Source organism: Mustela lutreola, chromosome 1 (genome assembly GCF_030435805.1).
Source record: "Mustela lutreola isolate mMusLut2 chromosome 1, mMusLut2.pri, whole genome shotgun sequence".
Classification (NCBI taxonomy): Eukaryota; Metazoa; Chordata; class Mammalia; order Carnivora; family Mustelidae; genus Mustela; species Mustela lutreola.
The window spans coordinates 11720890-11792978 of NC_081290.1; the positions used below are offsets into that span (position 1 = coordinate 11720890).

Consider the following 72089-nt stretch of genomic DNA (forward strand, 5'->3'; position numbering starts at 1 on the left):
GTGTTGCCTTTTCACTCTTAACTCCACTTGTTTCTTCTGGCTGTTCCCTCCCATGACTTCCATGACCTTTTATTTTCTTTTCCTTGATACTTTGTATTTTTCCCATTTCCTTTTGCTCTACCAGCCCCTGAATAACAGGAAACACTTGAATTAATTTATTCCGTTGTCTGGAACAATAAAAATTGTACTTATGACTACTCTGAGCATCACGTTTAACTGACGTTACCTTCTGGACACCTTCAAACTCACAATGTTCAAGGTTTAACCTTTTCTAATTTCAGGCTGGTTTGTTATCTTGGTTTACAATATAACTAACTTTTCAATCACATAGGCATATGTTATGTATTCATTTCCCTGATTTCTCACATTTCTCATTTTTAATGACAGATTTGTCTTCTCATTGCCTAAGATGTCCAGGACCATCTTTCTAGTAGCTGTCATGATATCTATATTTGACTATTGTAATAACATGTTAATAACATGTTACTATAATAACTTCCTTTACTAGGTTACCCTGAGGTATTCTCATAAAGTCATAAAATTCAAGAAATTTCACAATCTTTCCTTCTTTCAAATCTCTAATGTCTTCCCTAATTTTCAGTGAATTATGTCACCCTGCATAATTGAAATTCAAAGGCCTTATGATCTAACTCCATCAAACCCCAGCAATAGTAACTTATATTCTATACCATCTGTTTAACTTGAAGTACAGAACCCGTCAAACCTGGTATTTGTCTCTTCAAACTCCTGTCTGTCCTTTAGTCAAAATATTTTATTCACATTTAACCATCTCTTAAAATTTACTTATTCTTGGGGCATCTAAGTGGCTCAGTGAGTTAAGCCTCTGCTTTTGGCTTAGATCATGATCTCAAGGTCCTGGGACCGAGCCCTGCATAGGGCCCTCTGCCCTGCAGGGAGCCTGCTTCCTCCTCTCTCTCTGCCCGCCTCTCTGCCTGCTTGTGATATCTCTCTGTGAGAAATAAATAAATAAAATCTTTTTAAAAAATTCTACTTATTCTTTTGAGGTCTAACCAAAATAGCAGCTCTTTAATGACCAGTTCCATGCTCACACTCAGCACCAATGCTCTATTCCTCCAATTCAGGCATAATTAAATTCTATACATTTAAGCACAAATGCTACATTGAAAGGTAAATTTTATAACAAAATTTATAAAGGGAATTAAACCATGAATACTGCATATGATCAAACAGAAATACATGTAACCAGATAGATCTAGTTTTAAACGGTATCTTTGCCATCCACAAACTATGATTTTGAACAAGTTATTCAATCTCTTGTCCTAATTTCTTCAACAAAAATTTGGAAAGGACAGTGAGCCCATGATGATTTTGTAAAGATTATACAAGATCATGTCTGTAAAATGCACAGTGCCTGGAATAGGGGTGATCGTAAGTATAAAAAATAAAGATTATTATTATGCTTGAAATAGAAAAAGATAATCAATATTTATCAAGTAAATAAGTCTCCATGACATTTTGAAAATTTTTATAACAGATTTACCAAGAATTTTAACTATATCAGCTATCCAGATAGATTCTTTTTCTGAGATGTTTCATTACAGAGGAAGGTTTATTCTTCTTGTGTACAGAGTATTGGTTAGAAGTGAATAATTTATTTTTGCAAAATCGGGTCGTCCTGGGAGCTAAGCAGTTTGCCTTACATGACTAGACTACCATCATGGACCTGTTCTCTTGTCATTTTCTCCACTTCAGCATAAAACTCTAGCAACTGCTCAGGTTAGCATGAAATTGTGGCCTTTGTGGAGCCTTTGTGTATCTGATGTTCATATGGAATTTCCCCACAAGTAAGATCTTGAGGACCCACCAAGTGCTAAAGAGATTTAATAAGTTGGGGATTTGGCCAGTCTCAATGTCTTCCAGTCATTGTTTTAATTATTAGACAATTACATTTCCTGGACAGATTTCCTTTATTAGCTTGTGAATTGCTCCCTTGTTGAATAATCCCTAGAATTTCTGGGGACAGATAATAGGCAGAAATCATATTCTAATCATGTGAACTTCTTGGAATTGAAGCTCACTATTGATTTTATCTCAAACTGAAAAATTAGCATACCACCAAATACAGTATATAAACCACCACAAAAGCAGACAGACCATCATCTACTTAGCTTCTCCTTCACTTCCTGTCCTCCACCTTGGAAAACAGGTAAGAATTTCAGACTGAAATTTGATGTATTCTTTCTTCACCTTTATTTCAAATGAGGCTGAGTTATGTGAAGAAAATAACCACTTAAAATATAGTCTTTGAAATTATTTAAAGTAGTACTGACACTATTTTCAGCACTTAGATTAAAAAAATAGAAATGTCTATAGAGATTTGGTAAAAGTTATGACTCTATGAGGTTTATGAGTCTAAAAAATGTATTAACAATGATTACTATTCTTTTAGTACAAGGCCAGTTAGGCTATATTAAAAAATCTATTTTTTGAATTAATAAGCCTTCCAATTTTGTTAAATATAGAGCAACAATAAAAAAGGATATATTTAAATTATCATTTGAGGGTATGAATAATTAATGGAAAATCTTTATCCCACAGTAGTTTTAGAGGGAGCATATTGAGTCAAGAAACTGCAAGATGTGTTGGGGATGTGTGTTAATTGATATGTTCATAAATTTTTTTCAGAAATATGTATTCATCAAACTTATTTATTGTCCCCAACATCCCGCTTTATTATTTGGTTTATAATACTTCAAAATATCAAAATAGACATATGAAATACAGAATTAAGTTAAGAAAAAAATGTTTTACTTTGTAAGAAAATTTTAGATGAGACAGAGATGACTTGGAAACAAAAGCAAAGGAAAAAGATTATTTGAAAGAAAAGTACTTTAGAATCTGTTGGTTAAAAATAAAGTTCTGGCTAAAAGATTGGCATATAAAATGCTAATTATAAAATATAGAAAATGCAATGAGATCCTTCCTACACATAATGACCTCTAATAAGATATATTATTTTTTTTTGAGTACTGACAATAAGAAATTATTTGAAAACTTATGGAGTTCTTAGGCAAAGCAAAATTAAGATTTACATAGTACCCATGAGAAAGATCTAGGAAAAAAAATATTTTCCTAAAGAAAGAACATAGTCTTCAGGCTTCAAATATTGGAAAGGATATTTTGCAGATGGATTAGGGACATTTTTCATGAAACATTTTTAGTTCAGAAATTTAGTATAAATATCTGAGATTGAAGATTGCATGCCAAGTGATACTAGTAGCACAAACATTATATCGTATGAGAAATTATGGAAATGCAACAAAATCAAGTATTTAGGACATTTCAGTTTAAAAGGTAATGTGTATATTATGTTACACTACAAGAAGAGGTGGCCTGGAGTGAGGGTTTGTCAAGAGGATCTGATATTTTGTAAATCATCAAGAAATCAGAGAAAAAATACAGTCTATGATCTCTAAAGTTATGTGGCACAAGGGAGAGGGGGCATTACTAGATGTGCGGGGATGTGGACTGAGTCATGCGTACAAATGGAGAGGAGACAGACCAATCGGGGAGCATCTAAATAAGCAGAGGAAATAAAGTAAATGCTCCAGTGAAAACCTCTAATTGGAAATAAGGAGAAATAATTTTAAAAAAATTTATGGAAACCATTTGGTTTAGAAAAAAAAAGATAAAAAGAAAATATGATCTTCTTTGTATAGATTTTCTTTGATGAATTGCCTCCAGATAGAACTGATGCTTTATCAGGGCTAAAATCTTAATATTTTATTTGCTGCTATCATCCGAGCACCTAGACAATGTCTGGCAATAAAAAGTGTTAAATAAATATTTTTGAACAAATTAATCAACTAATAAATGTTTCTGTAAATATTTATGACTTTTTTCTGTCTTTCAAAACAAAACAAAATGAAGAAACACCCATAGTGCTATGAATAAGATGAAAAAGAGTGAGGTAGGGTAGAGGTGATAGCTGAAAAATCTGAGTGGTTGGCCATGAAGTATGAAAATGGTATGTAAGAGTATGTAACCGTAGTAGGCTTTGACCCTGCCTATTTAATAAAGTTTCTATCAGTATTTTTTCTAAAATGCAGTTACTTTTATTATGTATTATCCTTAGTTTCTTTACAAGGAAAGTAATCCTAGCTAACTAAGAAAATAGATTGACCAATATGTTACCGTTCCTTCATTTTCCCATTGACAGGACTTGATAGCCATGAGGGTCTTCATCCTTGCCTGCCTGGTGGCTCTTGCTCTTGCAAGAGAGGTAAGCAAATATCTAAATAATTAAGATATAATGGAATATCTATGTTAGAGAAGAACACCAGCAACATTGTTAAAGTACAAATAAAGCAGAATTTCAGCAGATTCATTGCATTTCTTTAAAAAAAATCACTTACATTCATCCACTATTTCAATAGTGTGCAGTAGGGGCATAAATCTGGGTCAAATGCTTTCTAACCTACTGTGCCACCAGCTCCTAAAGGAAATGGACAGACAAGTAAACAGACCAAAAAATAAAAAAAAAAGAGAGAGAGAGAAACAGATATAAAAATGGCAATAATAATATTCCACAGATATGATTGAAGGCATGTGTAACCTAAATAAATGTACCTTATTCCAGTAATAAATTTATGTATCTCTTACTTTATGGCACTGGGACCAATTCTACCTGTGTCAACCCAAAGACATTGAGAGGATGGAGTATCAGGCAATAATTATAATCACAAATATATTTGAAATCATAATAAACTGTTTAAAACAAAGTAAAATAACCTTGTTACCCATCAAAAACTGTTTATTCACATAAGATAAAAATATATCAATAAATTTACTAAATATAAAAGATATAAAAACAACTACCTTTCAAGACTCTCAATAAGAATTTTTTATTTCTCAAACTTGTGAAATAGATAGCTCTGCATAAAGAAGATACAAATTAAATAGGAAAAATATTTAATAATGAATTACCTGTGGAAACCAAAATGGTGTTTTTTGGTTTTTTCTGTTACAGAAGGAAGAACTCACTGTATCCACTGAGGTAAGATGTTTTTATTCACAAAAAATTTTCCAATCATAAAATATTAACCTTCTGTAATGATCTTGGAAAAGCCAGTTGTTGATGTTTTATTTTTTTGTTTTTTCCTTTATAGACTGTGGAAAGCCTTTCCAGCAGTGAGGTAAGACAATGTTTTCAGAGGCAATTTCCCAGTTTTGGAACAGTAAAATCTTGTGCTATCTTTCTATGATGTTACATTAGGACAGTTAGATCAAAGCAGCTCAAAAAACATAAGTTTATTTTTTTAAGATTTTATTTTTTTATTTGACAGAGAGGGAGGGATCACAAGTAGGCAGAGAGGTGGGCAGAGAGAGAGGAAGAAGCAGGTTCCCTGCTGAGCAGAAAGCCCAGTGTAGGGCTGGATCCCAGGACCCTGAGATCATGACCTGAGCTGAAGGCTAAGGTTTAACCCACTGAGCCACCCAAGCACCCACTGACATACGTTTTGATGTAAACTTCTATTATTTTTTTTTTCCATTGCATATATGTAAGGACAGAATAAATATCTGGAGAATTCAGTATTCTAGCACTTTCTAAGTTGGTGTACTACTTGAAATTACATCATCGTAACCCCCCCCTTCCCTTTTTAAAGAACTGTACAGTCTTCTTTTCTGTCTTGAGCTCTCTTTACCCTGTTCTCATTCCCTATTCTGGTTTTTATTGAGTGCTGTCTGTGGATCAGACATTTACTAAGAGCTGTGGTACCAAGGAAAAGAGGGATGTCCACAGTGAAGAGCTTGCAACAGACTATGAGAGCAGACATGCAAATGGACACATTTTATAACTTTAGAAAATGAGAGATGGCAAGAGATAGTGTAGTCCTAAATCTGCTGGGGAGAATCAGGTAGGCATTTCTCCTGGTACCACTCTTTTCGGATACGTCATTATCTGCTGGTTAAATTGTACACCAGTATACTTTGCCTCCGTACAAAGCTATCAGACCATTAAGGGAGGCATCTACTTCTTGTAATTAATTTGCAGTATAAATATAATAAGCAACCTAAGAATGATCAGAAGAATTAAAAGGTAAAATTCATATTCTCAATGAATATTTTTCTCCTAGAATCAGATAGAATATTAGCAATCATTTTTTTGTCCTGGGAGAGGAGCATAGTGATAGAGAAAAATTAGCATCTATTAAATACCTCTTTTTGTACTATGTTCACTGATTTTCTTTTCTTATGTAACTGAATTCATTTTTCTTTTATACATCAAGCTTATGCAGAACACTGCAACATCTAAATTTCAGCAGTTATCCTGAGTTTTTAATATTATCAAACAAGGTGTCCATTTTAACCTATCATGTGCCTTCATTTTCTGATTTGTACTGACAAATAAAGAACATTCATAAAACTAAAACTAATTTTATTTTTATTTTCTGAAGGAATCTATCACGCACATCAACAAGGTAACGCCTTCATATTTGAATGTACTTATTTTCACAATTTCCTACATTTAATTTTTATAGGCAATAACATTTCTTTATATGTGATTTGGTTTTTAGCAGAAACTTGAGAATATTAAGCGTGAGGAACAGCAGCAAAGAGAGGTAATTCATTTATGATAAGAATATTTCTAAAATTATTATGAAATATAATATATATAAAATATGTACATATTCATACTATAGAATTGATAATAAGATAAATGCCAGTGAAGAGATTAAGACCTGTACCCCTGGGGATAAAAATATATTATATGTTTATAAAAAAAATTAAATAAAAAAAGGAAGAAAACAGAATCAGAAAAAAAAAGAGATTAAGATTTGACAAAGGCAAGATATTTTTAAAACATAAATGCATTTTTCAAATTCACAATCAATTTGCAGAGTATAAAAAAAATTAAGAATAATTCTTGATTTACTTACATTTCTAGCTGGAGAACTAGGTTCCCTTTGGTCTCAAGACGGATACTCCAATGAAAGAGAATGAGAAGGCAATCTGGCACATTCGTTAGCTGTATAATTTTGGCCCCAAGTTACTCTATACTTAATTTTCTTTTCTGTAAACTGAGAATATTCCTAATCCCAAGTTTGATAAGCTGACAGTGAATATTTAATGATTTATATAACATTTTATAGGTTTTATATTAACATTTACAAGTACATGAAGTTCTTAAAACAATTTCTATTATACCAATGAAAGAAATGAGGTACAGAACAATTGAGTACATAATTGTCTGACAGTATCTTCATTATATGAACACGATTTGCTCTATTATCAAACCATTATGTTGAAAGTCCGTGCCCATGAAGACCGAAGTGGACAGCTAGAGCTATCTAGGCGATTTAGAACAAGGTGAAATGCCTTGGAATCTGCAGACACTGATTTCAGCTTGTTCTGTAGGTTCACCTATGAAGGGAGTGAGGCAAGGGGGCATCCCTCAGTGAACATTTTACTCATTAGTCTTCTTCATCTGACTGAAAATAATTTCTTAATCAAATCAGTAAAAGATTTTTCTTCCCTCTTTTCACTCAATTACGATTGTTCAAAAGGCAGTAGCTTAGATCATCACACATGACTGTGACGACTGAATCATGGACCCAAACACTCTTTTCTTTCCCTCCAGGATGAACGCCAGAATAAAATCCACCCCCTTGCCCAGCAACAGCCTCTGGTCTTTCCTAATGCCAATCCCACCCCCTTTGCTATCCTTCCACAGAATGTCCTGCCTCTTGCTCAGCCCGCTGTGGTGCTGCCTCTCCCTCAGCCCGAAATAGTGCAGGTCCCCCAAATTAAGGAGAACATCCTTGCGACGCGCAAAATGATGCCCTTTCTGAAATCTCCAGTAGCGCCCCTTTTGAACAGCCAAATCCAGAATCTTGCCGAGCCTGAAAATCTGCACTTTGCTCAGCTCCAGCCTCAGCCTCTGCCTCTGCCTCTGCCCCTGCCCATGCCTCAGCCTCTGCCTCTGCCTCTGCCTCTGCTCCAGCCCCTGATGCAGCAGATCCCCCAGCCTCTTCCTCAGACTCCCATGCTTGCTCCTCAGCCCCTGCTGGCCATCCCACAGTCCAAAGTCCAGGCTCTTCCCCAGCAAGTGCTGCCCGTCCCCCAGAGAAACATGCCCCTACAAGCCTTTCTGCTGTACCAGCAGCCTTCTCCTGAGGCCCATCCAGTGACTCAACCACTTGCCCCAGTTTACAACTCTGCTCTTGTAAGTCCAAACTTCCTAATTCTGCTTTCTCACTTACCACGTGAATACGGTGATAGAGGAAATGTGAGAATGAAAGAATAAATGAATAATGAATGGGTCTACAAGCGCTTTGTTTGGATTGGTGATTCTCAATACTAGCAACATAATAGATAATACATAATCCATAATACGTAGTAGTAAAACTTTTTCTCTCCCAAATCCCAATGTCTGGGACTACCTGCAGAGATTCTGATATAATTATTCTGATCTTCTATGTAGAAGATACTATTGGGAACAAATTATTTCAGAAGGTTCTGATTTAATTGGTCTGTTGAGAATTTGGATAAAGAGGATTAAGGCTTGTTAAAGCTGGAATTAAACTTGATAGTCTGGCCTTGGAATAAGGAAGGCTTATTATTTTCTACAATTTTGAAGTTTTCCTTGTATGTGTCTATTCTGCAAATGCCTTATTTCACATCATGTTTCGATGACTATTTCATTCTCAGAGAATTCTTAAGGAATGTGTCTTTGTCGAATGCAACTTGTATATTTATTTATTTTGCTTTTTTAATTTTTTTTTTTTTCACTTTTAAGGTTTAAGAGAATTTCAACATTAATGTCCCCTTCTCACTTTTGGTAAGTTTTGGGAATTTGGAGATTAGACTGAACCTTTTTATAGATGATATCTTTTTACATTTCATCCTATTGGATAAGTCTAAGACAGGAACAAACTTTATCAATATACCAACTTATTTATTAATGATCCAAGTATCATGGATGTCTTTACAGTTGACTAACATCTACCGACCTGAGAGTATGTATCAGATTTTAATTATGTGTTATTGACAGATTTGACTGGCTTGCATTCAAATGCCTATGTTCTGATACTTGATTGTCATCTTTTTTTAGGAAAAACTGAAAATAGTATTTCCTACTTTTATGTGAATGTATTTGAGATTTTTTAAAAGATTACTTTCATTCTCATTCTAACTTAGGCTTCATAACTTCAATTGTTTTTAATCTCATTTAAAATGTACACATTATCTTTTAATTCATTAGCCAAACTAAAATTAATTATTTCAGGTACGAGGTTTAAAAAGAGAGAATATAGCTTTGGGATTTATAAAATACAACTCTGTATGTGATCATGATAGACTAGACACTTCACTAAACCAATATCAGCTGATATTTAGTCATACAGGAATTTTTATATGCCTCCAAGGTAGGGCTCAACATTTTGCATTTATAACAAAATTTTGCCTTGCAAATTAATCACACCAAAATTACAAATGAGGAGGGATAGTTACAGTATATAACATAACAAACTCTATATGTTCTTTATATTCTACAGAACTGACTGTGACTGGAAATGTGGCATCTTTTCACTTGGCATCCTGAAAGCAAAATTGATCATTTTTGTATGAATCTCCATGGAAAAAAATGAAAAATTTGTCTTTTATTTATTTTATGTACTATATGGCATTCATCTTAATCTGAATTTGACTTATAAACTCTACATTTTCCAAATTGTAATTCAATAATACATCAGAATTTAATTTTGAGTTGGAAATACCCTAAACTTGGGAAAAATATGTATATTTCTGGAATTGTGTTTGTTATTATTTAAGTATCTATTTCCTAGCCAGTCATTTCAATAAATTAATCCTTGAGGCATATTTAAGTTTCTCTGTCTTTATTATAATTTTTTAAACCTGAGTTGGCCTTAAGATTATTGTCAATTTCAGATTATTGGTGTTAAACATAGCCATGGAGGAACTGAAATTGAATAGGATGTTTTGAATTGAATGGTAAAGAATATCAAAAAGTGGAGGAAAAGAGGGTGGTCACATATCATGTTTGCTCTAGAAAGTCTGTTTACACCCATTACCTAGTTAAACCATGTAACTTGCGCCTTTCACTCTCAATCATACCCAGGATTGGATGTTACATTTTATGGTCACTGTGGAGAAAAAAAAAAAAAAAAAGCTTCAAATGTAAAAGCTGATTCACAGCTCAGCCACATATAGGGAAGTAGTGCTATGACACTTACTCAGTCCTTCAGAACTTCAATTTCCACATCTATAAAACAGGCGATTCAAAGGTTTTTATTGAAGTTTTAATATGATTAGTGTCCTGCTCAGATATAAGACAATTGCTTCCTATAGCTCCGTATTACTGACTCCACTTACACCAGAGCAGGAAGAGCCAGTATCACAATCAGAATGAATGAGGTTATGTTATTTTCGCCAATAGTGCCCAAGAAATAAGAGTTAACATGAGTCTCTAGTATCTATTTTTCTTTGATTGCAGAGTGATTGTCTCGTTGTAATGAATAATCCCCCCACCAACTACCACGCCTGTACACTCAACCTCATCCCTTGAATTGACACAGTGACTTGTTCTTACCAATTATTCCATCTTCCCTGCCATCCTCAGTGATCTCCTCACCTAAGGATCAAGTGTGCGACAACTTGTGCTATAACATCTTCCCTTCTTAAAGAAAATTCCATCTCAGGACCGGACACGTCCAAACTCCTCCCAGTCTTGCAGGCTACTCTGTGGCAACTGTTAGAGAAGAACTATCCGTACGGAATATATTATGCTTTCATTAATCTGCTTCTCTCAAAGTTTTGTCCCTATAGAAATCACTTTTTTCCAAGGTTACCTACAACTTTTATCTTGCTAATCTGTGTTCATTTTACCCAACCTTTCAGAGCTATTTGTTAGAGTTGATCATCCTTTCTTTTGGAAATATCATACTTTTCTTCATTTGAAATTTTAAACCTTGGCTTCTCTCTTAATGCATTAGCCATTTCTTTGCGGTCTCTTTTCTGGCGTTTCTTTTTCCAACCTTTAAATGTTGGAGTCCCCTAAAGGTTTAGCCTTACTCTGGATAGTTCCATGGCTTGAAGTCCATTCATGAGTTCAAAGCTTCTAAATGTGTATCTCTGAACTCATTCTTTCCTGAAGTCCAAACTCACACACTCACCTTGCCTTCCTGGCTTCCACACGCAGGTATCTAATTAACATCGTAAATCTGTCACAGCCAAGCATAGCTCTTCGTCTGGATCCAGGCTCTGAATTGCTCAAATTGAATTGGGAATTCCAGAAAGAGAAAAAAGTGATATACTAATACAGAGACAATAGACTTACTTGAATAAGAACTTTCCCCAAAGAGTTTCTTAATGGCCAATAAACATAAGAAAAGCTACTCAACATCACCAGTCCTCAGGAAAATGCTACTTAAAGCTCCCACAGGATATTATGACATAATCACCAGAATGATCAAAATGAAAAAAAAAATGTCCTTACTGATTGTTTTTTTTTTTTTTAAAGATTTTATTTATTTATTGACAGAGAGAAATCACAAGTAGATGGAGAGGCAGGCAGAGAGAGAGAGGGAAGCAGGCTCCCTGCTGAGCAGAGAGCCCGATGCGGGACTTGATCCCAGGACCCCGAGATTATGACTTGAGCCGAAGGCAGCGGCTTAACCCACTGAGCCACCCAGGCGCCCCTGTCCTCACTAATTGTTAGCAAAAACAAACAATGACAATGCCAAGCAATGATGATGTAAATGTAAACAAGCAGGAGCCCCTTGGAAACCTGTGTCAGTCTTTGTCAAAGATCAACATCTGCATATCTTGTGACTAGAGGTTTTACTCTTAAGAATATAACCAACAGGTGTACTTGGGTGGCTCAGTTGGTTAAATGTCTGGCTTCAGCTCAGGGCATGAACTGGGATCAGGCTCTGGGCTGGGCTCCCTACTCAGCAGGAGACTGAATGATAGGTAACCAAACACAAAATACACAAGATTTTACACCATTAATATTACATATTAGAATTTATGAAAATTAATTTCTAGTGCACTAAGTTAGACATTGGTTATCAGAGGGGAGGTAGAACTTGAGAGCGAACATGAAGTGTTGCTTTCAGAGGCTAGTGATAGTCATTCCCTTAAACTAGAGGATGTGTGCTTTGTGATAATCTTTTGGTGTGTGCGCTTTTCTATTTGCCTGTTTGTTGCTTTAAAAACGTAAATGTAGGAGCACCTGGGTGGCTCAGTGGGGTAAGCATCTACCTTCAGCTCAGGTCATGGTCTCAGGGTCTTGGGATCAAGTCCCACATCAGGCTCTCTGTTCAGCAGGGAGGCTGCTCCCCACCCCCCTCTCTGCCTGCCTCTCTGCCTACTTGTGATCTCTGTCTGTCAAATAAATGAATAAAATCTTTAAAAAATGTATAGTACATGTAAAATCATGTATTTCTTCATTAGTGTCTTGCCTACCTTTTTTTTTCTCTAAAGGGTGGGGGGGCTTCCCCAGTGTGCAGTCAACTCTCCGGCTCTAGACTTAAATATAATTCCACACTAGGCCAGTGAATCCAGTTTCCTCAGAAATCAGGGAATGGTTGCCTCAATCTACTGAAAGGTGTATGCTTTTTACCCCTGCTGGGGTGATATTTGAAAAAAATGGGAAGCAAGAGATGGGAGAGGTTGCAGATTAATTGCTGCTTCATTTTTTCCTCTGTTACCAATCAGAGGTACATGCAGTTCTATGCAACCTGTGTTCATTCCCTAATAATCATCTTCAGTTTTTTTTATTTACGAAAAGACTGAGAGGACTCAAGCAGCTTATACTGTAATAAAGACAGCTTTATTACAGGCAAAAAATGGAAGACAGCAACAGCAAGAGAAGGATACACAGCAAGACAGGGGCTAAGATCTCAGGAGCAACTTGTTTGTCCTCCCACTGCTGGTAGCCCAGAATATGCTTCATTTCCAGCTCTCGAACCACCCATAGAGGCTGCACAAAATGCTTCCAACCCAGGAAGCTCAAAACTACGGGATGAAACCAGGGAGGGAGACAAAACTTAAGAGACTCTTAATCTCAGGAGACAAGCTGAGGGTTGCTGGAGGGGAGGGGACTGGGAGGGATGGGGTAACTGGGGATGGACATCGGGGAGGGAATGTATTGTGGTGAGCACTGTGAAGCGGGTGAGACTGACGATTCACAGACCTGTGCCCTGGAAACAAATATTTCATTATACAGTAATAAACAAAACAAAACAAAACAAAACCCCTACTTATTGGAAGGGTCTCTTAAAAACCTTGTCATGCAGGGATATTTCAGCTCCATGACCAGTCTTAACTGTTGAAAACCATCCCTGCTTCACTCTCCCATGCCTAGATCCCATTGAAGCCTGGTACAGACCATACGCAATCCCGACAAGCTGATCTATCCTTCCCAAAGCAAAGCACAGGTGTATGGTTATAATATCATTTGCCTTTAGCTATTAAATACCATTGTTGGCCAAGAGTAAGTGACTCTAGAGATAAGCATGCAGTCATCCAGAATGACTGAGATTGATGCTCTGTTACACATAGCCTTTCTGGAGAAAACTTGTGTGCTGAGAAAGTGTACCTGCTGATACCCTTCGACTGTAGTGAAGTGGTTCTCGCCTTGCTTTGCATCTTTCCTTATCTCCAGTTTCTTAGGGTGCAACCATTTACATAATTCATAAGTACTTCCAACTGAACTGCAATAAATAGAAGCTGAAGTTATAGAAAATTACAAATATTTGCATACATACAAAGTCGATGAGCTGTAAAATATTGCAACAGAGTTGATATTGACTTTAATGAAATATGTCAGTAGGACAGAATGTATTTCTCTCTTTCACAATTATCAATTGGACATAAGAAATGTTTAGAGAGAACCAATCTGAAACCCAATCTAAGTATGCTCCAAAAATATTAAATTTTATGGATAAGTGAGCATAAGTGGGTACAATTTTGTCCCCTCAAAAGTTATATTTAAGTCCTAACCCAGGTACCTATAATAAAACCTTACTTGAATATAGGGAGTTTATAGATGTAGTTAAGATAAGGTAATCTAGGTTAGATGGGTTCTTAATCCAAAGATTATTGTCCTTATAAGAAAGGAAAATTTGGTCATGGACATACACAGAGAAAAAATAGCCATGTGAATATGGAAGCAGAAATTGGAGTTTTATAGTTATAAGATGTAGCCACAATTTAAGAGATGCTGAGGATTGCTAACAACCACCAGAAGCTAGAAAGAGCCCAGGAGGGATCTCTAGATCTTTCAGAGTATGCATGGCCCTGCCAACACATAGATTTCAGATCTCTAACCTCCAGACTATGAGAGAATAAGTTTCTGTTATTTTTAAGCCACCCAGTTTTTGGTACTTGGTTATAGAAGCCCTAGGAAACTAGTAAAACGAAGCATACAGATTTGAGTTACATTTTGTTCACAAGTCATTTGAAAACCTTGGACAAAATTATCTTAAAAATGGAGAACCAAAATATTTCTGCCTTACTGAAATTATTGAAAAAATAGAAAAGCTGACAAATGGAAAGATGCTGAAATTTAGTCCCCAAAGGGAGAAAAAAAATTTAATGGTGAAAGCTCGAATATCGTAAGACTTAATTCTGAACTACAATTCCAATTTGGTATATCTTAGCATGTAATCGTAGAAGATTTTAATGACTCTCAGATAAAAAAGTGAGCATATATTCTAAGCCAGGAATGTCATAATACCCAAAGGGAGAGGTCCTTGCTCCAGGCAGAGTCAATTAACTTTCTTCTACTGATCCGTGAATACTAACAGAAACTGTGGGGTAATCATTTCCTGTGGAATTTAGGAGCTGAATAACCATGAAACCCGGAGGTGGAGGCAAGCCATCTTTCTCATCTCCTGCAAATTAAGTCAGTCCAAAAAAGAGTGGTAGCAAAGGATAAACAAACGTGTTAATAACCGCCTTCAAGTGCCTAAATCCAATTGTACTTGACTCTTGGGATTTTTAGTTACATGAGCTAATAAATTCCCTTCTTTTTTTTTTTTTCCCATTAATTTGAGGTAAGGTTTAATTATGTCAGTTGGCATCACAATATTCCTGACCAAATAGAATAAAATTCCTGTATGTCGTGGTTCTGTGATAGTGGATGTTCTACTGCTTATGGCCGTAGAGCTTAAATTTTTGAAGGAAAAACAAATCCAAGGTTGAGTTTTCTGGTTTTTTGTTTTTGTTTTTTAAATTACACAATGGATGCCTTAGTTCAGGTAACCATATAAAAAATACCATGGGCTGAATGGCTTAAATAACATTCATTTCTTATAACTCTGGGGGATGGGGGTTCAAGTTCAAGGCCCCAGTGGATCCTGTGTCTGGTGAAAGCTTGCAGACTGCCATCTTCTTGCTGTATCTTCACACAGTAGAGAGAAAGACAGAGAAAGATAGAGAAAGAGAGCATCTCTCTCAGATTTTTTCTAATGATGACATTAATCTCACTCCTTAAGTTTCCACACTCAATGTCCAGTTGCCTCCAAACACCCCACATACAACTACCTTCCCATTAGGGATAGGGGATTCAACATATGCACATAGGGGAAACACCAACACTCAATCTATAGTAATTAAAATAATAAGAATTTACAATGTTGTAGGTCTCTTGTGAAATTTAGGAAAGTGAGATACCAGTTATTAGGAAAAGATGAAACATATTGGGAGATATGAAAGTTTAGAGCACCCCAACTCCCAAATGCTTCTGAAACTTTCATTGTGCCTTTGTTTAACGTAGCTAATGATTGCCTTAATTCTTAATTGCCCCTTCTCACTTTTACTTCAACCTTGACATGGCTCAGCAGGTAGAATAAAAAAAATTAGAAAGCCCTTCCCTTAACGTACAGTAGAGTAGTGTCTTAGGGACCGGAAGTGGGCAACAAAGAGAAGGGGACTATACATTTTGTGTTAAAAAAAATTAGACCATATTAAAAAAGAGGTAATTTTACCTGCCAATTCACATTTCTACTTTCTCCTGTGAGTCCCAATACGTGGTCACACTTAATGTATGCATGACAGCAACAGATTGCAAGCAGTAGCAGAAAGAGAAGGTATATACTCTTCAGTTTATGATCAGCATCATCGCCCCCCACCCCATAATTTTCTCACTCATTCATGTTATCTGCTGGGTTCTAGAAGGTTTGTAACCATAATAAAAAAGGAAACATTTAAAAACTATCTGTAGATAGATATACTTAATTTTAATGACCCACTACTTCCCCATGTCTATGGGGAAGCATAGATGACTTAATCATTTCCATAAAAAAATGGATTCTTGTAAAAGTCTTTTTTCCCTAACTATATTTGACTGAAAACTATATTAGGAGGCACATAGTAATTAAATTGTATTTCTGACCCCAGGAAAGATGAATAAGCCCATTCACCAAAGTGATTGCAAATAAACTCCTGAAGTAAGGTATAAAATTAAAATTTTTAAAGATTTAGTGGAGGAGAGGTCGTGGTGGTAATAATTGTATGAAATATGGTCAAAAAAGAGGTGACATCTGTGGAAGTTAATCATTATAACCCTAGGAAAAATTTTATGGCAATTTCATCAGGGTTATTTTATGTATATATAACTATAAAAATACTTTGGTGAACAGAATCTGTCTAATAAAAAGACTTCTGGCTCAAGCTACCAACAGAGAGTGATGATTCACCCCAATTGCTGAATAAGAATTAATTTATGGATCTATAACCTTTGAATTTAGAAAAATCAATATTCTGTAGGAGGCATCTTTCTATAATGTCATATTTCCAATCCTGATCCTTGTCTTCAACCTATGAGTTTTGGAGCATTTACATAAAGAAACAAACTAACTGATCTTCTGACAGACTCTGGGATACATTCTCTATCTTACCACTCATTCTTTGGAGAATGTTCTGATGATTTGTGGTTCATATTGGGATTTCTTTGAGTCAAGTAATAATTGATGTTGTCCTCACAGTTTGCCTCCTTCCAAGCCTAGTCTAAATCATTAGCAGTAAGTCTTCTGCTCAGAGTGGGAATTGGTATACTTAGAGACTGGTCTAATCCTCGTATTACCTCCCTGATGGATGGAGTAAAAGGTAAAAAAATTACTGAACATAAACCATTCTTATGTTTCTTTCTATAATAAAATAAGAATTTTGCATCTCTGGGGAAATTGCAGCAACTGTGAAAGACTAAAAGATGTAAAGAAAGTGAATTGTATCATTATTCCTTTTCCCATTTGGCCTTTTTTGGAAATATTTTATTTATTTATTTATTTGTCAGAGAGATAGAGAGAGAGAGAGAGAGAGAACACAAGCAGAGGAAGCAGCAGGCAAAGGGAGAAGGAGACTCCCTGCTGAGCAAGGAGCCCGATGTGGAACTCCATCCCAGGACCCTGGGATCATGACCTGAGCCAAAGGCAGACACTTAACAGATTCAGCCACCCAGACATCGCTCCATTTGGCCTTTTCAATGCCTTCTTGGAAAGTAACAGTGGATTATTACAAATTTAATGTAGTGGTGAGAACTCATTTTTAAATTTTTATTATTAATGTAACTAATGTAACAATGGATTATTACAAATTTAATGAAGTGACAACTCAGTTTTAAATTTTTATTATTAATGTAACTAATGTTACATTAGTTTCAGGTGCACAACATAGTGATTGGACAACTTTATACATTATGCTATCCTCACCACAAGTATAGCTACCACCATACAACACTCTCACAATACCACTGACTGTATTCTCTATGCTGCACCTTTTGCCCTCTTGATTTATTCATTCCATAACTGGAAGCCTAATCTCCCATTCTCTTCCACCCATTTTGCCCATCCTACCCACCCAACTTACAGGTGGTATTTTTAAATATGGTGTCACATAAATCTCTGATATTCACATTTTTTTCTCTATCCTGCCTTTCAAACTAAAGAAAAAGGAGAAAACAATACCAGAAACAGCTTGCTTTCATCTTCAGAGGCTTACACCTCATGAGACAGTTTTAAGGGCAAGTCTACTTTAGGCTTGCACTGTACTTTAGCCTGCAGGAAATATGACTATCTTATTTCATGGCTCATTGTGCATTCATTAAACTGATGGCTTTATTTAATAAAAAAAATATTTATTTATTTATTTGAGAGAGGAAAGAGAGAGAGCAAGAGTGGGGAGGAGGGGTAGAGGGAAAAATCTTCAAGCAGATCCCCACTGAATGTGGAGTCTGACATGGGACTCAATCTTACAACCCATGAGATCTGAGTGGAAACCAAGAGTCAGACTCTCCACCAACTAAGCCACCCAGGTGCCCCTTAATGACCTTAGTTCTATAGGATTCATGACACAAGAAATATAAAGTATCCTTGAGGGCTTGGGAAGTGATATGATGACAGAAGCTGGTAGATACATTTTATGAAGACACGAGGGTCTACACTCCCCATTAATGTCTCACTGGTCCAGTAGTTTGAGTATCTGATAAACTTTCTCTAGACAAAAAACAAAAAAACAACAAAACAACAAGTTGTTTCACCATGTACTTCTTAACACTGAGAGAAGGTGGAAGACCCAATGCTAAATGGCTTTCAGGCAAAAAATTCATGTTTGGGTGTTATGCATATATAATATATATTATAGGTAAGATGAAGAGCCATTGATGGCTTAGGCCATGCTACAGGAGGCCTTCTCACATGTATATTATTGCCTGGTAAATACAATAGTTCTTAAAGGGTCATAGCATGTTGGATTGGTTGGGAATCTGGAATATACCCTCAAAAGTACATCTCACCTGGGGCTTTTAGGATATCAGAACAAGTGAGGATTGTTGTCTTGAGAAAGAGCTCTTCCTTGGGCTCTGGAGGATACTATTCAGCCCACCCTAGCTACTAAGTGACTGTGTGTGCTGAGGTGACTCTAAATGGTTATGACCTAATCTACCTACATATAAACTTAGCTGTGATTAGGTGAGTTGGGCCCAAATAGGTCCTGTTGGCATAAATAAATTGTACAACTGGGCTATTCAAATTCCCAGTGCATCCACAAGTGCCACATAGCTGTCCTTTCTGCAGCCACACCTATGTTCTCATGGGAAATATTCTGTAAACAACTGACTTCGAATGAACGATCTTTATCCATGTTTATGATTCGCCAACATCAGAAGTGACATTTTAATTCTTTTCATTAAAATGTAATTGAAAGTATCATAAAAAATTTAGTGAAAACAAAATGTTATATATGTACTCTTAAATACTGGTGAATGGAATAATGACAGAAAATATGGACTGTGCTTTAAAATTTTAATTTATTGGAAAGAAAAGGAAAAAATCTCAGTCACTGCTCACAATTATATGGAATGATGGCACTTACAAAAGAAGTGATTCAAAGGCTTTTTACACAAAATTTCTGTACTAGAAACTTAGTAAAGACTTCGATACCCTCTGATTCAGTGGCCTTCAGACTGGCATGATACAACCGGAATTTAGACAAGGAACTGTTATGAAAATTTAGAAAATAATGATAATTCTATCTAATACAGAGTAGAGAACTGAAAAAGAAAGATTGCCCTCAATTTGGGATTGTTCTATTCTAACATAACAGTCAAAGCCTTTGGATAGGATGGTTTTACATGGTAGATCGGAGAAATTTAGAGAATGGGAGTTTCAGTCACATCTGTAAATAGAAAAAGAAATATATGGTTAGCTATGCTACATGTTAGTTGAAGAGACACTTTTATGATATGCAAATTTTAATTGTCATTTTCTCTTCGTTTTAAGATAAAGCTCACAATGTTATTTGTGCTTTCCTGTTGCTAACAAATATAACCATTGCTCCTGTTTTTTAAGTTTTGAAAATATATTATTACCAGATAGAATTTTCCTTTGCAGTAATATAAAAAATACAACAAGGCAATTAGAAGAAAAAGCTTTCACATGGGTCAGAGTTTTATCATTTTCTTTAGTTTGATTTGTTGAAAAGGAAGTTTCTGCCATTGTGAAGGGAAACACACATGCACACACAACTAAAAGCTCCAATATAATGGATGAAGGCAATTTAAAAAAATTTGTTGACATTTCAGTCTGTTTGCCTGATAAGAGATAATCCTTTTCAGTCTGTTTGCCTGATGAGAGATAATCATTTCACTATGTGACTTACTAAGAATTTCTACTGCAGTGACCACAAAGAACAGGATACAACTGTTGGGTTCACCGTTTTCATGGAAAATTAGTAAAAACCACACTCTTATACTTGTATAGGAGTTTCAATATGATAAATTATATTAGTTAAAATTAGGTAATTTTTAAGTTGATGTTTAAATATAGTATGAGTAGGACAAAAAATTCACAACTTTCTAAGCAGTGTAACTATTTAAGTGGTAATGTGTTCAGAGTAGCTAGACTTCAGCAAAAAGAAAAAAAAAATATAGCCTACAATCATATTTTTGTACTTTGTCTTCAAATAGAAATGGGATTAGTTGTTAGTTAATTTCCACACTTACCCATAGCCATAATTGTGAAGTTCCTGAGAATGTATTAATTTTTCTGAAAGAACAAAAATCATTAAAATTATGTGATCAAGGTAGTCAGCAATCAAATTTTATTAGGTAAAAAAATGACTGCTACTTATTTTCTGTGTTTATTTTCCAATTCCTACACTTTGCAAAGATGATCATATTTAATCATCTTCAGAATTATGAAAACTAAGTATTGTTACATTATTTTAAGTAAGCAAAAATGTCAGGATTTGAATTTAGGACTATTGGAAAGCAAAATCTATGCTCTATTCTTATGTATATCATGGGTATAGCCAAAAGAAAGGCATTCTTAAAAATTTAATATTAATAAAAGTGCAAGGAGAATAAAATTGAGTTTTATATCAGCATTCTTTTTATTTTTAATTTGGAGAAAAAGCTTTCTTTTCCTACCATCCTAAAGAATGAATTTCACTTATAGAATAGATAGCACTTCTCCACATGATTCATTGGTTTAACATTAGCCATAGGTACCACAGAAGATATCAATTTTCCATTTCAGTTTATGAGGCACTAAGCACTGACTTGTTATGTTGATTCTACATCTGTTTCTATGGCATGTTTCTGTAAAGGATTTTCTTTTATGTCTTTCGGTAGAACACTAATATGCAGTAATTTAAATGAACTTACCACCACTCTGGCACAACATCAACGTTTTCAGTACTCTCAGAGGCAGTGAGTTTAGTGATATCGAAGGATGGTGGAAGAGCCACATACTGCATGATTTGTGGAAGAGAATACCAAGCGGCAAAAGGAAAAGCATCAAGTTGGTAGAATTGTTGGAAAGGCTAGAAGGAAAGACCATTCATTGAAAAACAACCATGTATAAACAACAGCTGTTCTGAATCTCTGCAAATGAATCAGTTCATTTCTGACATCGCTATTAGCAAAAAAAGAATGATGACTCCGTGAGATCTCTGGAAAGAACAAGAACCAGAGTTACTTTCGAAGGCTGAATAAAGCTTCAAAGTGGAAGAAGTAACCTATTTGAAATTCTTTTTGTGTTAGAGATTTGGGCAGTGACACTGATTTTGCCAATCATACTACCTAGCGTCAATTTCTTTTCGAACATATGGAACATCCTCAACAATCTTTATAAGATTCACAAAATGGCAAGTATTGGTTGGAGGGCTCCATGGCTGGTATGGAATTGGCCAGTTCAAAAGGGTTGAACTGTTATGGCAGCACATAGTTCATGATACTTGCTTATTGCCATAAAAATGAGATCAGAATCCCTAGGAACACTGAGAAATCAATGGAATTTAGGGCAGGGGAGAAACTGGCATCTGTTACGTATTACTGACAGTCTCATTTCACAGGTGAGAAAAAAAGATGAGAGTGTATTTGGGCAGAGACATTTGGTCTCTCTCCAGATGGTTTCTTCAGAAGAAAAGTGTGTCAACCAGCTTGATAGTTTGAGATTCCTAAATATAAGCTGAATTTTAGAAACAGATCATGGGCATAAAAATATAAAATTAAGAAATATGTTAAAAGAGAAATTAATGTAACTATGGAGATTAACACTTCATAGTGCTTGTAACTCTAAATACAATGTTCCCATCCGCTGAGACACAGACTGGCACAACTTCCCTTCCAAAGAATAGAAACAAGTACTTCTAATCTCTCATACCAATTAATATAAATTATCAGGGAAGTTGGGAGTGAGAAATAAATGCTGGGGAAGAAAACAATCACTTCCAAAGTGTGAGGTTATTTAAAACAAACATATTTAAACTTGACAGTATTGTATTATTACTGTGTAATTTATTAAGCAAAATATTACCAATTGGAGGAGGTTGTTTTCATTCACTTTGAGAAGTTGTTGCTGTATAAAAGGAAATAAAGTACATTCTGAATTACTTAGACATTTGGTACAACACATTCATTTTACAATGTACCAAGAATATAACACCATCTGTGATATTTAGGATAAACTGTACTCTATGCCAGAATCATGAAGAAGTATCAAAAGCCTTTTTATTTTGCAACTTTAGAAAAAAAATGTTCAGGTAAGGCTAGGTTTACTTTAGTTTAGAAAAACAAAGAATTTTTAAGTTTCAAATACTGGGGGAAATGACCTACTAATTTTCTAAGACTACATATTTTCTGCTCATGGCTATTTATTAATCATCTTTTTAAATTTGATCGTTGGTAAATTTTTAAATATTATCAGGTGTGGTTAGTAGAACAATTTCTCTCTTGGGATATTTTTCTGTTAAAAAAAAAGAGAAGCACAACATGGGGGCTTAAGTGGGTAGAAGAAGAATCAATGAAACAAGATGGAATTGGGAGGGAGACAAACCATAAGTGACTCTTTATCTCACAAAATAAACCGAGGGTTGCTGGGGGGAAGGGGGTTGGGAGAAGGGGGTGGGATTATGGACATTGGGGAGGGTATGTGTTTTGGTGAGTGCTGTGAAGTATGTAAACCTGGTGATTCACAGACCTGTACCCCTGGGGATAAAAATATATGTTTATAAAAAATATAAAATTAAAAAAAAAAGAGAGAAGCACATATTATAAAAACACAACACATGAAGGACATATGAAAATATTCTAGATTTAATAAATAATCTTACCTGGGCATGGATAGCTTCCTAAGGAAGAGAAAACATTTAATTTAGTATATTGATTTTATTCTTTAAGAATAACAAATATTTAGTAGGTACTTTCATTCATTCAGGAATGACTATGCTAAGCACTGAGGACACAACCAACAATCATATGAAACATGATGAATACTGTCGGCAAGACCAATAGTTGTGAAGGTTATGGTTCAGTCACATCATAACTAAAATAATAAAATATATAATTGCAGTAATTTCTTAAATCAGTAATGGTGAATTCCAGTGAGGGTACTGATATATTTAAATTTATTTGGGCTTTGTTTTAAACACAAGCAACTTGGACACTGATATAAGAGTAACAATTGGGATCCAAATTAAATTCATTATTGGCTTTACTCTTCCTACATTGATAACAGAAGGAAACGAAAAATGTAATTTTGCTAAACTAGGACAGGGCTTTTTCCCTAAAGTCTTAATTAACTTGATTTGTTGTAACTAAAAGTGAAGGTTTTTTTTTTCCCCTCCCAAGTGAGTGACTTTATAATAATTAAAAGGATCAAAACTAAATAGTTGTGCTGATTGATATGTTTTTGATCTATTCATATACTCAGCAAAAAGAGTTTAAGGCATTATAGTTCAAATGTGTATCTTGATAAAAGACCTCCATAATGCTGTCGAGAAGTTCATGAGGACAGCAAATTTTACAGAGACTGGTAAGTTGAGGCAGGAGGAGAAGGAATGAATATTTTATTGGACTTGCTACAAGCCAGACTCAGGGCTAGCTGAATAGGAGATTGCTAATTCAATATTCAGAATAACATCAGGAAGTGAGAATAACTATATTTCAATTTCACACACATAAGGAAACAGGTCCAGAGACAATTAAGTTCAACTTGACCTTTCTTTGAGAGCTTTGACAAAAACAATTTGAAGGTTTAGGACTTAACAATTCCTCCTACAGAGTCTATAGTGTTTCCTTAAATGAAATGTTTAATTGGCACATCTGTGTTCTCATAAGCAGGAATGTTTATGGAGTTCCCCATCAGGGCTGGACTTGGGAAAATAAGCACATGATAAAGTCCTAATATAAGACATCGTCAGAGGGACTATAAAAGGATTTCAAAAAGGAGCGCCCGGATGGCTCAGCCCTTAAGCGGCTGCCCTTGGCTCAGGTCATGATCCCAGGGCATTGGGATCAAGCCCGCATCTGGCTCCTTGCTCAGCAGGAACCTGCTTCTCCTGCTCCCACTCCCCCTGCTTGTGTTCCCTCTCTCGGTGTGCGCTGTGTCTCTCTGTCAAATAAATGAATAAAAAACTTTAAAAAAAGAAAAAGGATTTGAAATGGAATTTAGTCAAAGTAAATTTCTCCTTGGTTAGTCATTACGGATACGATAGACAGCATTAGTCTATGCACAAATTGAAAGAAATGGCTTTGACAGAAAATATATAGGCAATCACATGAATAGTTTTTCAATTATTATTAACTACCAAGACTAGAATAATTTTTTTTTTAAAGATTTTATTTATTTATTTGACAGAGAGAAATCACAAGTAGGCAGAGAGGCAGGCAGAGAGAGAGAGGAGGAAGCAGGCTCCCCGCTGAGCAGAGAGCCTGATGCGGGACTCGATCCCAGGACCCTGAGATCATGACCTGAGCCGAAGGCAGCGGCTTAACCCACTGAGCCACCCAGGCGCCCCTAGAATAATTTTTTGAGAAAAATGAATAAATCTTTTGAAGTGAACCTAACTTAAAATTTAATGTATTTTAATTCTGCAGAAGATGATTTTACATTATAATAAATAAAATATTACCATCTGCTGTTGGTTATGTTTGCTCAGTTTACGAAGCTGTTCCTATTCAAAAGAAAAAAACATTCTTAGTTGCTTGGATACCATTCAGTACAACCCTATCATTTTCAAGTAATGGAAGCTAGAATTCTACAATGATTTCCCAAAAGTAAAGAATGAGGAAATATTAATTATACTTCAGTGTTATTTCTACCACAAATAATTTGAACTAAATCAATTATTTCCTTACAAAACAACAGAAAAACTGCTTTCTTAACTTATTTTAAAACTTAAAATAAGTTAAAGAACAGTCAGATATAAGTGAGCATCCAGGCAATTTTACTTATAAAGTATCTTGTGTCAGAATTACTAAGAAAATTAAAAATGATTTTTGCTTTCTGACCAAAGATTTAACCTTGGTCAAATGAAATAAAAAATATTAGATGAACTAGGGAAAAAGTGATGTTTCTGATATTAGCCACATTCATTTATCATTTACTTTACTTCATGGATTGCATTAACTTCTTTCACATCATTCAATATTTATTGTTATTGTCATTTTAGAATTTAGATCACAGACTTACAGCAGGTTAGTAAACTGTCTAACATCACATTCTGGGAAAAGCTAAAACTTAGGGGCAAATTCAAGTATGGCAAATCTATAGATAATCATTTAAATACTAAGGTATTCAGATCCAAAGCAGACTATACAATAAAAATATTCAACTAAAAGTGTGAATTAAATACCTGAGATAAAAAAGTTGTTAGTGTTATTTTCAGAGAGGAACCAGCCAATATCTGCAGTCCATCAGACTACTTGTTATGGGTTAAATTTTAGCAGATAATGAGAAGGAGAAATAATTTATCAACCTAACATTCTTATTCCTTGGTACATTTGTCTTTGATAAGCTTTTAATGATATTTTACCAGATGGCTTTGGGAGAGTATGTCTTCTCTTGGAATTTGTTTCTGCTAAACAAACAAACAAATAAATATATTAAGTAAATTGTAACTTATCTTGGATAATAGTATATTTTAAATTTAACAAATAGATCTTACCTCAGTGTTATTGGGAACAACTTCCTTCAAAAAAAAAAAATAGAAACAGGCACACTTTTAATTTTATGACTTATTAATTTATGTTTAAGGTAAGAATACTAATTACCCAGCCACTCTTACTAAATAACTGTGGTTAATTGATTTTAGCAAAATCAAAAATTCCTGCATAACTGAGACAGGATGAATAATTTGAGGGACGTGTTATGTCAAGAATTCCTTTTCTCTTCTCCTTGCTTTTACCAGGGAGGTTATTCAGAATGTTGAAGGTGGATACAAAATATTCACTTTTACTGAATTCACAGAAACTCCACATAATTGGGTTAGTTTTATTCTGTGATCCCAAAGTTAATGGCAGGACCTCAACACCTTCTATGCCTGTAATTTTTTTTCCTATAGGTTAACAAGAGGCAAAGAATTTATGATTAATTAACCTAGAATTGGTTGATTTCTACACAGGGTATAACATGTTTGCATATTTGATCTAGAAGCATAATCATTATTATAATTTTTAATGATAAGATTCAGTTCTACCAAAATCTGGTAAGGGCAAAATAAATAAGAAAAAGAAATGTTTGGACACTACAGATGGCCAGATATGATTGTTTGCCCAAAAGCAATTCTGTAATTTTGTCTTTGACAAATAGTTGTTTTCTTAAGTCTGTCGGACTGATAGTCACATGTTAAAATTAGAATCAAGCGATATGCCTGGCACCTTGTACAATGAGACCTTATAAAATATGTACCCTTCATTGTACAACAAGCTTTCATAAGTGTTTCCTAACTAATTTGGATATTGAATTAACATAAAAATCATTTACCTCACTTGATGAACTGCTGCTAGATGGCTTTTGCTAAGAAAAAGAAAACCAGTGTTACTGACTCTGCGACTTTTACAATGGGAAGGAAACGAGTTACACTTTCATCCTGGGTTGCTAACTCTTGGCTTCCGGTTTGAAAAAAAAACAATTGAAAAAAACTCAGGGCCAATATAATATGGAGGGAAGAGAACAATAACTTATACAATAACTTAAATTTTTTTTTTTTTTTTTTAGATTTTATTTATTTAGTTGACAGAGAGAGATCACGAGTAGGCAGAGAGGCAGGCAGAGAGAGAGAGGAGGAAGCAGGCTCCCTGCTGAGCAGAGAGCCCGATGCGGGACTCGATCCCAGGACTCTGAGATCATGACCTGAGCCGAAGGCAGCAGCTTAACCCACTGAGCCACCCAGGCGCCCCCAATAACTTAAAATATTTTTATTAAAATAAACACAGATATATGGTGGAGTAGCAGGCAAAGTGTATATGGATTTTTGTGATAAAAATGAAGTTTAATTGTATATTCTTGGATATAATAGGACTGTTTGAGAAGTTTAATCTTGTTCACTTTGATAAGATATTTTTGCCAAAATAAAGCATACAGCTTATACTACATATGATGTATAAGTGGTGTTTATAAAAATAAAGGTGTCTTACCTCAGTGTCTTCCATAGTCTGTCCCTTAGAAAAAGAAAAAATAATTAATGTTATGTTTCATGATAAATATTCAAATGCAAAATAATAATTACCAAATAATTTTAAAATAAAGGATCATTCTTCAGTTGATACATTTTTAGTATTCTGCCAAGAAAAGGTAATCACTTAAGTATGAAGGATAGGAGATATATTTATTTTATAAATTTTGAGCACCTGTGTGGTCTCTTAATACTAAATCGATTAAAAATCTAGTAGACAATCCAGATTTCAAAAGTCATATTTCAATAAAGTGAATCATCAATCGTGATTATGTAAAACATTCCTGGAGCAGATACACTGCTTCACGTAATACCCAGAATGAAGCATTTCTGTAGCTTTGCAACAGGTACAAACAGTTGGCTGTCTATAAGTGCATCCATATATGCACACATTCCTTCCTTCCTCCCTTCATCCATCCACTCATTCACTCATACTAATGTTTTATCTCCTTAGAGCTATAAAATAACAGCAATAAGATCAGTATTCTTTAGAATTCTCAGCAGAACTCATTACATACTTTGAATGTTTGACTGAAAAGTTCAAGGAAACTATAAATGCCATAGAAAAACTACTTTTTTTCTAAATTAAAACAGTTTTTCTGTTGCAAGACTACATTTTTTGGCCACACTATTTAAAGAAAATTCTTGTTACCTTAATTACTTTATTCTGTTTTTCTCTGAGAAGTTCTTCCTGCTGAAACCAATAAAAGCATAGCTTATAAAATCTAATTTTGAAAGGACAAACTTTTAAAATAATTTAATCTCATTGGTGTTCCTTACCCTTCTCAGTTCACTGAGGTATTCCTGAGGGATACAAAAGAAAGAGAAATAACATTCATGAACAGAGACATAAATGAATGAGCATCTGGAAAAAAATGTACTTTGCATTGTGCTTCTGCAAATTAAAATATAAATGTGGTTTTTTTAAAATTTTTTATTTTTTTATAAACATGTATTTTTATCCCCAGGGGTACAGGTCTGTGAATCGCCAGGTTTACACACTTCAAAGCACTCACCAAAGCACATACCCTCCCCAATGTCCATAATCCCACCCCCTTCTCCCAAACCCCTCCCCCCAGCAGCCCTCAGTTTGTTTTGTAAGATTAAGAGTCACTTATGGTTTGTCAAAATATAAATGTTTTTATGAATGCACTAATATTTCTTACTTTATCACTTCTAACACTAATTTCTCTTTGCTAATCAATCTTTGCTTAAGCTGTACATAAATACACACTTAATAAAAATTTTTGTTTCACTACACTTTATTGTAATCTTTCATCTGGTTTAAATCATAATTCTGAGTTCTCTTGATCTTCTCTGTCTGGTTCAATAAGAAATATCTATTTTCATTAAAAAAAAAAGCCATAAAGAAATGGACAGCAAAACACTTGCTTCTCTTGGTTAACTTGACAGTGAATCTTGTGGAGACTTCCTTACCTCTCTTAGCTCTTTTGCGGTAGGCTACGAAAAAAAAAGAAAGAAAAAAGAAAGAAAAAGAAGGACGGAAGGAAGAGAAAGAGAAAGGAAGGAAGGGAGGAGAAAAGGTTAAAAATCAGTGAAAGTTGGGTTGCCTATCAAGCTTTTAAAGTAGCAGTCTTTTTTTTTTTTTTAAAGATTATTTATTTATTTGACAGAGAGAGAGATCACAAGTAGGCAGAGAGGCAGGCAGAGAGAGAGGAGGGGAAGCAGGCTCCCTGCCGAGCAGAGAGCCCGATGTGGGACTCGATCCCAGGACCCTGAGATCATGACCTGAGCCGAAGGCAGTGGCTTAACCCACGGAGCCACCCAGGCGCCCCTAAAGTAGCAGTCTTGAAGTAAAATTTATATTTGGGTTTTATTTGACATGTCACAAAACTATAGAAAACACAATACATATTATTTATTGCTAATTTAGGGATAGAGAAGGTGTTATTTAGAGATAGAGAATGTTCCATCAGAATGTGTATGGAAATTATGTGTTCTAACTAGGTTATGTAAAGGAAAGCACGAGTGTTTGCAAAGAGGCAAATGTGCAGGCACAAATTCAATTTAAAAGAGCTTTGGAGTATTTGAATGTCTGGTTTCAGTATTCTTTGTGGGTGACTGGGTGACTGAAGGGAAGATTTGATCAAGCCAAGTGAAAAAATGTTTATAAACTAAAATTAAAGTAAATTTCCCAGAAAAACATGTTTATCTTTTAAGAAGAATAAAAGGATAATACTCACCAGAGGAGACCTGGGAACCTGTCTTTCTTTGAGAACTTCCTGTAGAATTAAATTGTGAATGATAAAAAAGTGAAGAACATACCCAAAAAGGAGCATGTTTGTCCATTTGACAGCAGGTTATCAATTTTAATCAGGTAAACCAGCACATTTCTTAGGTAGAAGAGAAGATAGTTTTAGTCTTATGACCTAATTTTTGAAACTAAAGAGACACCCTGTTTGGTTTCTTTCTTTCTTTCTTTCTTTTTTTTTTTAACCAGGCCTAGAGATTTAGTAAGTCTATGCTTAGTAAAATGTTAAAGGAGGAATTGAATAAGGACTTAATCAAAACAGAGATTTGAGAGAGTTATCCAAGTAGCTGAGTACTTGGATACTCAGAGAAATAAAACTGGAGTGAAGACATTCGCCATTCCTCACAGCTAACAAAAAAGGCTGGAGGCTGGAAGGGGGGTAGAATAAGAGCTTTACCTCTCTGCTGTCTGGTTCATTCTGCAAAGAATAAAAAAATCAATAAAAAAATATTAGTTCAATCAGTGGAGGATCAATGGCTCTTGTAGAAATGTGTGGTAGAAGTGTCTAATTCGAGATCCAGTGTGTAAAATGAAATCAAATTATAAATCGCATGTTAGAGTGCAAGCAGAAGAAAAAGAAGCAAGAATACATTAAAATAAATCAGGTTAATACATTCTGTTTAATTATTTCTCTTGAATACTAAGGTTTTTATTAATAATAAATTTTTATGGAAGTCTATGTTCCCTCTTCTCTAACAAAGTTTGTGAAAACAAAATTTGTCAGCACATCGAAAGGAGAGACTGTATCTCAGTAAATGTGAAACTGTTTTATGGAGAAGAGAGGAATAGGTTTAGAGTCAATGTGTTATCAATACAACATCACTTAAATTCCATAGTTAGAGGGAGTTCTTGGAACACAGAATACTCACTTGAATGAGTTCTAAGTGTCTAAGAGGAAGTTTCTGTGAAAAACAATAGAGAATTGTAAAACAAAGCAATCAAAATACACAATAACAATAGCACAATACACATATACTCTGAATTTAAACATTGTTATTTAAGAAAGCTTCATATTTTAACAGTAAAAAGAAAAAAAAAAGGACCATAACTATTTTATTAACAAAAATCAAAGCAAGATAGGTTAATTTTTTCTCTCTTTAGGAAATGGCAGAAAATTGAGAAAACTATATAAAAAGACTAAAAAAATTCTTAAAATTAATCCAGAGGGATAAATAAGTGATTTAGTTTCCTGGACTACTTATATTGCATGATAGCTCTAAAGGTGATTTTAAACCATTATAAATTTGTGGAACAAACTATATGTTTTTCTAATTAAATGTTATTTTCTGGATATTGTTTTTATCATCAATTTCATTATATAAAAATTTTTCTCAATCTGCATTCTGACCAGGAGACGAGGCTTAGATTGATTAAATGATAAGCATAAAAAAATGTGATATTTTCTTTGGAATAGGAGTGTAGAATCTGTTTTCTGAGGAACCTTTATTCATTTCATTTGTAAAAGGACAAGAGAACTACTCCAATGACACGTTTCTGGGGACTTGGGTCTTTTTTCCCAGTTTTAAGTCAGAGATTTCTTTCTGTTGGTGCTTAGAGTGTACCACCAGCAAAATTCTATTGGGTAAGAAGTCGAGTTACTGGTGATTCTTCATTACCCTAATAGAGGTTCAGAGAGGCAGAGTCTCATCAACAGAATCATGTGTCAGCACTTCAGAAATGTTTTCTTCTATATTTGATAGCTGCAATGTCCAAATACCACAGATCATTATTTAATGAGTTCTTTTCTCATCAGGTGGTCTTTGTGTATTCCTTCCCCCTTCATTAGTTCCATATCACAAGGGAACAGAATAACATGCTGCTTCATGTAACTAATGGAATAGCTTTTTTAAAAAGATTGTTTTTGAGAAGAAAGCTTCTTTTCATTTACCTAATCTAGTTTCACTATCTATGGTGTCCATAATAACTTGATCTCTGAATCAGCAGAATCAGCCTCATTTTTATGCACTGGGAAAAAATTGGTTGACACAGTCTGGCTCAAATGAGGGTTGACTTTGGTTCCAAAAGTAAAATGCACCAGAACATGTGTCTTTATGTTATATTTTGTAAGGGAATACTGAGACCTATTATATGTCTATAAATATCCTAATTCTGTGAGGGACCCAAGGAAATAGCCTAATTCTATCCTTTGATCTTATTTATTATGTTATGCAATACCTTCTTTTTAAAAAAATTTTTTCTTTAAGTTTTTTTTATTGACCAGTGCTTATATTTCAAGTCAGACATTTTGTTAAGACTTGTGAAACATTACAAGTCTTTTAATATTAATATTAAAGTCTTGTAATATTAATATTAATATTACAAGTCTTTTAATATTAATATTAAAGTCTTTTAATATTAAGACTTTAATTAGAGATCATCCCATGCTTTAAGCTCATTATTCTCCATATTTTACGTTTGGTAAGATATCAGGTCATTTATAACAAGAATCTACAACCTTCTAAATTCTCTACTATACTCACAGGCCTGGCAAGGGCGGCAGCCACCAGGCAGGAAAGGATGAGAAACTTCATGTTGTCTAGGCCTCTGTAAGAGAAATAAAAAGAGTTAAATCTTCTAATAAGATGAAAAAGAAATCCTTGATTTTCCAACAAAGGAAAATTTATGTTAAGATATGTCAATTTGAGAAGGGATATTTTAATTAACATGATTTTTAAAATTTTGCTATTCAATATAAATTTAGTTTCCGATTCCAGTTATCTTGATCAGTGCTTATTTTAAGAAATATAAATTTCTTACCACTATTTTTATCTACTAACATTCTATAACAAAACATTTGATTCTTGAATAGGATAGTATGGTTTTGTCAGAGGAATAGGGAATAATCAGTATTTAAACACAATTTTTAAAAAAATCCAAACTTTTCCTTCTAGGTCATCAGATTGGCTGGGGCGAGGGGGTACTAAACTGAAATCCAGTAAGAGCTAGCATTTAATTTTATCTGAAAATTTTTGGAAAATATCTTCCTCATTTAAATCTTTTTCAGAGCATCCTGCCCTTTCAGAATCTTCATGAGAAAGTATACCAGTGCATTATGTAGAAACTATTAATCTCCGTCAGTAATTTTTCAAAAGAATCTAGCTATCACTTCATATTTTGCTGCACTGATATATCCATGACATGACTCTATGAAGATGATTAGACAGAATCATAAGATTCAGATATCTTGTTAGGTTGATTTCCAGAATCCCATCAAATTGCAATAATCTACAACTACTGATATTTAAATGTGATAGGAAAGTGGTTTACAAAGGATGTTTTTAATAAATCATGTTATATATGCAATTTGTTGATGCCCCCATCAACAAATTAATACTGACATTTTTATATATACTGCTTCAGTTTACAAACTGTACAATCTAAACACATTAGTAAAGAAAGCATATTTATAAGCCCAAAATGAATTTACTATTTTTATGCATTTGCATCCTTCCAAATATCCAAATTAAACCATCTTTACAAAAAGTAGTCTTTTATATCTATCATTGATATACTCTTTATAGAATTAATTTTTTTAGCCAAATGACATGAGATAAAACTTGCCTTGAAATACTACCAGAAATGGTCCTTGTTACAGTAATTAAAAAGACCAGAAATTATTTTGCATAATGAATTTCCACGGAATGGGTAAAATAATTCAAACTACCTCCCCACAAGTCTCTGCTGAAATTATGTATTTACTTTTTCAATATATAAGTTTTTAGTTACTAAGTCATCAAAAAAATGATTTGGTCTTTATAACACTATATTAATTTGTCACCTAAAGATCTGAGATGGATGGTGACAAAATTTGCAAGTGCACCTTTAAACTACCAGTACCAATGTATCAAGAAGGTATCAACGTTTGCAAGCACATAGAAAATTAACAAATGCATCTTAATGAAGAGTGAAAGAAAGATAGGCAAGGTGAAATCATAGATTTTTGTCAAATGTCAAAATCATACATTTTGTTAAATGTAAAGACAATACCTTAAACCCAAGACTGGGAAGAAGAAGCAAACTTGGTTGATGATTAAGGTGATGGCAGATATCTTTGCTCCACAGCTATTTAAACCTAGTGATTAGTAAAATGCTAATTTTGTGGTTTCAGTTCAACCAATAGGTTTATTTAAATTCTAAGAATTTTCTCAAGCAGGAAATTAATTTTCAGTCTAATTTCTTTCCCTAGAAATTCTGAGGAGAGTTTCAACAAAGGAGTGATTCATACTATGATAACAGATTATAGAGGAAAGGGAGTAACAGTATTCAAAATTAAAATACAAAAATTTCTAGATTTATGGTTATGGTAGGAACATGATTTTTTCATGATTTTATGTTAAATGGATAATTGGAAAGACTAATATAGCAATAAAATTCTCTTTTTTATCTTTTGAAAAATCCATTATCTATAAAGAAAATTCTTGGGACAAATTAGGATCTTCAAAATTTTTCAGTTTTTACCAACATACTAGAGCATGAGGAGAAGTCATTATTCATTTCCTCTTTTAAAACTCAATTTGTCACATATTATTTATTTTAATTATTCACTTTTTGGTGTAACTTACATTGTATGTGCTCAGATCTTTTTTTTTTTCCCAAAACAAAGAAAGATAAAATTATCCTATAAATTTTGGTAGCATTTTAAGTACATCACATAATTTTTTGTTTGTTTGTTTTGGGAGTACTAGTAGTGATAGCATTCATTAATTTAGTTATTAGATTGTTTAATTAAAAGTAATAATTATTCAAGAATTAAATTTTTAAGTGTTGTAAAATAAACCATATCTGTGATTTTTTCATCACTTAAAGTAAATAAAAAGGAAAAAAATGAAAGTCCCTCTCTCTAATCCTTAATTCTACTCCTAGAATGAGCTGGCATCATACATTTTAGAAAAAATATTACGTTTTTTTTTTAAAGTTACTACTTTTGATTATCAGTGAGTTTTTCTTCTGGAAAGGAATCATACTATATATTTTTGAATTTAAAAAAATAAGCTATAGTGATATTTACAGCCTAGTTACAATTGTAAGACAGGGACATTATTCAGAGTTAAAAGAAATACCGAAGTGGTTCAGTCTTTCTACACCAGGAATCAGAGGAGACAGTGGTTTTCCATACTGAAGCTCTCTTTGCATAGTATCTTTTCTTGTTGACTACGTCATATTAATTTTAACAACTTACTAGTGTTTTCTATTTACAGGCCAACCTTGGAGATATTACAGGTTGGGTTCCAGACCACTGCAATAAAGTGAATATTGTAATAAAGCAAGTCAAATAAACTTCTGGTTTTCCAATACGTATAGCAGTTATGTTTACACGATGCTGTGTCTGTTAAGTATAATAGCAGTATGTCTAAAAATCAATGTATATACCTTAATTAAAAAAATACTTAATTGCTAAAAAGTACTAACCATCATCAGACCTTTCAGTGAGTCATCATCCTTTGTCCAGTGGACGGTCTTGCCTTGATGTTGATGGCCGCTGACAGATCAAGGTGGTGGTTGCCAGCCGCTCAAGGGGCGGTCGTCTTGCCACATTGGTTGACTTTTCCTTTCACACATGATTTTTCTGTCTTGTGAAACGCTGTTTGATAGCATTTTACCCACAGTAGAACTTCTGTCAAAACTGGTGTCAATCTTCTCAAACCCTGTTGCTTTGACACCTAAGTTTCTTAATATTCTAAATCCTTCGTTGCCATTTCAACAATCTTGACAGTGTCTTCCCCATGAGCAGATCCCATCTCAAGAAACCACTCTCTTTGCTCATCCATTAGAAGCAACTCTGAATCTGTTTAAATCTTATCATGAGATTGCAACAATTCAAATAGAGTAATAAAGAAAAAGTTTTAATTATGTGAGAATTACCAAAATGTAACACAGAGACATGAAGTAAACAAATGCTGTTAGAAAAATGACTCTGATAGACTTGCTGGGCTCGGGTTTGCCACAAACCCTAAATCTGAAAAAATGGAATAGCCACAAAATGCTGGAGGGTGAAATGCAATAAAATGAGGCTTGCCTGTACTCTGATTCACTCAAGGGAGTAAGGACAAGCACCCTTAGCTACATTGTAACCTCATATTTTTTGTCTTTTTTCAGTAATGTATCCAGAATGGCTGACTTATTTTATGCCTTACTCAGAGTCACACTATAGAAAAAGTCTACTGTAATTTATACAAAGCTACTGTATCTTCGTTTGCTTATTTATTTTTATTCACTTATTTATTCATGGAGGTGAAGAAACTGGTCAAAGAACTGGGAATATAAAAGTTGAGCAAGACAAAATCACTGGCCTAGTACTATGGTGAGTAATTAACACATAAGAAGCAAATAATTTTATTATTTTTGATAGGCCAAAAATAAAGATTTGAATAGGACATCCAGAGTACGTAGGAACAGTTCTGCCTGGGGGCCATAACATTTGGAGGCATTTGATAATAATAAGGCTTGCCGTCAAAAAGAAACAATCAAATTTTAGGAGTGTCTAATCTGCCTCATAGGACAAGGCATCTCTCAGTGAATTTGTATATCAGCCATGGGACTTCTCATGAACCCCAAATCCAAATTTTTCTATCTATAATCCCCAGTGGATAAGGATTAATCTCTACTTTGTCTGAATTAGGTATTAAAGATAGTTAATTAGGCTTTAATTTTTAATAAACCATTCTTCTCATTGTAAAATATAACCATTTACTATAATTTGAGAAAACATGGTATCGTGTGTTCACTGTAGATTGTACAATGCCAAGTCCTACAAGATTTTAGCCTAAGTTCATTTGCTTTTATTGATATTTTTCATTTGCTTTATCAGTTAAATTTGACCAGTTCCAACCATTAAAACAAAGCTTAGATCTGAAACACATATTTGGACCATTTATAGTCCAATGGGCGTTTGCCCTATGAGTAAAGAAAAAATGACATTATTACCTGGATATCAGTCACGTGTAAGGTGAACATATAATTGATCATTCAACAATGAACATTCATAATAGTAAAATGTTCTGCTCTTAGTCATTACATTAGAAAAACAGACATAAGCTAGGACTATTTTAGGCACACTGTGGCATGGCCACTCCAATGATATCACGCAATTGGTTTTGAGATTCCAGGAGTCCCTAAGCAAGGCAAAGTGGAAACAAGTTCTAAGGGACAATAAAATAGAAAGCTTTCTTGTTTTCCAGTTTTTTGATATTGGAAAAATTATTTCTTTCTTGAATTCATATTTATGGGTAAAACAAATTAGCAGGAAAATGAAAAGAAATATCGTAGCAATAGACATAGATTTTGAAAACTTACTAAGTGGTAAACTTTGCTATGTGAGGTTTTGTGTCCTGTGGCACGTTCTCCTCCAGACTCATATCTCTTTGGAGGATTCACTGGCCTGAGACAGTCAGTAATTCAGAACATAAAGTTCCAAAATTAGTTTGTCATGATTGTCTATAAACATTTGGCTTTATGGCTGGTGAGTCTTCTAGGAAAGTGTCTTTAACTATGTAACCAACAGCTAAACTTCCACAAGGAAATCGACTGAGAAATGTGAAAGATACTTTTGTTTTTCTCTGGAAAACCTACCAGAGGATTCACAATGGGTGCTTAGTAACTGTTCTCAGGTATAGCACGAATAGAACCTTGGCACCCAGAAATTGAATAAAGTTCTTTTCAGGAAGTCGCTGTCTAGTATGACTATATGGTATTACTGGAAATATGGAACCTATGTTTACTTTTGTGTTTGTATTTAGAAAAATCTCTTTTTTAATTCTTCAGGGGCCCGTCACTAGGTCTCTGGAGATCTAAAATAAAACACACAGTCTGAGTAAAGTGGTGTAAGGGGTGGTTGCAAGTCAAGGCTTTGGGGTCGAATTGTAAGTTTAAATCTTGGCTCTCATTAACTTGCCGTCATCTGAGGTAAATCACTGTGCCTCAGTGTTCTCATCTGTTCAGTAACATCTGCTTCCTACAGGAAGGAAAAAAAAAGGAGGTTATACACTTCGAAGTGTGATATACCCGAAACAAGGGGCTCGTTTAAGATTATCCATGATTGGAACATGATTTTTAAAGACCTCAACTAATTATTTTGTGCCTAAATTATCTTCCTACCTCATAGACTTGTGAACTTTCGAGAATTTATGACTTACATTTGTCTATTTGCATGTGATTAGAAAAAGTGTAAAAAGGTAAAGACAAAATGTCTAACAGTGGCCACAACTCAAGAATGTTTGGGTTGGGATATGAGAAAAGAGAGTAGAAAAGAGAGCTTAGAATTTTTTTTTTAGTTTTTTAAAAATTAAGTTAAATTTAATTTTTTTTGTATGTGTTCCAAAATTCACTGTTTATTTACCACACCCAGTGCTCAATGGAAGGAGGGCATGTATTGATGGAGAACTTAGAATTTTGATTAATAAAATCTTGTCTTATTTGATATTTTCACAGAACAGTGAATTAGAAATTGCTTCTCAAATTTTAATGTGCTTATGAATCATTAGAGTATCACGTTAAATTTCAGATTCATGCTCAGTAGGTCTGATGCATGTCCCAAGATCTTGCATTCTTAACAAGTTTTCAGGTAATGTCATTGCTGGTGATCTATGGGACACACTTTGAGTACCAAGCAACTAGGAGATTTGAAAATGTAATGTATAGCCTTCTTCTTTAAACTTAACAACAGTGAAAGTTGGCATATAAAAAGTTTTAAGAATACTTAACAACATGGAAAAATTATGAAAACATGTAACATACATAGCAAAAACAGATGTTAAAAAATGTTGAATAGGGACACTTGGGTGGCTCAGTGGGTTAAAGCCTCTGCCTTCGGCTCAGGTCATGATCCCAAGCCCCGAATCAGGCTCTCTGCTCAACGGGGAGCCTACTTCCTGATCTCTGCCTGCCTCTCTGTCTACTTGTGATCTCTGTCAAATAAATAAATAAAATCTTTAATAAAAAATGTTGAATAATATTTCCATGAGGTTGTTTACCTTCATACCAATGTTTAGAATAAAACATTTTCTTACCAATCCTAGCTTTTTGTAGGTTGGATGTTCTATTATAACAATTTGTCTATGGAATACCGATATTACCTTCTTCCTTCCACATCCAACCAGAATTCATTCATTTTGCCACTAATGATTTTTTTACTTACTCAAGATATCAGAGAAAATTGAGCTAAACTTTAGCTAAATGCTACCTGGTGAGTTATTTCTAAAAGACCATAAAATTTGATATGTAAAAGGAGTTTTACCTATAAGAAGTATATCTTCCTCTGACTTGACAGAACATAATTTTCATTATTGATATGATTTCCTGGGACTCATCATTAAATGTCCTTGTTTAATAATGTTACTATCAACATATAATGGCTTTGACAGACTGTATTACTTATCAGAACCAAATGTAGTTTCCCAGACAGAATAATAAGCCATCCACCAATAGAATGGAATATATTCCTTTATTAATTTATATGGTTTTTAACAATGTTTGAAGTCTTATTATTATTCTATTTTATTCTATTATTATTCTATTTGCCCCTCACAAGAACCATGCAATATAGGGATAGCAGGATAAGAATACCAAACCTTCCCTAAGTTAAGTGATTTCCATACAATGCCATGCATCAACTAATGAGTGAATGGTGGCTCAGATCTTCCAACATGTGAGCCTGTGTTCTGACTAATAAACCACTCAACAGGAACACTTAATATATACGAGGTATTGTATCTGTAGATAAGCGATAGAGAAAGTAAAATCCTAGCAAGAGAAGAAAGCCTAACATGCATGTAAGATGAACTGATTAAAGCCATCATAGGATAGTGTGAGAGTGAGAAGAACTAGCAGAATAAAACATGTCACAGTGTTGCTAAACACAAGCTTCACACTACTTCTGGAGAAGTGTGGCCACTGCCAAGATATGCAATGTCCTAACTCCAGCATTATCCAATCACATTCTTCTGATTCTTTTTCCTTTTAGTAACTGTGACTTTATCAGTATCAATGTTTCCCCATTGATTAGCTAGGATTTAATAGCTAGTAAGAATGTTTGTCACTTATGTGGAAGTACAGAAGTGCCCCCAAAGTAAAAATTACGGCAGAGAAGAAAATACTAGAATTGAAAAAATTTAAAGGTAAAGTACTTGCTAATGGCAATAAGAGGCTACCTGGTCACGTGAGGTGAAGGTCTTTTTTTATAATTGAAATATAGTTGACATATGTTGATATATTAGTTTCAGGTGGACAACATAGTGTTTTGGCGAGTCTATACCCTTCTCAAGCTCACCAAGGTCACTATAGTCACCATCTGTCACCGTATACAACATCATTACAATATTTTTGACTACATCTCCTATGCTGTACTTTTCGTCTCCACCACTCTACTTTAAAATTGAGAGTTTGTGCCTCCTAACCCCCTTCATCTCTTTCACCCACCCCTCCGCTCTCCTCACCTCTGGCAACCACCAGTTTGTTCTCTGTACCTAAGTGTCTGTTTGGTTTTTGTTTGCTTGTTCTTTTGTTTTGTTTTTTAGATTCCACATATAAGTGAATTCATAAGGTCTTGTCTTTCTCTGTCTGACTTATTTCCAGGTGAAAGTCTTTTAAGTTAAAGTCTTTTAAGTTAAAGTCAGGAGTTGGATTGGACTATTTGTGTGGGCCCTCATATAGCCCAGGATCACAACAGGTTTCAAGATGGAATGAATAGGAAACTCGGAACACGGATAGCACTAGGGAGCCCGACGGACAGTAGATGGCAGCAGTGAGACAAGGAAGAGGTCCACCTGCGGAGTCGGAGACTTCAAGGTCAGGAAGCCTACCCAGTCCGTGCAGGAGGTCCTCAGGAAGTGGAAGTGGTGGTAGAATGACAATTCCTTCTCTTTCCAACCTCCAGATAGAGGTGGCACCGGGGAGGAGACACCTTCTCCGACCTGAGAGACTTATAGGGTATTTTTATCTGGGAAGGTTCAGGTTCAAACTTCTGTCTTGGAAGTCAAGGAGATGAAGGAGTTTCTAGGAATAGAACTGAATTTTTTCAGACACAGTGCAAAGGACCATGGGGAGGCTGCAGAGCTGGATTATTTCAGAAGAGGGATAGCTCTGAGTAAGTAAGGAGGAGCAGAGAGCAGGCGGAGATTTTGAACATGGCTGGGGATTAAGTTACAGCCATGAAGGGTGGAATCTTTTCCACCAATGTGGAAAAGATTTCACAGAAGCATGTGGGAAGTCATAAAAACTTAACAAGTAGAAGTTATTTTAAGATTCAATTTCTAGACAGCTGATACAATAAGGGAAATACAACAGAAATCCAGAAGACAGACAGCATATGATGGGATGAGATGGTCAAAAATTTAAAACAACTACTAATATCAGGGTAAGATTTGGAAAATTGAGAAGTGAGAGAGGCTGACAGATGAGGCTGACAGATAAGGGCAGTGACATGAGGATGGAGGAGTTAAAACTCTAAAATAACTCTGCTGGGGAAACAAACTTATAAATTACTAAATTTTATCTATTGAAAAGTGCTATGGTTGTTGAAGAATACAAGAACTTTGAAGGCACAAAAGAGGATATGTTCTTTTTGACATGAAAAGATCAGGAAAGGAGTCTTGGAAGATGGGTAAAAGCCTGTGAGCTGAGAAGGTGAGGGAAAAGGGGAGGCAGGAAAGTGTGTTAATGGCCATGGTTGGAGGTGATAGTGTGCGTCACAAGGAGGACACGAAAGACTTCGTGGTACCAACAGGACTTTGGACTTGACATTGAGAAGCGAAATCTCTCCTCCTTAGGAGGAAGGCAGAAGCCTGAAAGGTTGGCCCTGTCTTCGCCGGCCTGGCAGTGAAGCTCTGCCATGTTCTTCACTTTTGCCCAATCCTTCCCACACCAGCTCTTTCCAGGATGTCATTAACTTCCTCTTGTTGCTTCAGATCATGATGGTCATGGATTGTCCCAGCCTGAGTCCCTCCAGGGCCTTCCTCTTCCTCTGAGAAGGGTAGAAGAGTTCAGTCCTGCCCTGGTCCAACAATTCACATGCCAGGTTTCTGGCTTTCAGGTTCTCTCTCTTCTAAGTACTTTGCTAAGATGACACAGAAGGACATTGACTATCCTGTACTGTGGGTCATAGAGCCCGTCTACTAATGCAAGCAGATTCTTCCAACAGTAATAAAACCTGTTAAAAGTTAAGCACTTTTAATAAGCCAGGCACTCAGGCACCGTGTTAGCACTTTTTTTATTAAAGGTTTAAAAACTCCAATTAGTTAATACACAGAGTGTGTTAGCAATTTTTAAAGGTTTGCTCATTATGAAGATTTTTCACATGAGAATCCAAGGAAATGGATGTTATTTTTATTTCAATTTTAGAGATGGAGAAATTAAGGTGCAGAATAGTTAGACAACTTTCTTGCGCTAAGACCAAAATGGCTAATCTGCCTTGAACCAGGCTATTTTATTCCAAAGTGCCCCCTTTTAAGTACTGTGCTTTATTGTTAAAAATTCACCCCAAAAGACTTTCTGTGCTCTAGATAAGAACCCAACAAATGATTTTATTGTACTCTGTGTTTTATTATTTAAATTTTCACAATCAACTAGATTAATGAAACACTGATTCAGTTTTACAAAAGGTTTTTGACATTCAACTTGTAAGTTGAGATATATTAAGTGACAGCTTTCATTTTTGTAGGACAGTTGCAGATTCGAGTTTAGTGGCTACTTAAATATTTACAGAATTTTTAAAAAAATCAATAAGAAGAAATGAAAATCTGTTAACCCGCAACCCCAAAATAACCAATCATTGGTTAAAAAAATGTGAAGTATGTTTTGGCTATATATAGGAGTGTCGTGTATAGTAAATTCCATTGATTTTATAAACTGTTTTTTCCACCTTTTGTTATAGCATCATTTTCTCACACTGCCTTAGATTTATAGATTACATTGTAATACTTAACACATTTTAAGCAATTGATCCTGTTCTTCAAAGTTCAAAACCTCCATTAGATAAATGTGACTTTACCTGTTTGGAATAGTTCCCCACCTGCTGGAATGTTCTCCTTTTCCTTCCCTGGAACTCTTAAGACTCTATGGACCACGGGTAGAAAAACAATAGTTCTATGTAATCTTCTAGAATGGCTCCACAATATTTCATCTTAATGACATGTTACAATTTATTTAGCTACACTTAAAGGGGCATTTATATTTTCAGAGTTTAGTTTTTGTTTTCTGCTATTATACATAAGTATGGTTGTAACATTTATATTATGTCTTCACATTTGAATTATTTCATATCCTTTGTCCTTCTTTTGGGGAAGGCTTATTTTTGTATATTTTTATTTAATCACAAATATATTTTTCTTTCGTCATTAATTTTGTGGACATGTTTTCACAAATGCAATTTGCCTTCCATGCTATAATGGGTCTGATGTTGAGGGGTTTTCAATATTTAGATAAAAAAATTAAAATTTTCTTGTTCAGTGTTTCTTTTTTTTTGTATTATGTCCCTCTCCCTCTGCTCTTCTTCCCTTGGCCCCCTCCCATACTCTTGCTCAAATAATAAATAAATAAATAAATAAATAAATAAAAATTAATTTAAGGAAAAAAATGAGGAAAAGTCATGGAGCGCCTGCGCGGCTCAGTTAGGGAAGGGTCTGACTCTTGATTTCAGCTGAGGTCCTGATCTCAGGGCAGTGTCAGATTGAGCCCCGCATCCCTCTGCCCCTCCCCTGCTCTAAAAAAAAAGGAGGGAAAAAATGAGAAATGAGTCTATTTTCCTAGAAGATTGAGGACAGTCCCCCATGGATCTCTTATTTTTCTGAATGTCTTACAAGTGGAGACACTGGCTGCTTTTGTTGTGAGCTATCCTTTCAAGAATGTTTTTATAACAAATATCCTAGGAAGATAGTCTTCCTTCAGAATAAAGGGCAGGTTTGTTTGCTGTTATAATAAAGACAATGACTCTCTCCAGAGTAAATATCAGGTAAGCTTACATGCTCTTTCTGAAAAAACTCAGTTTCTGAAGTGTGTGGCGAAGTGTGTGGCATTCCTCCCCGTCAACACACAATCTGCTGTGTATGCAGGGATCACCGGCCCTGCTCATGCTAGAAATGGGGAGGCGGGACCAGTGCAGATACTGAGACTCTACGGTGATTGCTGTGTATATTAAAGTTTGTTGTCTTGTGTTCAGGGGTCTGTGGTACCTCTGTGGCAGGCTGTCTCTTTATCTTACAGGAAGGATAAAGTCACAGACCCTTGAAGTTTCTGAAACTGAAGTTCGGAAACATTTTGAAGTATTTAAGAGTCCACTCCATGGGAATTTTTTTAAGCAAGCTAAGTTTGCAGATCTTGTTTTGGGCCCTTGATTTTGGGAAAGAAGAAACTAAGAAAGGAGACGAATACCAGAAAGACCATAAAAAATGAGGTCAAGCTTTTCTCTGATGGATGACTCTGGAAAAAAAAATAAACAAAAGGAAAATAATGAGAGAGAGAGAGCCCAAGAGTGAAGGTGCTACCTGTCCAGAATGTCATTGACTAAAGTCAATTACCTTGCAAAATGATAATTGTCATGTAAATAAGCTCCCTGAGTGTTTTGGAATATTATTGGTATGACAGTACCAAATCAATAAACCAGTAAAGGGGTTTTTCAATATGACTCAAGAAATTGTCAATCTCTTGACATCTAGAAACTAATATAAGTGTGACAATTTAATACAGTTTTTATTTTTATTTTTAAAAAATATTTTATTTATTCATTGGACAGACAGAGATCACAAGTACGCAGAGAGGCAGGCAGAGAGAGGAGAAAGCAGGCTCCGTGCTGAGCAGAGAGCCCAATGTGGGGCTTGATCCTAGGACCCTGAGATCATGACCTGAGCCGAAGGCAGAGACTTTAACCCACTGAGCCACCCAGGTGTCCCGACAATTTAATAAAGTTTTTAAATAGGAAACACTCAAAAAAGTTATCAGAACTCTTCAAAGAGTTGTGAATCAAGACTTTCAGTTTTATTCATAATTATATCACATTAGGTCAGTTAGAGTTAAGTTTTAGGGTCCCCATGAACTTAATTGTTTTTTTATATTAATATGAACAGAAATGAGAATGGGAAAAGTCTTAAAATGAAGGCTAGAAAGAAGCAATAAAAGAAAACAGGCATAGAAATACACAAAGGAGCATTTTTAAAAGGATTAAATGGGCTATGAACTTAGAGTTGTGAGAAGGCTTTCCTTCTATTTACCTTCTTTGGTTGTGTGTCTCTTTTTTTCCTCCTATTCCACCATTGGTTAACCTACAGTCCTTGCTTTTTTTGTATTACTTTCAATTACTTTGTTTCATTTTGTAACTTTACTCTCTTTCTTCCAAAATTCTTCATGAAGGGACCTATAAATACAGAAATGTTAGGATTAGTACTGAAAACATAGAAAAATACCAAATTCATTAAACAAATAAAAGACATATAATTAATAATTAAGCCCTATACAGCTATAATAATGTGGCGTAAGAATGGACTCCTCCTTTTTACAACTTTACCTATTTTAAATTCTGAATTTTGGCAAAGGTAGTATCTTTCAGCTAATCACTCCTATTAAGTTATAGATTAGTTTTCTATATGCAGTAAACTTTGTTTTGTTTCATTTTTTTAGACTAGATAATTTAGAAGAAATTAAGAGTTATGCCAATGAGAGCCTTAGGACACCTAGAATGTGGTGGACAGGAACGATTTCGAAAGGTTAGTAGCAGAAGGAAGGGGCTGGATCGTGTGGGTTTGTCGAGGGTGTTGCTCTGGGAGTTCAGGATAATGAAGTTCTTCAGTGTTTGGTGCGACTGGTAAAATAATGTCACCTGTGTGATCAGAGAAAGACTGGAAATGTGTCTAACTTGAAATTTCATCATTTTGTCTAATTCTGGGACCTTACTCATCATTTCTCTCTTTGCATCTAAATTTCCCTGTATTTGTTATAGAACTAGTGAGTCAGGAATTTTTCAAACACCAGGAGGATTTGGTTCTTGGTTGCAAAGCCCTGAAACCAACTCAGGCTACTTTGAGAAAAAGTGTTAGTGAAGGGGAGGACTTAGATTTGAAGGATAATTTAATATTAAGTAAATCTAATATCAACAGTGGAAGGTAGAACAGCAAGACCTTCTAGCTAGTCTGAGCCCCACACAGCAGCTGTGATGAAATATATAAACTTGTCTCTGCTTTGGGGTTATTTAATCAAGAGTCACAATTCCAAATGAAAAGTTCTGATTATCCCACTTGGGTCATGTTGGTTATAACAAAACATAAAGAATTAAGATCTCATTCTTTGAGCTTCCGTAATGAGAATCAGGTATGTGCACATGTCCTCACACTAAGACTACACACAATTGAGGAAAGAAACATTTCCAAATGAAATTCAGAGAGCTATTTAACAGTGGACATTTGAAGATTTATATAATATAAATCCTACTCAAACATGGATGGAAATGATCTCAGTTGTACTGCTAAATCAAATAATTAGTAGCTTTATATTTCTTTTTTTCTAAGATTTTATTTATTCATTTGACAGAGAGAGATCACAAGTGGGCAGAGAGGCAGGCAGAGAGAGAGGGGGAAGCAGGCTCCCTGTGGAGCAGAGAGCCCGATGTGGGACTCGATCTCAGGACTCTGGGATCATGACCTGAGCCAAAGGCAGAGGCTTTAACCCACTGAGCCACCCAGGTGCCCTAGTAGCTTTATATTTCCATAATCATCTGTATTTGATGCTTGTAGCCAATCAGGATGCATCCACTTTAGCTAAAATAGCATTTATCGGTAAAGGGAGTAACTAGCACATAAAGAAATTTTAATATAGATAACATACATCTGCATGTTATTTATAATCTGTTAATCATGATATATGTTTATTCAGTTTTTATTTCCTGGATTCTTTGTTGGAATGTAGGCAGGAACCTTTTTTCATCTTAATCTTAGTACCTAGCAACTTGCTTGGAAGTGTATGTGCCAGATTCAGAGGTAATTCGTCTCCTGAATAGATAAGAACTGAATAATGAGTTCTTTGAATTTCATTTGCTGAGTTCTTCTGATATTATTCAATAATACTCTCACTCTAATTACTTTAATTAACTTGAAAGAAACTGGAAGTTTCCCCCAATCACATACGCTTTTCTGGCTTTCTGGCTTTTATTCCCACAAGAAACAGTGCTCAGGAAGTTCTTTGATTTGAATAAATGTGGTTTCTTTTCAAATCTATAAAAAGTAATCACTAAAACAGTATTTATAGTTTGCATTTATTATAGAAAGTTTTTCTTATCCTTATAACTGTGAAAGTAATTACCATAAGATGGGGTCTTCTACAAATTCCAAGAAGATCAAAAGCCCCAGAGAAACCTAAGGTTTGACACAAGAAGGACCATCTTTCTTGATTGTCAGGTTATCTCACTTTAAGAATCACGCATAAAATAAATAAAGTTGTGGAACAATCAGTGGTTTTCTAGCAATCTTGGGGAAGTTAACACATTTTTTTCTGCCGAATTCAGCTGATAACGCTGAATTTGCATTTTGTAAACTAAGTGGCACTTTGCAAAATGTTACCAGGGAAGAAAAGAAAAAAAAAAAAAAGAAAGAAAAAGAAAAAAAAAGATCTGTGATCAAATATACTTGGTAAGTGTTAGTTGAAGACTATCAAAGTCGGGGCTCCTGGGTGATTCAGTTGGTTAAGCATCTGCCTTTGGCTCTGATCATAATCTTGGGGTCCTAGGATCAAGCCCCTCATTAGGGTCTCTGCTCAGTGGGAGCCTGCTTCTCTCTCTCCTCCCCCTTGTGCTTTCTTACTAGTTCTCTGTCAGTATCTGTCTCCCTCTTTCAAATACGTAAATAAAATCTTTTCTTTTTTAAGATTTTATTTATTTATTTGACAGACAGATCACAAGCAGGCAGAGAAGCAGGCAGAGAGAGAGGAGGAAGCAGGCTCCCCTACCGAGCAGAGAGCCCGATGTGGGGCTCAATCCCAGGACCCTGAGATCATGACCTGAGCTGAAGGCAGAGGCTTAAACCACTGAGCCACCCAGGTGCCCCAAAATACGTAAATAAAATCTTAAAAAAATAAAATCTTAAAAATCTTTGAAAAAAATCTTAAAAACAATCTTAAAAAACAATCTTAAAAAAATCTAAAAAAAGTCAAGAAACTTTGATAGTCTTTTTTTTTAATTGCAAAAGTTTTCAGATCCTTTAATTCACTAATCTGCCTTACAAATTTACAAGAGAAAGGTTATACAGTGCAATATTTCTAAAGCATGTTTGATAAAGGAACTTTTTCTTTTTGACCTACCGATTACAAGTCCTTGAAAATTTGAGGAAATACCAGTACAGATAATGAAAAAGAGGCCTTGTTGATGCATCTTAGTTTTTTAAAATTAATTATTTGCTTTGATTATTACACACTCTCACCCACTGCCACAAATTTTGCACAGGCTTCTCTTTTGATAGTGATTTTCCAGCTCCTCGGTGGTTTACGTTGTCCGTTCTCAAGTTGCCAAATACATTTTCACTGGTTATTCTGAAATAAAATGATGAATCCCCCAGTGGGATAAAAAAAAGTTTTAGTTAGCAAGTTGAGGGTTTCCAAGATATAGAGTATTCTTTGGTCATGTAATCCAAATGTAGAATAGACCACAGACTGCATTAGAGCTTTGAGAATTTGCTTGACATGATATAGAACTTTACTTTTCCAGGATCTGTTGTGGTCTATAGGCTGTACTAGCTCATAGCTGAGAGAAATTACAATTCTGATGGTAATAAATCAGTAATGGTTTAATAGATGTCAATTACTATACAGGTAGATTCAAGTAATATGTTACTGTTGAATGAATGAATAAATGCATGAATTGAAGACCTCTTAAAATACTGAGATCATAGTCCCTGAGAACAGAAAGTCAAAAGAATGTATATGATAAAATTGCTTATAAAGATTTAATGTCTAGTACTCATATTTGGTCCTTAATTTAGTACTCAGAAGAACATTCCAGCTGTAATATTCCAACAATAACAGAATTTTATGTGATATTATCATAGTAATAGAATTATCCTATATTATATTCACATAATATAACAATAAAATTATGTTGCATAGGCAAAAAGAGTAGAACTTATTAATCCACTCTATATAATATTCTTTTAACTTTTAAAACAAAGTTTCCTGGGGTGTTTGGGTGGCTCATTTGGTTAAGAAACTGCCTTCAGCCAGGGTCACGATCTTGGGGTCCTGGAATTGAGCCCTGCCTCAGGATCGCTATTGGGTGAGGTGTCTGCTTCTCCCTCTCCCTCTGTCCCTCCTCCTGCTCATGCATGCACTCTCTCTCCCTCTCAAATAAATAAGTAAAATCTTTAAAAAAAAAAAACCCACAAAGTTTTCTGACAAATATTGCAGACATAATGCTGATCTTTTTTGTAAAAGTAATACCCATAAACTCACACAATACAAAAAACATTGTACAATGATCATTTTTCTTAGAAAAAATTTTGTAATCTACCAAATGTTCCTAGATTGCCATTACACCATTGAGTTAGTTAATTTTTTTTAAATGTGGCATTTAGTTAATAATTTTCCAATCTTTTGAAATGGGAAATCTTACAAATCTTACGAAGAGCATAATGTCTAGACTTACTAGTAGGACCTTAATACTCCCCTCTTCACAAAGAAAACTAAGAAAACACACACACACACACACACACAGACATATTCTCTTTTAAAAAGGTAATTTAGCAATACCTGAATAAATGTTTCTAATCTAATCCAGAGGTTTTATTCTACTGATTGTTTGCTTATTTCTAACAAAGCAGCAATGGCAGAGGTTTCTCTGAAGTTTTGGACGGTATTAAGATGAAGACCATGTTGTTGACCTACTCTGGGAAGGGAAAAGTAGAAAAGCTCATCCTGACTTTTTATGTTATTGGGTATATTACGCTGAATTAAAAGAATACAGTTTCATCTCCAAATTTTGATATTATATTAAGAGGTCTGAAAGAACTAGAACTAAGAAGGTTAAGACTTAAAATTATATATATTTGTGCTTGAGCCCAGTTCATTCTATAGTTAAAGTAGGTAAAGAAACTGGTTAAGGAATATAATGAAACAATAGGGCATACAGAACTATTCTGAGGAAAAACAGAAACCATAGTTGAAAAAAATTAAAGAGTTTAAAAAAGATTAAAAATTGAAGAGATCATTTTTAAAAAAAAAATGTAACTGAACATGTAAGCATACTGATTTAACACAACGTTTCTGAAATGAAGCACACTGTTTCATTCATTATTCAATTTTCTGTCCAAGGCTACCGGTTAGGTAGTCCAGGGTAATCTTGGGAAGCGAAGAACAATCTGAATCCTCTAGTCTACTATGGCAAAGATAGAGTAGGTACTAAATCCAAAAAGAGAATATTTCACCAGTGCCTACACAGTGTATAGACTATTGGTTCAAAACTTGGGAACAAAGGCAATGGGATAGGTGTGCAGTTACAGAGGAGTCCATGGATGAATGGATACATAGGAGTCCATGGATGAACGGATACTGTGCCAAGTTGGCGGTTTGGAAACAACCGATATACAGCTCCGTATTTTAGGCAGTGGAACTTTCACATCCAGCTTCTTGTATCCTCTCGAGTTTCTATTTTGTTGGCTACAAAAGGTATTACATGTGGCATTTAGCTAATAATTTTCTGGTTCTTTCAGACCTCTTAATACAATATCAACATTTGGAGATGAAACTGTATTCTTTTAATTCAGCGTAATATACCCAATAACATAAAAGGTCAGGATGAACTTTTCTACTTTTCCCTTCCCAGAGTAGGTCAACAACATGGTCTTCATCTTAATACCGTCCAAAACTTCAGAGAAACCTCTGCCATTGCTGTTTTGTTAGAAATAAGCAAACAAACAATCAATAGTTATAGAATTTTTATTTTCTTAGGAAAAATTTTGTAATCTACCTAATGTTCCTAGATTACCAGGTTGCTGGGTTTTACACCACTAAGTTAGTTAATTTTTTTTTTTAAGGTGCCACTGTATTACATGGCACCTGGTAAATTATGTCAAAATATTTCAGTTTTAATTATTCACATATGGAGTAAAACTGAAATTATCTTTCCAACCAATTCTCACAATACTGTTTTTAATGTAACCTGTGCGTCATTCAACTGGTCAGCTGTTATTTCTCAAACGTACCTTTGGGTCCCCGCCTCACTTGTGATTCTTTCCCAAACTATTGAAATATACTTACCGTCATGTGAAGGAAGTAACTTAATGAAAAAAGAATGAGATCTGAAATAACACAGACCTCAGTTCAGCATCAAGCTCCATAGAGGCCATAGTTGTTTTTCATATAAAATTAAGTGCAGACATTTCTTCTTTCCTTTGTCATTCCCCAAAATATTTAATTTCGTTTACTTCGGTAAAATCTTAGGAAAATTTTGACTGGTCAGGTTTAGGTTAAAGAGGTGTTGAACTGTTTTGTATAATGATGTAAAAGAGTATCTGTTAAGGGTGAAAAACATAGAAAGATGCTAGTTCATTTTATGGTTTCCATTAGGCACCTTAGGACAAGGATACGGGGGCCTTGAGTCCAGCGAAGTATGACAGGTGGTGAGTAACTCTGGTTTCAAAAGAGACAAACAACAGCATATGACAGCTGATTGGTGCCAAGACAAATGAAGTCTTGTGAAAGACTTTGTTGGAGTTTACCTAATAGATGTCAGGGTCATTTATGATAACCTAGTGTCAGAGGTTTTTTCTTTTTTTTTTTTTTCCTTTCCTCTGCACTGTAGTCCCCTTTGACATTATTAAGTGGTAAGGGAATTCTGACAAAGCCAACAACCTTGCGTAATTTACATCTCTGGGAGCCGAGGAAGCATGTGTTCATGCTTGGATGAAAATAGTAAGATAAGAAGAATCCAGCATGAAGAAGGTTTGATGCAATCACCAGGGGTTGACGCCAGCAACAACAGTTCACAGTAAGGATTTTAAAATGCTTAGAAAAGCCACCAGCAATATTCTGGAGGGCTCTCAATTTCCTATAGTGATACGGGATGTGATTTTGTGGTGTCTCATTAAGATATTTTGAGAAAATAATAGTCTTTGAAAAAGAGAAAACTCACTGTGTGTGTGAGCTTGGGAAGTGAGAGGTGATGAATCTCCACTGAAAATCGGAGGTAATGATGACTCTGAGTGTCGTTATACAGAGGAAGGGAAATAAAATAAAATGTAAGTTCTGGAAACCTTTCATGAATGTGGAGGTGCTCAAGAACTTTAATTTCATCATTCCTCACTCCTTTCCTGTTGAAGACTGCTGTGTTCTCATCTCCCTGATTGCTTCAGTAGGAAGGAATTTATGCCCACTTTCAACTGTTAGAGCACATTGAACTTCTCTTAAGGTAGTTAAAGAACTGTAACATTCGTAATGATCAGTTCTGTGAAACCTGCCTTCAGACTTTCCCTTTTCTCCTTGAATGAGACCTCCTCTTCTCCCTTCCTCTCCCTCTTCTTCCTACTCCTGGTCCTTCTCTCTCTCTTTCCCCGAAGGGTTAAACATTATTAGTTATTCTTGTCACCCTCTTAGTATGTTGCTTCTAATAGAGATGCAATATTTCTAAACAGGTATGGAAATAAATATATTAAAAACTTGGAAGTATTACATTTCCTGGAATGAGATATACCATGATTTTTGTGTCTCAGAGACAGCAACTACCAATCCATAATTACGGATTTGAGCTTGTAGGTGTAAAGCGAATGTGATAATACTATGCAGACATAGCTATTCACATATTTTCCACCTTTAGTGCATGCCACTTTTCTCAACCAGAATTATTCAATGATTCAGTCATTTAATGATGAACAACCTGAAACTTGGTAGATGTGTTAGCCAATGAAGAGACAGAGCAGGAAAGTAAGGTGAGAGGAGATACAAAAAATAATTAGATAAGAGAAGTAATTCACTGTAATCTTAGCAAGCTCTAGTCAGCATTCTATGAAGACAATTTAACTATTTTGTTATAAAATCGAACTTCAAAGACGAACCCAATTGATGATACCATAATTAAAATTTGAGTTGTGCAATTGGCCAAAAAATTGGCCACTCAGAATTAGATTCTAGACTTTGTTAGGGGGGTAGATAAACAGGAATAACCCTCTAGTATTTATTTAAAACCAAAGAGATACTATTTCACATGCATATACTTAATCCCAGAACTTGGAAATAAAATAAAAAAGTAATAACCTTTGAAGCACGAGTCCCTGTGATCAAATCTATTCTTTTATAAAATGTTATTTACCCTGGTGTCAGACAGACCTAATTTTACAGAAAGACCGTGTTACCTGAAGTCATAAATAAATTGGTAACAAAGGGAATTACATTTGCCATTTAACAAATGCCTTCTGTGTGGCTGACACCTCATTCTCACAAGAGACCTTCACAGCTTTCTTCCTCCCTGACCATCTTCCCATACTGATCTCCACCAGCCTCATTCCTTTTTTCAAAAGACTGCTTCTCCCTCTGGACCTCCCCCTTCTCATGCACTCTCTCTCTCTCAAATAAATAAATAAATAAATACATAAATAAAATCTTTAAAAAAAAATCTATTCCTTGTTCCCTTGAGACTTCATCTTCAAAATACCCTTTTGGAACCACCTCTTTGCAGATCAGGTATTCAATTTTGTGTGTGGCTAAATGGTCATAATGACCCTAAATAAGCTTACTATCCCTTTGGGCTCAAACTAGAAAATATCAGAGATGGAAATAGAAGGGAATTTAATATGTGAGAGGATGTGGAATTCAGAAGAACAGAACATACGGAGTGGGAATCACGGGGGGAAGGCGGAAGGAGAGGACATGGGGAAGATAAATTTTTGAGCCTCTGGCTTACTCAGCACACTTACAGTATCTGACCTGGCTATCTAGTATCCCAAAGGCTGAATTTTCTTTCACTTGAAACGTTCAAATGTTTGCAACATTAAAAACATTCATACGTAATTCAGTAATTGTAGACTCTCTTGATATAGGAGATAACTTGAAAAAACTGGGTCTACGTTCCTACAGGGTTAAACTGACAGATATTGGGTTGTGAGTATGTGCTTTATAGAGGGTATGATTTTCATTTTACACACTCACCACTACACCCTGTTAAGTCTCCATAAGAATATCAGTATTAGGCATTAGATGAAAGTAATTTAGGTTAATTTATATGATATGTATATTAGTATATCATCTGTATATAATTTATGTGTGACATAAATTCACACACATTATGACATATTTGTATGGTCTATAAATACAGAGATTATATTGGTATTAATCAGTCATGTGTCTGGGTCTGTGTATGTGTGTACTGGAAATTTTATTGGAAAATCTCCAAGGTTTTTAATGATTATATTGTACTCTTTTTCATGAGCCTAAGGAAACCCCATTAGATTGTTTATTAGAATAATAATACATGTTTGTTGAATAAAGTACCAAGTATTTTATATAAATTATAATTTTTAATCTTTACAACAGCCAATGAAATTATGTCTGGTTTATAGATGTGGAGTCTGAGCCTAAGAGAGGTTAAACAACTTGTCCATGGCAAGATAGAAAGTGGTAAAGCCAGGATTTGACATAGATATGCAGTCTTAGAGGTAACACTACCATGATATGTAATGACTATATTTGCAATAATAACTTCTTTTTATCAGTGGAAAAGAGAAAGCATTCAAATATAAGAACATCATAACTCAACAACTCAAGGATACATACTTTTCTCATCTGGTTTGTTAATATCTCTTGAGTCTTCTTCTTAGAAATGAGTAACATCCTCACACTCCCCTGAATTCTCAGGTGACTGTGATTAAAAAAATTAAATAGGTAAAATATACGGGAGTTTGAAATATTCTGGAACCTATCCTCTTAAACATTAAATTATTCACTTGAAATAAGAGGAATTACATCTTAATAAAGCATAATATAGCATGTTAAATAAATGGAAATTTAAGGAAGAAAATCATGTATTATATTAATCAGCCGGGTTAGTAAAACTGTATCCTTTATGATACTGTTCTTTTTTAAAATCATATTTATTTAAAGTAATCTTCACACCCAATGTGGGACTTGAACTCATAACCCTGAGATCAAAAATCACATGCTCCTCCAACTGAACCAGCCAGGCACCCTCTTTATGATACTATTTTTTAAATTTAGCTTATATTTATTGATCCATTCATTTATTGCACATATTGTAGGTGATGTTGAAATACCAAGGAACAAGACAGACATGGTCCTAGCCTTCCCAGAGCTTACATTTTATTTGTCCAGCAAAGTGGACTAGTGGATTAGTGAAAGTCAACAGTGAATTTCAATGCCTTGGTGGCTTGGTTATCAATCTCTCTCTCTCTCTCTCTCAATCTATCATTGATCTATTTAAATAAGTAATTGGACCAAGCACATAGGTTGCTATAAGAAGTAGGCTTAATTCTCCCTGTTTTTGCATCTCAGCCTGGAGTAGGGCAGTAGGAAGACCAGGCCAAACTGGAAGTGACCATTTCTTTAGGACTCCAGAAAAGAAGAACACAGAGGTAGAGAAAGGGCTAGCAAAAGGGAAAGGAATACAAAATTAATCAGAAAAATTCCATTGGAATTAAAGCCAAAGACTGGTAATTCTTTTTTTTTTTTTTCCTCTCTGATAAAAACAAGTAATGCTCGACAATATAAGTTCAAGATAAAAGAGCAAATAGTTGGGTAATTTATTGATGTTTCATCATTATCGTTAGAGATTTTGGAGCCTAAAAACTGGAGCCTAAAAAGATTGGCAAGTGCCTTAATTTATGGTAATCAAAATATATTTACCCAAGACAGAAAATGAATTCGGCTCAATTGATTCTTGGTTTTTACCTCCCATGGGTTTTTGCCATATTTCTAGTTATGATGGAGAAATCAGAATGCATGTTTGAAATACTGATATTTCTGGAACAATATTTTTTTTTATTAACATATAATGAACTATTTGTTTCAGGGGTACAGGTTTGTGATCCATCAATCTTACACAACACTCAGCACTCACCATCGCACACACCCTCCCCAGTGTCCATCACCCAGCCACCCCACTCCTACCACCCCCACACCAGCAACCCTCAGTTTGTTTCTTGAGATGAAGAGTCTCTCATGGTTTGTCTCCCTGTCTGTTTTTATCTTGTATATGATCTCACTGACAGGAAGAATTTGAGAAACAAGACCGAGGATCATAGAGGAAGGGAAGGGAAAATATGCTATTCTTAACAATGAATGTCCTCAGGAGGCCAAGGGATCTTTGATTCATCACTTTTCAGTAACCCCTACATTCAATTAAATACAAATTTATCAGAGCTACTGTTTATTCTCTTGCAAATCAGCCTCCTCTCCATTCTCTTCAATGTAAATTTCCCACCTTTCCACAGGCTCCCTTTCTTTCCATTTGCTGGAGTAACCTCCTGACTGGATTTGACTTTTTCATGGTGTGGCTTTGGCGATGTTTCTAAAGCCTAAATATGAAAATATCACTCTCCAGCTTAAACTCCTAAAGCTTCCATAATCCCTAAGGCTATTTAGGTGTCTCTCCTCTTGAACCTCTTTAACCTCTCATGCTTGTCCTTATCACAAGTATCTCACTCCAGGACTGTGAATTTCTTTGGAAGAAGCAGCAACAGAGTCTTCTTTAATCCCACACTTTATTGCTAGGGTTCCGAAAGTTTCTTGGAATGATGTCCTACACTTATGGTGCTTACATTCTTACCTCCCATTCCTTATGTACTATAAATTCACCTTTTGCCTCATTATCCCTAGTAATAGCCTCCTCCGGGGTCACTAATGACCTCTTCCGTTTGGTTCCCAATGGATACTCTAGCCTATCCTGCTAAATTTCTATGCAGCAGTTGTGTCACAAATTCTCCTATTTTCAAAGAACACCCTCTTCATATGTCATCTCTAAGAGTGCATCCTTCTTATTTTCCTCTTCTCTCTCTAGTTTCCTTAGCTGGTTATATTTCCTTAACCATCTCTTATCTATTGATATTTTCAGAGTTTTTATTTTTATTTTTTTTAATGAGCCATTGTAGGAGATATTTCTTATGTATGCGTGATACTCAACTTCTTTGGAATGCCATCTCCATATTTTGCTAATTTCTCATGACTCCTCATCTTCTCATGATGGAAACCTAAAAATTTGCTTTGTGAGCCTCCCTAGGTACTACCGCAAGGCATGTGACGTAGGTTCTGCCCATCCAATTCACTCTCAAGGTACCACAGTTAGAAATTCAGCGAACACGAAGAAGCGGGTATCTGGGGAATTAACCTCTTAGTGAGGATGATGGATGAGGGCTCTAGCTCTTTGCTGGCTGTGTTGGTAGAACTTCTGGTGTTTATCCTCTAATATGGTCTATATGAACTATAAATCCTCAGGGGACTGGCATACACTGCATGACCCTCAGCGTTTTCCCAAGAAATGCCATGTTTTAGGTTTTAGCACTGCTCTTGTCTAGTGCTAGACTTGGATCACTGAACCAAATTCTGTAAACTACTAAAAATCTTTCAATGCATTTCTTTGCTGCTTAAACACAGAATAGGTTTTTTTTTTTTTTTTTGTCAGCACCTGAGAATAGTGATCAATACAGCCTTGATTTTCTTCCTTCTTCCCTCCCTTCCTACATTTATTTCTTTTCCACTCTCCGTGCATTCATTGAGTGATCTGAATCACTTCCATAACTGTGAATATTATTTTTGTTTTAAAGACACCTGAATCATATGACCCATGTAGACTTGTTTCTTAAGCTTCACATCTGTCTATAAAGTATGCTCTGTACCTCACTGCTTCATTGCTCCATTCAACAAGTAAGAAGTCTGTGTTCACCATCTTCCAACATCAGATTGGGTTCCAGAAACCCAAAGATGAGTTAAAATCAGACTCAGTCTTGTTCTCATGAAAGCTGACACTTAGTGGGTCAGGAGACACGATCAGCATAAACATATGCAAAAGTGCAATTCTGACAAGTTCAGCAAAGGAGAAGTGCACGGTGCTCTGGGTGATGTGAAAGAGGTGCTTGATTTAGACAGGTCAGTCAAGACGTCTTTCCTGAGGAACTGGCTTTTACAGCTGCAGTCAATGGGATGAAAGAGTTGAAAAGAGGATTGAAGAGCATTTCTGGCAAAAACAGAGTATGACCTGCAAAGCCTGTTGAGGGAAGATCAAGAGGCAGCTGAGGATGGACAGGACCAGTGGTTTGTTGGAGGGAAGGCGATTGGGGGAATGGGAAGCAGAAAGAGGATGTACCATATATGAGCTTGGCCACTCAGGGATTTGTAGGCTAATTTAAGGATTTGGCCTTAATCCTGAGAACAACAGGGAGCTATTGAAAGGTTTTAAGTAGGATTATGTTGGCAGGTGACCAGATCAGATTTATACATTAAAAAGCTCACTCTGGCTTCAGAGAGGAGTGAAAGCAGGTAGACCAGTTCAGAGTCTTTGAAGTTATCCAAATAAGAGGTGATAATGTTTAAATAATAATGTTGGCGGGGATGGAAAGAAGTGGACAGATGAAAGAAAGCTCAGAAAGGAGTACGTGTATTGAACTTTGCAGAAAGAATATGAAGGAAAGGGGAAATAACACAAATGTGGATGTCAGAGCCTTTCATTGACCCAGCCATCTTTCTGAGGAAAAGATCAGGAAAGCCTTACAAGCATGTCCAACTCGGTGTCTAAAAGGAACATACCACCTTTTGCCTAAGCCTAGCTCTTGCTTCTCTAGATCATTCCAACTGTTCTGTTCAGACACCTCTATCTCTCTCCCCAACCACCAATCTAGCACTAAATGGTTTTGAGCATACCTACCAAATGTCCCAGGTCTAGGTGAGGGTCCTGAGCATGCTACAAAGGCACACACATGAGTTGTGTCTTTCTACAACATCAGTTTTATTCAGACATAAAGCAAAGTTAATCAGAATTATAAAGCAGGTTCAGGATCCCAAACTCAATTATATTTCACCATGCGGTTGAACTTGGCTTCTTACACAGCACACAGAATGGGGCGTAAGACAAACCACACAGCCAACGACATAACAGAAGGGTGTAGGAAATTAACGAACCAAAGGTGGACTGTGGGCAGGCAGTTGAGATAAGACCTCTGTAGTTGGGTCTGGGTCAACTCTTGGCACTTACTGCTTTTTTTGGTCAAGCAATGAAAAATCTTGGTTCTGTTCAGAGAGCAAATGGGCAGAGCCTTGGGTGGCAGATGCCTTTTTTAAGTGGTCAGCAGAGAAGTTGCATCTGAAGAGTCTGACAGTTTGCTGCCCAACTTCCCATTTTTAAAGGGATTTAATGAATCTCAGGCCCCTGCAGACCTCCTCTGGTTCTGCTTGGGTATCAGCTGATGCTGACCCCAGAAATATATGGTAGCTGTAGAAGCTTTAACTACTTGTGTCATGGCTTGACCCGGGACCCTTCTTGACATGAGAGACTCCATTTTTCTCTCTACAGTGAGCCACCACCAACTCCCTGGAGTGGTCATCTCTTCACTCTTCTCACTGTCTCTAATGTTGCCCCTCTCTGATCCGTGTTCCACTCCTGAGCAACAATGAGTCTCTCAAAATACAAAGCTGATCAAGGTACCTGTTTTTCCACTGGCTCCCCATTGCTTATAGGATAATTGTTCACCTAAACTCACCTATAACCCCTGCATGATATGAGCATTGCTGACTTCTTCAGCTCCACTTTCGCCAACCAGCATCTTTTCTTTCTTCATCTTTTCTGAAGGACACATCCAAAACAAACTTCTTCTGGTTTCAGGAATGCATGAAGCTCTTCCTCCTCTATCCCTGGTCACCTCGTTTCCTTCACATGGACTATTTCCGTGTTCTGTTACTGCGCTACCTCCCCGCTCTTCCTGGCCTACACCTGCTTTGTCATCACCTCCCTTCCACTGTTTAAGTGACCCTTCTTTGAGTCTTTTGGACAGTGTTTAATTCCTATGTGAGCAGTATTGTATTTTATCGGCACCATATTTTACTTGCTCACTCACACTTTTGTCTTTTCTTCTCATTTGTGAGATCTTAAAGGGCAAGGACAGACATCACTGTTTCATCAGCAACATGCAGCACTTGAAATAGAAATGGAACTGAAATGGAATTAGCTCTTCATCCCTAACCCCATAGCCTTGACATAAACTCAGGAAAATAAGTAAGGGCATTCATGAAGGTAACAAATTCATTTGTTCATTTTGATATCTAGTAACTAATGATTTTAAATATCTAGGACCTGATCCATTGATGATAGAAATATTTAGACAAATTAAAATTAGTAATGCTTATTTTTTAGCAAACATAAAATAATTTAGGGGCCCCTGGGTAGCTCAGTGGGTTAAGCCTCTGTCTTTGGCTCTGGCCATGATCTCAGGGCTCCTGAAATCAGGCCTTGCGTCGGGGTCTCTGCTCTGCATGGATCCTGCTTTCCCCTTTCTCTTTGCCTGCCTCTCTGCTTACTTGTGATCTCTGTCTGTCAAATAAATAAATAAAATCTTAAAAAAATAATTTATATAATAAAGTTCTATAGACTTTGTAGAATTTTTAACTGAAGTATTGTTATGATCTTCGGTGATTGACAGGTTATGTTTCAGGAAATTTTAATAAATCGGTTTAACCTTATTTCAGTCCAGTCCTGCCTGCCTAATTAAAGATGATTTATTACAGGACTTGCTCTGCTTTTCTCTTACTTTACATTTATCTGAGCATATTATGTTGCTCTTTGGTGACACCTAATGATCAAAGGAGATACTTCTTTCTTGAAAAGAAAGGAATCGAAATAAAAATAGATGTATTGTCCCTTCTCAAATCCTAGAAGGTACAGAGGGGATTAAGTCTCCCGTGGCTTTGTGTGTGTGTGTGTGTGTGTGTGTGTGTGTGAGAGAGAGAGAGAGAGAGAGAGAAGGTGAGGAGAAGAAAGTGGGAGGGAGGGGAGGTAATACTTTGTAATTTCCTCTAGTCCATTCATTGAACATTGCTTTGTCACCACAACTCTTCCCCAGACACAAAATTTAAACATCTTTATTTAGAATGGTCAGAAAACACCTAACCTAGAAAGCGAAACTTTGCACTGCATCAAGACTTGTAGTATGTTTGACAAAGGTGTGTGGAATTAAATCTTAAGGTCTGGGTTTCGCCTTAGCTTTCAATGTTTCTTCTTTGATGCTTCCATTTAAAATTCTTAGGTCTTACCTCCTCCTACTGGAACAAAAGAGAATGTCACTTGCAACATCACCAGAAATTGAAATATCAATTTTTCTTTGAATATTTAATAGACTTCTCCTTTGAAACTGTCAAATCTGAAACTTATTTTCCATAAAGTACTAAATAGCTTATTAAGTTTCTTTAAAGGGTATAGTATTATTTAATTGGTTATTAAATTATGAAATTTCTTAATGTGGTAATATAATATTCAATAATCATTAAAGGAAATATAATCAAAACAATGTTTTTTTTTGTTTTTTTTTGTTTTTTTTTTAAATATTTTATTTGATTATTTTGACAGAGAGAAATCACAAATAGGCAGAGAGGCAGGCAGAGAGAGAGGAAGGGAAGCAGGCCCCCTGCTGAGCAGAGAGGCCAACGCGGGACTCGATCCCAGAACCCTGAGATCATGACCTGAGCCGAAGGCAGCGGCTTAACCCACTGAGCCACCCAGGCGCCCCTCAAAACAATGTTTTTGATGTTTTCTCTGTATTTGCTACTAATTAAAATCAAATTTTATCAGGGATGTCCCCATTTTGTCTATTTTTAAAATTTACTAACAAAAGCAAAGATGTTCATAGATGTCTTCATCAGTTTCATGTTACAGATCACTTGTTTCCAATATTAGAAACACTATTTCCAATATTGTTTATAGGTGTGATATTTTTATCTTTGTCCATTTTGGTTTGATTTCTTCCATTTTAATCTTTATCTTAAAGACAAAGATTGTATGCCTTTGCTTTTCTTCTCTAAGCAGTCTTTCATGTTCTTGTTTGTAATTGAGTTCTCCATACTTGAAGTCTATTCTGATATATTATTTTTTCTCTAACTTTTAAGTTGAATTATTACTTCATTACTTGTTTATTTTAATTTTAGAACAATTTCATATTTGTAGAGAAATTGTGAAGACAGTAGATTTCTCACATAACCCAATCTGATTTTCTCTTCTAGTAACATCTTGCTTTACTATTGTGCATTTTCTACACTGAATAGACGAGAATTGGTACCTTATTATTAACTGAAGTTCATATTTGATTCAGATTTTCTTAGTTTTTACACAATATCTTTTTTCTGTTCCAGGACCCTATCTAGGATACCAGGTTACATTTAGCTCATATGTCTGGTAGGCTCCTCTTGGCTGTAACAATTTTTCTTGTTTTTGATGACATTGATAATTTTGAGGAATAATTGCCAGGTAGAATGTAGATGTGGGATTTGTCTGATGTTTTCTCATCATTAGACTGGGTCATGAGTTTTGGGGAGGAGCACCACAGGTTAAGTGCTACTTTGATTTCAGCATATCAAGCATATAGACTATTAACCTGATTTATCACTGTTGTTGTTAAGTTTAACAAATATGACAAGCACTTTGTGCTTTGGATCTCATCCCCTCCTGAGTTTCTGATTTGATAAGACTGGGGTAGACTGACAAGTTTCCAAGTGATGCTGACTCTGCTAGCAAGTCTGGGGACCACACTTTGAGAACCACTGTTGTGAAGGAATAGAATGAATTGTGAGCAGTGACTGGCCCATAAAAGATGGTGAATTTCTCTGTCTATACATTTAAACAATTAAAACAAACAAAAAAGAATTTTAAATATTATTTAGAAAAACCACTATTGTGGATTCTGGAACAATCATCCTGGCTTTCTTACTTTCTAGGTGAAGAATGTTGTGTGCATTCCTTATCACTTCTGGGCCCCTATTTCCTTATATACTAATGTAAATGATAATTCTGTTGACTTTATAGAGTTTTCTGAGGATTGAAATAGTACTTGGCACATGGTAACATTCAATATACATTAAATAGTAATGTAATACAGTGGTAATGTCTCATTAAAATGAAAGGAAAACTATTATGTCAGTATGTTTTCCTAGTAAACCCCAGAAAAAGAATAAATCTGATTTCTTTTTATTTTTTGAAGACAACCAGGGTTAATAAAATGATAGAGCAGATTACCATGATTTTAATCCTAATAAAATAGATGTGAAAAAATATAAATAAGGTATCTTTTTATAACCGAGCTATATTCATGGAATTGATTGTGTCTGAAATTGCAAATAGCAAGTTTTGCTCAAGCTGTGTGATGTCCTATAATTTGACTTAATATATGATATAGATATTCACAAACAACTTCAATTGTCCCGTTGATGAAAAAATATTATTATAACACCTTGAGTGGGTTGATACTAGGCCTCAGTTTGTGCCTCTACTTAATTTATCTGTTGATGTGATCTTTGGAATGAGTTAGACTCATGGTTTTCAAATTTAATATGCTTTAGAATCATCTTGAGGAATTACTTAATTTTGAGGGCTAAATTAAAACACAAATCATGAACCCCACCGAGAATTTGCATTTTTCAATTTGGCTGATGATATTGATGCTGCTGGTCCAGGGATATCATATTTTGAGAACTGTTAGATTAAAATTATGTGGGAAGACTATTAGGAACCTGTGGCATCCTACAGCCCTTTAATAACTCATGGGTGCCTTTTAAGTGATGGGGTCTTTGAATAAAATGCCATACAGAGAGTTGTAAAGACACCTATTGCCACAACCCTTTGGGAGAGAGACTGTAAGGTAATCTTCCCGACATGTTGTTACTGTAATGGGTGTATTCTCTCTGTTCTCACTTACTCTTCAAGCTCTGCTCTCGCCGTTGCTCCTAGGAAAGCCGTCTATAAAAGTGGCCGGCGATCTCAGCTCTTTCCCTGAACCCACAGTCACATCACAAAGGAGTAAGGGAGTAAGGGTCAAGCCTTTTGCCTCCTACCTCAAACTTCGCTCTTCTATCTAGTAATTGGTCCTAGAGGCACTTAAAAAGTCAATCTGAACATTCAACTTCTTGCTTAAAAACCATAAAACTCTCCTGAATCTCATGCCCGTGCAATAGACACAGACCACTTCACATTTTGTCTTTGCTCCTAAGGCTCACTAGCCTTGTCTTGCATTGTAGTGATCCAAGTTGTGTGAAGTTCCCTTTGTGCCCTGGTGTATTTTCCTCACTGCTCCTTATTCACACTGCTTCATGGCCTGGGATGATGTTTCTCCCCCATTCTCCATCTGACTGGTGAGGGCCTTGGATGACAATTCTTGGCTCAGACACCTACTACATGATTCTCAGTTTGCCAGGTAGAAGTTACCCGACTTTGTGCACCTGACCATGCTTGATCTTAGATCTGTAACACCGTGTTTTATTTACCTGCATACTTGTCTGAGTATCTCTTCTAAAAGGAATGTAGACACTAAGTTATAGCTGCAAAGAGGACTTCTTTCAGATAATAAACACGTATTTGTCCACATTTTCAATTTTGTGAGCCTGTGTATCTTACCAATGGAGTATTTCTGCAACTTTAAATAGTATGTTGAATGTTTTTGTGTCTTTTTTTCAAATGCCAAAACTGAAGCTGAGCTGGGAGAGTCTCTTTTCTTGTTCTTCCAGTCTGGATCCTTCAGCAGATTGAATTCTAGAATCACCTATCCTGGGCTGAGTCATCGCAGCTCTGTATGTCAATCTGCCTGAGGAAGAATTCCAACACCACCATTCACCAAAGTGTAAATTAAGTTATTCCAAGACTTACATTACAATGTTGTAAATGGGGCTCTGTCCTTTATTCTGATGCCCTCAGGACTCTCTGCTCCGAAATTTCTCCTTGACATACCTTCAGATGCCCTACATCTGTGTTTATGTTTGTAATTCTTCCATATGCATTAATTTTTTTTAATTTCACTGTGGAAAAAAACATTACCACGGGTGTGCTAAACGTGCTTACACAGAGAGCAATTACACAGAGAGTAAATTAACTTTCTACATAGCCGTTAGAGGCAGTTAGCAGACCTCTGCCTTTGGATGTCACAGTCTACAACATGACTTAAAATTTGTCCTTCTAATTTCTTTATATTTGTGTCTCACGTGGAGAGAAAGGTCAGACTTAAAAGAAGATTGCTGACTTATCAGCAAAAAGAAAAGTGAAAGTCCTTGTGACCAATCTAATCAATTTGTTTCTAAATATACTAATGAAAGTTTCTTACTTAGCAAGATGTGGATGATGTGGATGAGTTCTGTTCTGCTTGTGGTTTTTTTTTTTTTTTTTCATTTTTACTCCTTGTCACTATAATGGCTCTTTCAAAAAAAAAAAAAAAAAAGAAAGAAAAAAAAAAGAACCACAAACACCTATTTTGTCCTGGTTTATTTTTATTTCCTTTGCTTTGGATTTTCTCATGTCTGTCTTTCTGGAATACTTACTAAATAGGTTTTTGAATATCTAGATACATGTTCAGTTTAATTCTTCTACATTTTGTGTCTTCTTGACCTTGGTGGCTGATTTGATATTTTATTTTAATATCTAGAGAATTTATTTCAATAATCATGTGACTAAGTTCTAAAAGTACTAATTTTTCCTTGTTCAAAGCAGTCAATTTTAAAATAGGTATAATATCCTGCTGAATAATGAATGGCATACCAATTATTCATTTTCTAAAATTTTTTTGAGTTTTCGGCATAAACCAATTTCTTCAGGTATTAATACTTCTTTTTGTATCTTGGGTGTCTCTCTACCAAGCTTTTGTGTGTCTGTTTATACTAGAACATGATTCACTGTATTGCATATCATTATTCCCTAAATATACTTAACAGTATTCTTGAGGTATATTGCACAATTAACAACTAGAGAGAATAAGACATGTATTCATGTGCTTTTCTTTACAATGTACATCTAACTTCTATTTGACAAAATCAGTTTGTTTTCTTAAGTGGTCTTTGTTGGGTTGGTGGCTTCCGGAATGCAGGAGGAACAATAGAAATGGCTGCCGGGGCCACCATCTTCCAGCACCCCTCTGTTATGCCCAAGTTTTCGTGTCCGAGAGACCACCAAGGAGCCAACACCAATGCAATCACACGAGGGTTTACTTAACAAGCTTAAGCTTGGGCCCACGTATACCCGACACAGCAGAGTAGGGACTTGGACCCTGAACCAGATTACAGTCAGAGTTTTTAAAGGCACAGCAGGGGTGGACTCAGCGTAGATGACAGAGGGGATTAGGGATGATGTAAGTCTCTAAGGAATTTTAGAAGCAAGGTCTCCAGGACCTTGAGGAGCTAGCTGTTGTCTGGGGAAAAGATTATTCATTACAGTAATAAAACCTTCTTGTGAGACCCTTTAGATGTATATCAGTGGGTCATATGCTTGGGAATGATTGTTGACACTGTCTTGGCAGTTTAGAGATCAAGTTTCCTAAAGGAATTGTTAAAGTAGACTTACAGGATCCTAGTTGTACCTGTTGGAGTAGGGGGTCAGTCAGGCAAGGATTGTCCTTAGCAAAACCTCAAGGTGAGGGCAGTTGAGTCCCCAGGGAAGAGCCACTCTGTCTGTTTCAAGGGCTTGTCAGTAGGTAAAGAATTTTAATGATTTTCTTCTGCCTCTGTTTCCCACATCACCCCCCCTTCCTTACCCCTTGACTCTCCCACCAAAAAGATGTATGTCCAAGTCACATCTCCATAGGTAACCCGATACCTATGCAGGAAACGGGAGTATCAGGAGCCCCCACCCTAGACCCTCGGATCACCAAATACCTTACCATGTATGGATGTGAGCCCATGCCCTGCCTTGACCCGATAAAAGACCCCGCCGACTCTCTCCCAGCGCGACGACTTTCCCGACTCCTCTCTGGAGTCGCGGAACCTCGCCCGAGGGTGCCGACCTCCTCCCAGTTCGACTTTCCTGGCTCCTCTGCTCCTAAACCCTGAAACTTTGCCGGAGAGTGCCTTTAATAAATCTTGCCTTGGCCTGCCTCACCTGGTGGTGTGTTTACCTTGCCTGCAAAACTTTACAGTCTTAAGTTACTAGGGTTGTGCTTCTCCATCTGTAGTATTTGTTCTAGAAATTTATGTTACCAGCTAAAATTTGATTATTGTAAATTCTATTGTCAATTGAAATTTCTGTTGGAAAAACCCATTTTAGATAGCTTCACTCCCAGCTTTTGTCCAGGGGAAATCTCCACAATCAGAAGCAGAGCGTTAGAACAGCTATTTGGCTACCCACAGGTTAAATGCATAGGTTAAAATGCATAATGTTAAAATGCATAGCTTAAATGCATAGGTTAAAAGCTGCCTTGACAGGCATCTCCTTCTGTGAACTTCTGCCCTCTCTGATCTTGAGGTTGTCCTGTTCTGCTGAGATAACTCAATATCTTTGAAGACTTGGCTCCAGGGCACTGTAATTCTGCTGATAATATGACCTCACCTGTTTTATGTACTCCATCCTGATAGTTGTCCCTGTTTTGGTCATTTGGTGCTTATCAGAATTTGGGGGAATGTTATTCTATTCTTATCATAGTTATTCTATGATTTCAATATTATTTAAGGAGAGTGAATACATAGAGCTATATTCTTAATCAGCCTTCCTGTCTCAAAAAGTGTTCATTTCTTTTCCAAGTGTTTAAATATTTTAACATTCTGGACATAAGACATACAAAAGCTTAGAGGACTGATTTTTTCATTCTGCTTACATACACTATTCAATGACTTTGGGACATAATGCACACCCTGTCAACTGAAGCTACAATAAAAGAATTAGGCTATAATAGTAATCACTGAATTTTATTTCTAAAAGGATTTTCTTTCCAGGTAATCTCTAGAAATCATAATCTAGAAGTTTGTTGTTTCACCATTTAACAAGTAACTTTACTATTATCTAGCTAAATATTGTGTTCCTTTTCTCTCCTTAAAACATGAGAATCCCCCCCCTTACAGACCACACCACAAACCATCATAAATATGTTCATGTCCTTCTTCCTTCCCATTTCAAATCTCATGTTATTCTAATGCTTTGACCATGCTTTTTAAAAATTCTGATTCTATGCTTTGTTCCTCAGCCTCCCCTAAACAAAACAACTCGTGATATTTTTATTCTTATATGTTCATACCTGGAAATAAAAAAATTACAAGTGCCTCACATTGAGTACAAAAGACAGTCTCAGGATCAGTCTTGAGAAACAGTCTCCCACTGGTTGCAAATTCTTTCATTTGGGGCCGAATATATCCCAAGGACATTCCTGTTCTTGCAGATAATCCATTGTGGTTCAGAATATAAAGGATGTGATCTTTACTTGCCATTCAAGCCTCTGAGATGATTTTCTAGACATATTTAGGACTGGGAAGGATAAGCTTACATATCAAGCTGATTTCAGAGTTTTGGAAAAAAGTTTAAGAAAGTTCAGTTATACCTTCTGAATTAATAATCTTTGTTAACATAACTGTCAGTGCAGTCAACTCCTGAGATTCCAACACAAGTACAAACAAGACTGAGAGTGTTCTAGAATATATAAAAATCTTAAACACAGGGACACCTGGGTGGCTCAGTGAGTTAAGCCTCTGCCTTCAGCTCAGGTCATGATCTCAGGGCCTGGGATCCAGCTCCGCATCCGTCTCTCTGCTCAGGCGGGAACCAGCTTTCCCCTCTCTCTCTGACTTGTGATCTTGTGATTTGTCTCTCTCTGTCAGATAAATAAGTAAAATCTTAAAAAAGTTTAAAATAAACTCAAACATAGGTGTAGAATCTGGAAAATACAAGGTTTGTGTAAAATTAAGAACATACGGAATTGAATGGAACTAAGATTTTTGGAAAGTGCCTTGGAAGTAAAGCAAAGCTAAAACAATTACTGAAACATATTACGGAAAGTTTTAAACACCAAAGATATCTATAAGTATGTAAAATGAAAAATTAAAATCATACTCAGGGCAATGATAGAGCAAGTTCCATCTACCTATCAGCCATCAACATTTTCAAACCTTGCTTCACCTCCCATCCTCAGTTTGATTTTTCCTGGAGTAATTTTTTTAAAGATTTATTTATTTATTTATTTATTCATTCATTCATTCATTTGAGAGAGAGAGAAAGAGCATGGGGGAGGGGCAGAGGGAGACAAAGAGAAAGAATCCAAGCTGTCTCCCTGCTGAGCACAGAGCAGGTTACAGTGGAGCTCAATCTCAGGATCCTGAGATCACAACCCTGAAAACATGACCTGAGCCAAAAATCAAGAGTCAGACACCTTACTGAACCACCCGGGTGCCCCAATTTTTCTTTGAGTATTTTGAAGCACATCTCAGATATCATACCATTTTGCTCCTAAACACTGTAATGTGAATCTCTAAAAAGTATTATAGAAAAGTACAACCACTGCTATAGACTGTTTATATACCTCTAAAATTTATATGTTGAAATTTTAATTCTTTTTTTTTTTTTTTTAAAGATTTTATTTATTTATTTGACAGACAGAGATCACAAGCAGGCAGAGAGGCAGGCAGAGAGAGAGGAGGAAGCAGGCTCCCTGCCGAGCAGAGAGCCCGATGTGGGACTTGATCCCAGGACCCTGAGATCATGACCTGAGCTGAAGGAAGTGGCTTAACCCACTGAGCCACCCAGGCGCCCCTGAAATTTTAATTCTTAAAATGATGGTATTTGGAGGTGATCTTTGGGAAGTGGTTAGGTCATGAGGGGAAAACCCTCATGAATTGGATTAATGCTTTATAAGAGAGGGCCCAGAGAGCTTTCCTGCTCCTTTTGCCATATGAGGTCAGGCAAGAAGACAGCTATCTATGATCAGGAAGAGGACTCTCTCCCAACACTAAATCTACCAGCACCTTGATGCCAGAATTCCCAACCTCTAGAACTGTGAGAATTAAATTTCTGGTGTTTATAAGCCACCTAATCTATGGAAGTTCGTTATAGCAGCCAAAATGGACTAAGACAACCACAATGCCATTTATACCCAATAAAATAACAATCTTTTATAAATGATATTTAATGTCAAGCACTTATTCGAATGTTTCTGATAACCTTTAAAAAGTCATTTTTTTAGCTTATTTTTCAAATCAAGATTCAAACAAGTTACATTTTTAGTATCTCAGTTTTTTCTTGAGTTCTTTTTAAAAAATTTTTTAATTTTTTAATAAACATATAATGTATTATTAGCCCCAGGGGTACAGGTCTGTGAATCACCAGGTTGACACACTTCACAGCCCCAACCATATCACATACCTTTCTTTTTTTTTTAATGTCTAGAATAGTATCAACTATTTTCATCATTGTTATTGAAATATGGAAAATTATTTTTAATTATTCTATGTATTTTATTATATAGAATGCAAATTTTTCCTTAAAAATATTCTGAGTTCTCTGCCACCAATAACAGGATTGAGATACTTATTTTATATATTCAAGTCTTCTTGTGATCTAGTACCATTTTGTTATAGTGCATCTTAGAAATGTAAATAAACAAAAAATTTTTACAAACACATGTATTTCCACCCAGTAGTATATTTATAACTCATACGAGATACATATCTTCAATGAAATCAATTCATCACATCTTTACTAAGATAGTGGCAAGAAAATTTTATGGAAAAATAAAAATTGAAGGAGAAAAAATATTTTTAACATCTTAAAATAACATCAACTCTACAAATCACATTGTTCCCCTTCCAATAAGTCATGCTAATAACAAGACATAGAATTGGCTCTGAATTTGATAACTGGATTTGTTATATTTTAAACCATTTTCTTAAAATAAAGCACAATTTAAATTCAATTCTACATCTCTGCTTAAGTTAATATTGCATTAAAATGACTTTACATGAAACACTTGTGGTAGTATGCCTAAGAAACATTCTTTAGCATTCACAGAACTATGTTACAGATAATTCAAAATTCACTTATGTCTTTCAGCATATACAAAACCTTCCAATAAAAAAGACAAAATTTGACAATGTTAATCTCTATTTTGAGAGCAAAGATATTTAACATTTATTATTACTGCCTCTGGAAAATACATTGACTTTCAAAAACATATGTAAATCACCCATAGTAACTAGTAATAAATTTGAGTTATGCTCAAAAATTTATCACTTGTGGTTGAATTTCTACAAAGCTAAGACTTTTCGTTTGTTAAATGAATGACTTTTCAAAGAGAATTTCTTAAGTTTCCAGAAAAACTGCACAGAAAGTACCTAAAGTCCCAATGAATTCTCAGGTGGTTGGAATCCTACAGTCTGCATTGATTTTGGACTGGTTTCTTTCAATTAGCAATATGAATTTAAGGTTCCTCCATGTCTTTTCATGGATTGATGGCTCATTGCTTCTTACTGCTGAATAATATTTAATGATATGGTGGTGTCACAGTTGCTTTGTCTGGTCACCTATTGAAGGACATCTTGGCTGCTGCCAACTTCTGCTAATTATTATTAAGGTTGCTATAAACATTCATGTGCACATTGTTGTATGGACACATTTTTTAACTCAACTGGGTAAGTACCTAGGATTGTGATTTTTGGCTGAAATGGTAAGATTATGTAGAGTCTTGTAAAAAACTGCCAACATGACTATTCTTACCAGCAATGAACAAGAGTCCCTAATGTTCCACATCCTCGCCAGCACTTGGTATTTTCATTGTTTTGGATTTTTGTTACTCTAATAGGTGTGTAGTAGTATATCTCACAATTGTAATGTATAATTTTCTAATGACATGTAATGCTGAACATCTTTTCATAAGCTTATTTGCCATCTATATGTTTTGTTTGTGGAGATATCTGTTAAGATCTGTTATCCACTTTTTTGGGGGGGAGGGGACCAGGTAATTTTATTTTTATTTTTTTAATTTTAGGTTTTGAAAGTTCTTTGAATATTTTAAATAATAATTATTTACATGGCTATATTTTATTTTATTTTTTAAAGATTTTATTTATTTATTTGAGAAAAAGAGGGAGAGAGAAAGAGCTTGGGAACTTTGGTAGGGGAAGGAGTAGAGGGGGAATTAGAGGTGGAGAGAGAATGAATCCCCAGCAGATTCTGCATTGATCTGTGGGGCTTCCTGGCTGGCTCTCCTGACCCTGAGATCATGACCCTGAGATCATGACCCTGAGATCATGACCTGAGCTGAAACCAAGAGCTTGGCGCTCAAGCCACTGAGTCACCCAGGCACCCCTGTATGGCTAACTTCTAAAGCAATATTTACTTTTGCTAAAAATGTTAAAAATATGTTTTTTATAAAGTTGTTCTTTTATCTGGTGGGGTACAATTATGAGAACAAAGAACAGGATTTCATTGTTGGTTTGTAAGCTGGTTTTACTAAACTTAAAATTC

General features: G+C 35.5%; 1 protein-coding gene and 1 long non-coding RNA gene across 2 annotated transcripts; one reads left to right on the top strand and one right to left on the bottom strand.

Annotated features, from left to right (window-relative positions):
* Positions 1–4213: 4213 nt before the first annotated feature.
* CSN2 (casein beta) lies at positions 4214–10570 on the top strand. Its single transcript, XM_059147232.1, has 7 exons — positions 4214–4264; positions 5012–5038; positions 5151–5177; positions 6441–6464; positions 6561–6605; positions 7625–8209; positions 10499–10570. Exons 1-7 carry the CDS (start codon positions 4214–4216, stop codon positions 10568–10570), a joined length of 831 nt encoding a protein of 276 aa, XP_059003215.1.
* Positions 10571–19302: 8732 nt separating this feature from the next.
* Positions 19303–24963, bottom strand: LOC131819102 (uncharacterized). Its single transcript, XR_009349058.1, has 6 exons — positions 24922–24963; positions 23122–23139; positions 22326–22367; positions 21173–21330; positions 20510–20552; positions 19303–19683 (listed from the first exon to the last, which is right to left on the bottom strand). It is a non-coding gene; the product is annotated as an uncharacterized LOC131819102 (long non-coding RNA).
* Between the last annotated feature and the right edge of the window lie 47126 nt (positions 24964–72089).

Excerpts from the sequence above, each read along its gene's own strand:
- CSN2 (XM_059147232.1), top strand. The coding sequence starts at position 4,214 with ATGAGGGTCTTCATCCTTGCCTGCCTGGTGGCTCTTGCTCTTGCAAGA. Across the intron at positions 5,178-6,440 it reads AAAGCCTTTCCAGCAGTGAG|GAATCTATCACGCACATCAA; the intron begins GTAAGACAATGT and ends TATTTTCTGAAG. Across the intron at positions 6,606-7,624 it reads AGGAACAGCAGCAAAGAGAG|GATGAACGCCAGAATAAAAT; the intron begins GTAATTCATTTA and ends CTTTCCCTCCAG.